The sequence below is a fragment of the Crinia signifera genome, chromosome 2, assembly GCF_055691185.1.
Source record: "Crinia signifera chromosome 2, ASM5569118v1, whole genome shotgun sequence".
Classification (NCBI taxonomy): Eukaryota; Metazoa; Chordata; class Amphibia; order Anura; family Myobatrachidae; genus Crinia; species Crinia signifera.
In genome coordinates this window covers 209,250,435-209,322,523 of record NC_139218.1, presented here as the reverse complement: position 1 = coordinate 209,322,523, position 72,089 = coordinate 209,250,435, and the positions used below count along the sequence as shown (strand labels likewise).

The 72,089-nt window shown below is 43.0% G+C and overlaps 1 protein-coding gene across 2 annotated transcripts; it reads right to left on the bottom strand.

Moving 5' to 3' along the window:
- Window positions 1-20,549: 20,549 nt before the first annotated feature.
- Window positions 20,550-50,672, bottom strand: RLF (RLF zinc finger). 2 transcript variants are annotated; one of them, XM_083173641.1, is made up of 8 exons: window positions 50,350-50,672; window positions 34,971-35,125; window positions 34,106-34,187; window positions 32,553-32,688; window positions 30,165-30,367; window positions 28,989-29,125; window positions 26,156-26,297; window positions 20,550-25,098 (listed from the first exon to the last, which is right to left on the bottom strand). In XM_083173641.1, exons 1-8 carry the CDS (start codon window positions 50,527-50,529, stop codon window positions 20,923-20,925), a joined length of 5,211 nt encoding a protein of 1,736 aa, XP_083029767.1. In that variant the 5' UTR covers window positions 50,530-50,672; the 3' UTR covers window positions 20,550-20,922. The 2 variants fall into 2 exon arrangements, with proteins under 2 accessions (XP_083029767.1, XP_083029768.1); XM_083173642.1 differs by lacking the exon at window positions 50,350-50,672 and adding an exon at window positions 38,703-39,049.
- Between the last annotated feature and the right edge of the window lie 21,417 nt (window positions 50,673-72,089).

Genomic DNA, 72,089 nt, shown 5'->3' with positions numbered 1-72,089 from the left:
GGGGAGCAGGCAGGGCTGGCGGTGCAGGGACGGCTCCGGAGCCATTTGATCTTCCGGCGCCCGGAGCTGGTGCTCCGCCAGAGCCACCCTCGCTACGCCTCTGGTTAGGGAGAGTGGTGTGTGTTTGTGTGTCTAAAGAAAGTGGTTGTGAGTTCCAATGAATAGTCCATAGCGCTAAATTTATATACATAAAATGGTGAAGGGGAAAACAATTTCCAGGAATTTCGTATATGTGGTGTGCACAATTCAATGTGTACAAAGGCAAAATACTTTCCTTCTGTGTAACAAAAGGTGTATATGTTAGTCCTTTTCAGAAACATAGAATTTGACGGCAGATAAGAACCACTTGGCCCATCTAGACTGCCCCTTTTTTTAAACATGTTACCTCAAACCATATTTGATCCTTATTTTTTTGTAAGGATATCAATATGCTTATCCCAAGCATGTTTAAATTGTACTACTGTATTTGCGCCTACAACCTCTGATGGGAGGCTATTTCACTTATCTACTACTCTTTCTGTGAAGTAATTCTTCCTCACATTTCCCCTGAATCTTCCTCCCTCTAGTTTCAGTGCATGTCCTCGTGTTCTGTTGCTCCTCTTCCTGTGAAGAATGTCTCCCACCTGTACCTTGTTAAAACCCTTGATATATTTGAAAGTTTCTATCATGTCCCCCCTTTCCCTTCTCTGCTCTAAAGTATACATATTAAGATCTTTTAGTCTTTCCTGGTACGTTTTGTGATGTAGGCCATGCACCATTTAGTTGCTCTTCTTTGTACAGTCTCTAATGTATTTATATCCTTCTGGAGATATGGCCTCCAGAACTGAACACAATACTCTAGATGAGGTCGCACCAATGACCTATACAGTGGCATTATTACTGCTTTCTTTCTACTGCTGATACCTCTCCCTATGCAACCAAGCATCTGACTTGCCTTCTTCATTGCTTTGTTACATTGCCTACCTGCTTTTAAGTCCCCTGAAATAGTGACACCTAGATCCCTCTCTTCCTCAGTAGTTTCCATTATAGTGCCATTTATACTATATTGAGTCTTTGGATTTCTGAGACCCAAGTGCATGATTTTGCATTTTTTGGCATTAAACTGTAGTTGCCATTCTCTTGACCATTTCTCTAATCTACCTAGATCCTCAATCATTTGTTTTACCCCTCCTGGTGTGTCTACCCCGTTGCATACCTTTGTGTCATCTGTAAAAAGGCACATTTTACCCTCAATTCCATTTGCAATATCACCAATAAAGATATTAAAAAGCACCGGTCCAAGTACAGATCCCTGGGGTACTCCACTTGTAACCTTTCCCTCCTTTGACTGTACTCCGTTTACTACAACTCTCTGTTTTCTGTCCTGCAACCACGCTCTTATCCATTCAACTATCTTAGAATCCAATCCCAAGCTTTCAAGTTTATTTAACAGTCTGCGATGTGGGACAGTGTCAAAAGCTTTACTAAAGTCTAGATAAGCTACATCTACAGCCCCACCTTGATCTATTACTTTAGTCACCCAGTCAAAAAAGTCAATAAGATTTGTTTGACATGATCTTCCCCCAGTAAACCCATGCTGTTTTGGATCCTGTAAATTGCTGGTTTTGAGATATTCTACAACTCTTTGTTTTAAGAGTGTTTCCATCAATTTCCCTACTACTGATGAAAGGCTCACTGGTCGATAGTTGCTTCCACTTTTGTGCAGTGGGACTAAATTCGCTGTTTTCCAGTCCTCTGGGATTACTCCAGTAGCTAGTGACTGGTTGAATAATTCTGTTATTGGTTTTACCAGCTCCCCTTTAAGCTCTTGGATGTATCCCATCTGGCCCCATTGATTTATCCACTTTCAGTTTTGAGAGTTCTGTGAGGACTTTCTTCTCTGTAAATGTACTTATCTCTCCCTCAGTTTTCTGACTATACTTGCAACTTAACTGTGGCCCCTTCCCCTCTCTTTCAGCAGTGACTACTGAGCAGAAATAATTATTAATATTATCTGCTATTACATTGTCCCCCTCAAGAAAACTTCCACTCTCTGTCTTCAGTCTAATTATTCCACTTTTTGTTTTTCTCCTTTCACTTATATACCTAAAAAAAGTTTTCCCCCCTTTACCCACTGACTGGGCCATTTTCTCTCCAGCCTGTGCTTTTGCATATCTGATTACCTTCTTAGCCTCCTTCTGTCTAACAAGATACACCTCTTTGTCCTCATTCTTCTGCGTCTGCTTAAATTTCTTAAAGGCCAACTTTTTTGCTTTCACAATACTCGCTACTTCTTTTGCAAACCACAATGGCTTTCTTTTTCTTGTGTTTTTCCTAAGTCTTTTGACACAAAGTTCTGTTGCTTTTAGAATTGCACTTTTTAATTTTTCCCACTTATCCTGCACTCCTTCCAAGTTCTTCCACTCTGCCAAAGAATCCCTTACAGAGTTTCCCATCTCTACAAATTCAGCCTTCCTAAAATCTAACACCTTTGTTTTTGTGTGCGATGAGTCAGTCTCTGTCTTTATTTTGAACCATACTGCTTGATGGTCACTGGATCCCAGATTTTCACCCACATTTATGTCAGATATTCTGTCACCATTTGTAAGTATTAAGTCTAATATTGGGTCCTTACGAGTGGGCTCCCTCACCAATTGCTGGAGGGATGCTCCTTGCAAGGAATTCAGCATGTCCCTACTTCTGGTGGAACGTGCAACAGGCAGCTCCCAGTTTACATCAGGTAGATTAAAGTCTCCCATGATTATCACCTCTCCTTTAAATGCCATTTTATTGATCTCCTGCAATAGGCTCTTGTCTAGTTCCTCTTCCTGACCTGGTGGTCTGTAGATCACCCCTATACGAAGAATCGCCTTCTCCCCTGTTTCTATGGTCACCCAAAGGGCCTCCGTTTTTTCTTCAATACTTTGTATTAAGGTAGTCTTTATATTTTTTTTCCCATATGTGATCCATTTTTCTTGTGAAAGTTCCAATGTGATCATTAAAAATAAAACAACATACCATGTGTGAAAAATTGGGTAGTCAATAAAGTGAAATAAATTAAACTAAGAGTCTTTCTTTCTTTTGAGTATTCTTTATCTTATGGGAGACGGTGTATTCTACTTTTAATAATATAGAAAAGGCCTTATGAAGGAATCCCTCTTTCAATTCTATGTCAGCCAGAATGCTTATTTGGAGGGGTGTACCTCTACTCACATAGATAGTGAATAGTGTAATCCCATAAAGGTTTCTTTCAATGGTGCTTTTAGAAGTGCTTTTTAGAAATGTAGGCGTACCCCACTCACTGGTTGGTTAATGGAACGACTCCTATTAAGGTATTTTTGGTGTTTGTAATGATACACTTTTAAGAAGAATGAATGGTATAATTTATATGTTGGTCTACCCCCTGGGCTGGCGCCACCACTAGGCAGGTCTAGGCATTTGCCTAGGGCGCCGGCCACTGGATGGCGGTAGTGAGCTGGAAAGCTCTACCACCGCAGGAGCAGCGGAGCAAGAGTTCGGTGACTGAACACTCCCCCCCCCCAGCAGCTCGGTGGCCATATCACAAGCACCCATCCACCCCCCCCCCCCGGCGGCCGGGAAGACACACACACCCCGCGTCAGGGCAGACACACCCTCGCACCCCCGGCGGCCGGGCAGAGACACCGTAAACCCCCTGGTGGCCGGGCAGAGACAGCGCGCAACCCCCCCCCCCAGCAGTTGAGCGCTGGAGCACCCCTCCCGCCTGGGCCGCTCCGGTGCCTAGCACCGGCCCTGCCTACCCCTACTCACGTCCAAAGTGGCAGAAGGAAACACATAAAGGTATCTTTACATCTATGGATCAAGGAGGATGTCCAAAAAGAATGGCATACCACACTCACAGTGTTTTAAACTGGAGCCAGACGCATCAAGGTATCTTTGGTATTCAAATCCCCCTATATTATAACAGGCCTGGATCTCTGGTATAGATTTATTTAGGAACCACAATCAGAATTACTGTACAAAAAGTTGTGAGTCCCCTCTGTAAGTTGCCGACCAGCGCTAAATAGACGCTGTGCGCATGTCTATTCCCTCAGTCAGAGGGACTGGGTGCATGACTAGAGGCTCACAGAGCCTCTCTGCCATGCCCCCACAGCATCTAAACGGGGGTGTGGTCTCACAGGACATTGCGATTATAGGTCACGCCCCCCTAATTTTGGACATGCACAATTGTCCCTCCTTACAAGACCTCAAAGTTGGGAGGTATGCTCTCCCCTCGACTGCTTTAGAGGGTTTTCACTTTTTTTCCTGCTAAGGGGCATGACTTTGCCTCCCACGATTAGGCCACAGCCCCAAAATTTTACCAGTGCCCAGCTTACCTCTCGGTGGCCCCTGCCTTGACAGGCTGGTAACTAGTGTACAGTAATATAGGGGTGACATTTAAGGGGAAATTTACTAAGATAAATTCTTGAAAAAAGATTTTTTTTTGGTGTAAACGTATTTTTGGCATTTACTATGCCAAAAATACAAATTTTCGTATTAGTATTGATGGGACATTCGTATTTGTATTTACTTTCTCGGCTCCTGATTGGCCGCTAGGCGGCCAATAGAATCATTCGGAAGAGAGACACAGAAGATGAAACATCTCTGCGTCTCTCCTCAGTCCATCTCGGGTACCGGCCAGAATAGACGGTGTTTGTTATTATTATAAGACCTGGACTACGTCAGAAGAGGACAGATCTTCGCCGGACGAGCTTGGGAAGTTGGATTTCCTTCCACAGATACCCCTATGGATTTCTTCGGATCCTGGACCCCGGATTCTACAGCCCTGGAGCCCCGGACCCAGGCTCCCGGACTCTACAGCCATGGAGCCCCTGACCCAGGAGCACCGGACCCCAGGACCTACCGACGGGATCAAGATAGGTAAGTATCAGTATGTGTGGGCTTTGGATGTATTAAAGTTTTATTTTTCATGTGTCTGTGTGTGTGTTTATTTGACTATTTTTTTATACTGTGGAACTAAAAGTGCCAGCGGGCCCTTTAATGCCCCGCATGCTGGGACTTGTGGTTCTCCAAGTCCCAGCTTGCGGGGGAGGCTTGCTGGGACTCATAGTTCCACAATATTAAACAATAGTTAATTCTTTATTTTACACTTAATCAGCCCGGTGACCACCACTCCAGGGTCACCGAGGACAGCACCAGGCTTCAGCCTGGTCAGGTAAGTCCTGGAGGGGGTCCTCAGGACCCCTGGCCAGGCTGACTGGTCGGTAGGGTTAGGTTAATGTTTTGGCCGCGGGACCTTATATAACAAGTGTCCCCCGGCTGCTATATTACCCTGATGGCTGGTTTGGCCTGGGGCTGGTTCTTAAAATATGGGAGACCCCTAGTAATTTTGTCCCCCGTATTTTGGGAACCAGCCCCGGACCTGGTTTAAAAAAAAAAAATAATAATAATCGGGGAACCCCTATTTGCCGGGTTTCCTGATTTTTTTAAACCAGCCCCGACTCTTTCAGCTTGGGGCTGGGTTACGGCTGTGGGGGGGACCCCACGCCGTTTTTTTATTTATTTTTTCTAATTTTTTTTACACATTGCAGCCTGCATAGATCTGACTGATTCATGCAGACTGCCTGTACGAATTTGTATTAGCCGCCTTATTTACGGCCGCTGATACGAATGTTTACCCCATCAGAAGGTTACAAAGTCGTATTTGACTGCTTTGTAAATTCCCCTCCGGAACACGACTATGCATACGGCTGAAACAGCTGTATACAGTCGTACTCATTCATATTAAGAATACGAATACGATTTTTAGTATTCGTATTCTTTGTACGTTTCCCCCTTAATAGGATACGATTTTATTGCATTTTCTGAAATCGCACCATATTGCACTTTTTAAAATCGCTTTTTTTTTGCCTGAATTCGCATATTTAATGTGCTATATGGTGCAATTTTTAGTCATGAAAATGTGCGATTTTGAGGACATGTGCGATTTTGTGTTAACATTTTGTTGAAAAAATGGCGTGGGGTCCTACCCTCCTGAGCATAATTGAGCCGCAGGCTCATTGAGTCGGACCTGGTTCCAAAATACAGGGGACAAAAAGTGTAGGGGTCCCTCGTATTTCTGAAACCAGACCTGGACTCCTGGACCAGTCCTGGTTCCAAAAATACGGGCGACTAAAAAACTGTGAGTCCCCCGTTTTTTTGTAACCAGCACCGGGCTTCAACAGCCCGCTGTGTCATGCCACAGCCGGGGGACACATTTTACATAAGGTCCCCCGGCCTTATCATGCTCACCGTGGCTGGTCAGCCCTAGATGAGGTACTTGGGGGAGTGGGGAACCCCCCAATAAAGGGGTCCCGCGCACCCAGGCTTCGCGAGTCCAGGGCTGAAGCCTGGGGCTGTCCCTGGTGTTCGTGGGCTGTGGACGCCAGGCTGATATGCATAAAAGTGTAAAAAAAAACCATTGCTTTTTACAAGTGAACTACAAGTCTCGGCAGGCCTCCCCAGCATGCTGGGACTTGGCGAACCACAAGTTCCAACATGCAGAGCATTACTGGGTCTCCGTGGACATATGCCGCCAGTTCAGAACTGGCTTCCTGCAACTTCTTTGTGTTCCCAGAAATAAACCACAAGATGTTTGGGGTTCATTTTAAATCAAGAAAACTGCAGTGGAGACTTTATCCAGCACGTAGAAGACATACCTGCTTCACCAAGTGGTTTTGAGCACATGCAACTTTGGATAGACTGCTTTGAGGAAGAACGTGATAAAATTTAAAGATCCATACACACGGGTCGCCGGTGCTGAGACATGCTTAAGCATGGATCGCACAGCATCCATCGCTGCACACCCGTGATGTGTGGTGAGTGATCTGTGCGGAGCAGCCTTTTTGCATATGCTAATAGGCAAAATGCTGCAATCTTAGCAGGTAAGACAGTGCATGCATGGTCTTTACCTGCAGGCAATAGCAATGCACAGGACAGCGCATTGCCACCGTGCTCCATTTCAAAGTGCTCTAGTCAGATCGCTTAGAAATGGGGCTGTAATCGACCCGTGTGTAGGCCCCTTAATGTTCACTTTGTAAATATAATACTTTTCATGCATCAGAAAAAATATTACTTTGATTAGATAAATAAGCAGGAATAATAGCTCTGCTATAACGGATTGTTCCCAACAATGTCTGTGCAATAATATAGCCAGCAAGAATAACTTACCTTACCATCTATATTCAAACCAGGTAACAAAAAAATTCAACACTACAAGTCACAGCATATTTATTTTAAACTACAAGTCCCAGCATGCCTTGCCACAGTTTTGCTATTAAGGAGTGCTAAAACTGTGGCAGAGCATGCTGGGACTTGTATTTTCACAACAGCTGGAAAGCCACAGCTGGCCTATGCCTAGGTATAGGTGTTCTGGATAGCTCGCTATTCAATGGTTTGGTCTTTTAGGTATCTTACTACAGTTCACCATCTAAGATTGGTTAATTTAAATATATTTTTAGATTTGATCCCTTAAGCCCCATACACACTAGAGGATAGGGGCTGCAGCCGATATAATTAATGATATTGGCCGCAGGTCAAAATATGGTGCATTATACACACTGAACAATATAGGTAAATGATATCGTTCAGTGACTTCACTGGGACCCTCTGCACATGCAGATCGTATGGCTATATAGCCAAATTGACCTGCATGTTCTTCAGACATCAATCACAGTGTTCTCCCCAGAAAACATTTCCAACTGGATGGCATCAAGAAGTAGCTGGGTGGGGGGTTCTTCGCAATAAAAAAAGTGAGGGGCTGCACTGTCAGAGGGGAGTATTTAGCACCGCCTGTTGTCACTTACTGCAGTTTTAAAATACAGACATTGTGCTCCGCAGGCGCGCGCCCAAAATTGACACTGGAATGCCTACTACACACCCATTACATGCCATAATGCCCATTACACGTTATGCCACACACCGTAATGCCCTTTGCACATAATGCCATGCCGTAATACCGATTACATATTATACCATATGCCGTAATGCCCATTACAAACCAGCATGCAACCCTCTCGTTGCATGATTGATGCCAGGGGTTCCATGCTTGATGCCAGTTGCAGGCTCTTTGCCACAGGGAATTACCCCTCCCCTCCTCATCACCGCACCGAAGAATGTGAGCCCCGGCCAGGTGAGATGGGAGACACCGCGCTGTAGCCCCGGCCAGGTGAGATGGGAGACACCGCGATGGAGAAAGAGAGCCCTGGCCAGGTGAGATGGGAGACATTGTGCTGTAGCCCCGGCCAGGTGAGATGGGAGACACCGCGATGGAGAATTAGAGCCCCGGCCAGGTGAGATGGGAGACAACGCGATGTAGCCCAGGCCAGGTGAGATGGGAGACACCACACCGGAGAAAGAGAGCCCCGGCACAGTAAGAGGGAAGGCGCGGTGAGAGGGAGACAGACACACAGAGGACACGCTGTCACTCAGGGCGCGGGGACTGCCCACCAGCAGGACAAGGAGCGCAGGGGGACACAGCCATCAGGCTGATGCTCAGAAGACAGGTGCAGAGCGCACCTCGCCAACAAATATATGATGTAGATATGTCTCAATTAGGTTAGAGTGCCGGGTGTCAGGGGACTCTGAGTCTGTAAGTGCCGGGCAGCAGGGCAGCTCTTGCCAGGTGGACCGGCTGAAAATTAAAGCATGGGGAGAACAATGAATCATAGTTAACAACATAACTGAGGTTTAATTGGTAAATATATTGACAAACTAGAAAATAGAGTGAAAAATATCACTCAGAAAGCCCTTTCTGAGACATATCTTTCACTATATCCTCTAGTGTATATGGGGCTCTAGGTTTAGGAAACTATGAAAGACATCATCTGTGCGTACAAATTATCTAGCCTATAAATTATAATTGGCAGTTTGGACACCCAACAGAAGACATTAGACCAGTGATTCCCAAACTTTTTTGAATAACAGCTCCTTATAGTATCAGAAATTATGTTGTGAGTTGTGGCATCACTATGCCAAAAATTTCTTATTGAGCAATTTAGAAAAAAATAAAATAAATTAAGTAAATAGTGTTTAAATGTTATGCTGAGAGTCAGTTATGTGGTGAGGGTCAGGATTTGCTTCTGTTTGTCCACATATATTATGATTGCCAGCCACAAGCACTGGTTTTGTCTGTTACATTGACCATAAATAATTTTAAATTGGTCCTGGACCACCAATCCAGGGCACCCCTGCACACCAGGGTGCCACAGCACATAGTTTGGGTACCACTGCATTAGACTCTAAAATTTTAAATATCTAAAAATGTTATGCATAGGTGAACAGAGCAAGTAAGCTATCATTATGCATACTTAAGGTACCCATACACGGTGCAATGATTGTATACAATTTGGACTAGATGGCATCGCATCAGTTTTGCAATGCAATGAGATTCAGCTCAAAAAGTATGTGCAGCACATAATTTAAGCTATGCGATGAGATGTGTGACATTGCACCCAGCAATTGTACCGTGTATGTACACCTTTAGAGATGAGCAGTTAAAATATCCAATGTTTACAAGTAATGGTTTTGTATATGTAATCCTTTAGCTATTGCTAATTATATTGCATGGTATTATGAACATCTTTAGAATTTCAAAAACCAAGTTAAATCCACCAACCAATTTCTTGTAAGTCTTGGAGATCTTCTTATGGAGTGGAATGGATTGGCACAGGTTACTGGAGGAATCAAATTTTGAATTTAGGTAAGAACCAACATGGCAACTGCTGTTGGTATAAAACTTAGCAGCAGTATGTAGTTTGTGGTGCTCTCAAACGGAGTTCAGAACTGAACTAGAAAGGGAATTCAAGAGGTGACTAGAGGGAACCTGACAGGGTTTTTGAGGCACACTTGTGAAATAAAGGTTTATATGATTACTGAAACAATTAAAATGTAACTTTTATTGGTAAGACTAAAATTTATTGGACACATGAAAATACATTAAATACATACAGATGACTCAGTCATATAAAATCATGTTCCACACGTACAGAAGGCAGAAAATAGCACAATTAATAGGATCTAATCCTTCTTTATTAGCGTAGAGTGAGCAAAAATGTTTCCAATTAACGGTTTCTCCTCTTAATGGCACAATTACAGTTCAAATCTATTCAATTAACAAACAAATTCAGGCAGATTACATTTGATCTGCCCGTGTTAGGGAGATAACAGTTACAGTTGCGCAGGACACAAACCGTTTTCAGAAATCCCCAAATTCAATCAGCAGTGAAATTGGAAGGAGGATATGATGCCTGGATTCAAGAAGAAAAGAAAAATAGGTACTTGTTTCCTAGAACGGCCACAACGATTTAGATCGTTGTGGTCGTAAGATAAAAAATCGGATCGATCGCATCGCATGCGATTTGGTCGCATACGATGCGACCGATCCGATCTGCCGATTTTTCACCCGATTTTTTTTTTTTTTACACCAGATTTGTTTAAATTGCCCCCCCAAATGTTAATAAGTGTGCTAGACCCCACGATAGACGTGAACCCGAAGCGTGGCGAGCGCAGCGAGCCCGCGAGGGGCGGCGGTGCGCGTCCTCCGACCTTTTCATTCCCCTACTATCCACTAGGGCGTGGAGTGAGAATATAATAGTGTGGCGAGCGCAGCGAGCCACCGAGCCCGAAGCGTGGCGAGCGCAGCGAGCCCCGCGAGGGGACGCGTCTAACTTCAGAGGTATACGCGTCCCCTCGCGGGGCTCGCTGCGCTCGCCACGCTTCGGGCTCGGTGGCTCGCTGCGCTCGCCACACTATTATATTCTCACTCCACGCCCTAGTGGATAGTAGGGGAATGAAAAGGTCGGAGGACGCGCACCGCCGCCCCTCGCGGGCTCGCTGCGCTCGCCACGCTTCGGGTTCACGTCTATCGTGGGGTCATGGCGGGCACATAAAAAATGTGAAATGGGTCATATTGGCCCATTTCACCTTTTTTATCATTTTTCCCTATGTGAGATGGACTTAATCAAGTCCATCTCATCTTGTGCCATTATAATGGCACAAGACCGACCGATTTCAATGTTAAAAGATTTTTTAACATTGAAGTCTATGGAAAAATCGGGTCAATCGGTCGGTCGCATCGCGGCCGATTTTAATTGGTCGCGACCGACCGATTGACCCGATTTCTGTCAATCAAAGTGAAAAAATTGTAAAAAATCGGCCACATCGTGAGGATCGTGTCCCTTAATTAAGAGCCACGATCACTCACGATTGTGGCCGTTCTAGGAAACAAGTACCGAAAAATAAATAAATGACATGCCTCGCCCACTGCGCTCAGTTGCTTCTGCATTTATGGTTGTCTACAGCACTGAATATTCCCTATCGGTTCCCCAGACAGGTACTAGACCGGACTGTCACTGCTTAGCTTCTGAGTTCTGATGGTTTCAGGCGGTCCAGTGAGGTATGGCTGTAATTTTAATGATAAGCGAGTAAAGCTAGATGGTAAAGAGCTTGGGCTGCTTCTGCTGTTTACCTCGCCAATGAGTGTTTCCCCTGTTACCCCCAGGGGCATTGCAGGAAGAAAAACACCAAAGGTTTGGTAAATGAGAGAGCCGCAAAGTGATAGACTGTTTAATAGAAAAGCCAGGGGGGAATATTATGCAGTGACCCCACTTCTGCTGTCCACCATCTTACTCAGTATTGGGTGGTAGATGAGAGTGAGGGGGCAGAGCAGACCTCCCTTGAAATGGAAAAAGTAGGCAGGCAGGTACAGTTGGAACCAGAATTGTAGGTGGGTAAATGACAGTGGTACATGAATAAATTATTACATCAAGCATGTGAACCGGGAAACAAGGAAAAAAGGAATACCCTCAATCCGAAAAGGAAAGTATTCTGGGTGTCAGTGTGGTGATGATCTGATCACCCAGTTCACCTCGGGGTTGTTTAAGCACTGGTGGTGAAATTTAAGCAACTAAACAGATGTGGCCAGCCTGAGCCAGATCACCACGTAATATGACAGTACAGTGGTGTAAATACATTCATAACGGGAGAGCAAGTCCAGGAGTTGTCTGCACTCCGGGCTATCTCCACCTGATTTAGTCTTAAATTGTATGTGCTATACAATTTAACAAATAGTGTACCTGCAATAAAATGAAAGATCACGGACAGCACCTTTTTGATTAGCAACAAAATGGGGTGATATGCTCAACAATAAACAGACGGGCAGAACAGCCAGGAAAAACACCAAGTAGTCCGGTCATGGTAGTGTGCGGACAAATCGGAGTATACAAGACGCCGATCCATCGCGTCTTCTGTGGGAGCCCAGCTGAGGGTGCCGGGGGAGGGGTGTTTTTCCTGCGCGTCATCAGACAGGTGTTTCGCTGAGAAGCTTGGTCACTGACACATGGAGGGAAGGGTGGGGGAGTGTCCACCAATGAAGGGCGGAGATGATGATTGATATGTGTTGGTACCAACAGGTTTCCATGCCAACATGTTGCCATTACATTAAGATCACATTGTTACAAAGTTATCGCAACCTGTACATCATCTTGGATCATCTGCCTAAGAAGCCTTAAATTAAGTAATCTAATACATTACCCCAGCGGTTCTCAAAATGTGGGTTCTGACTCCAAAGTGGGTCCATACCTTCTCAGCATGGGGTTGTCACTCCATGTTGCTGACCATCAGGCTGATGACTTTTGTAATCTCAGTCAGTGATTCAAGGAGTCTGAAAAATCTGTGTAATTGTCTGTTATTTCATACTCCTCCCATCATGTTGTGCCCCCACAATGCTGCCATGTATGTGCTGTGTGCTGACTACACTGTGATGTGATTACCTTCTGTAGTAACTTGCTGGGGTCCTGTAACTATTTTTATTGTCTGATGGGGTCCCAGAGCAAAATAGTTTGAAGACCCCTGCACTACCCCATGGCAATCTGCCTAGGAACAAGGTAACTAGTTTTGCTGCATACAGTCACAGTTTATATGTGCCTATAGCTCCTATCAGAGCTCATATTTCAACAATACCAAAGGTATACACTATATACCAATCTAGTTGAGGTCCCCGCAGCAGCTTATTACATGACTGACAAAACAATAACTGAACCGTTTCATTATGAATCAGGACTGCATACCAACACCATCTATGTCCCTCTAGCACAGGCATGTCAAAACTATGGCCCTCCAGCTGTTGTGAAACTACACATCCCAGCATGCCTTGCCATAGTTTTAGCGTTCCTTAATAGCAAAACTGTAGCAAGGCATGGTGGGACTTGTGGTTTCACAACAGCTGGAGGGCCAGTTTGTACATGCCTGCTCTAGCAGCAAACTACCCAACTTACTCCACACAATAACTTAATCTGGCATGGAAACCTATTGGTTCCAACATACATCAATCATCATCTCCGCTCCTAATTGGTGGAACATTCTCACAAAAGACGCTCCCCCCCCACCCTTTCCTCCACGCGTCAGTGACCAAGCTTCTCAGCAAAACACGTGTCTGCCGATGCGCATGACACTAGTCACGGCCAAAGCGATTCATTGAAATGAGTTGAGACACAAGGCTCAACTCAGTGAAGGATGTTGAATCAGTGACTCGGCTCTCGGGTCACTACTCATATGGAATTACAGGCACAGGGAGTGCAGGGCTCACAGCACACTCAGGGAGTTGCAGAGGCTCAGTCACTCAGTGTGCAGGGCAGACAGGAAGTAAGAGTGGCTTGGCTCACAACTCATACGGAATTACAGCAGGCACAGAGAGACAGTGCACGGCTCACAGCACATTTAGTGAGTTGCAGAGGCTCAGTTACTCAGTGTGCTGGAAGACAGGAAGACCATGGCTGGGCTCACAACTCATGGAATTACAGCAGGCACAGAGAGAGACAGAGAAAGGGAGGATATAAAAATATCCCCCCCCCAAAAAAAAGGCGCTTAGTATGGGTGTGCTTGGCTAGTGAGCTGCAATCTAAAAAAAGGGGTAGTCAACCCCAATACAATATACAGAAGAAAAAGGGTTGTCGACTGCGCTAGGGTGGATTTTACAGAATAACAATTTTTTGAAAGGTCAGGTGTATGGTGAAAAAAGAATTACAGTTTATTAAAAATTACAGAGAGAGACAGTGCACGGCTCACAACACATTTAGTGAGTTGCAAAGGCTCAGTCCCTTGCTGCTGGCTAGTATACAGCTTTAATAGTGATTGTGCAGTGTAATAATGCTGCTGCTGTCTCGACTCATCCAACAGCGAGTGTCTCGAATCACGCAGTCAGCTTAATGATTCGAGACATTGAGATGAGACAGCGATTCACTAGCCATCTCTACATGACACAACCCCGCCCCCCTCAGCCTGGCTCCCACGGAAGACGAGCCGAACCGGCATCCTGTAAACTCCGATTTGTCCGCACACTACCGTGACCAGACTATAAGGAAGCCAATCTTCTAACAGGTGTAAGGTAACGGGCACCGCCCAAGCTCACCTGCCTCCCACAGCGGCTCTGTCCGCTTGGTGTTTTTGCTGGCTGTTCTGCCTAACACGGGCAGGTCATATGTAATCTGCCTGAATTTGATTGTAAATTGAATAGATTTGAACTTTAATTGTGCCATTAAGAGGAGAAACCGTTAATTGTAAACATTTTCCCTCCCTCTACGCTAATAAAGGATTAGATCCTATTAATTGTGCTATTTACTGCCTTCTATACATGTGGAACATGATATTATATGACTGCGTCAGCTGTATGTATTTAATGTATTTTCAGGTGTCCAATAAATGTCGGTCTTGCCAATAAAAGTTAAATTTTAATTGTTTCAGTAATCATATATAGTTGCCACTATCCAGCTGTAGAAATTCTTATCATAACCGCAGTGAGCGAGCTACCGCTGAAAACTGAAATACACTACTAGACCAAGAGGCTGCCCAGCTGAGGAATTATTCCCTTGAGAACCGGAGCCCACTTCCATTCTGCAATAGGAGGAAGGAATGAATACTCTGGTCGGTGTTTACATCCAGTGATGGATTACAATTGCTAACTAAGGAGATTATCATCAAATCCTGTCCGGGACTGGTAATTATGAATTGCATACCTCCCAACTGTCACGATTTTAGAGGGACAGTCCCGATTTTCGGGTCCTGTCCCGTTGTCCCACCCGCGGCAGGCATTGTCCCGCTGCGGGGGGTGGCAGTTGGGAGACCCCCAATCTAGTAGAATAGACGCTGTGCGCATGCGCACAGCGTCCATTCTCTCATGAAAATGAGGTCGCGGCTAATTAGCATAAGCCGCGCCCTCATTTGCATACGCCCCGCCCCCTTTTCGGGCGCTCGCACGGACAGAAGTTGGGAGGTATGGAATTGTGCCTTGCCTAATTATTAGATGCATATGCTAAACCATCTCCAAGCCTCAAACTTGAAATAAGAACTTGAACAAGAGAGCCTATGTTATAGGTTGTAGGTCTTATATGTTTAATTTTATGTGAAGTGCACTTCTAACTTTTAATGCGAATTATCATATAATATATGGCTTATATATGAATTCATTCTGCTTTTTTTAATCAGTTTCATTACTCAAAAGCTGTTCATTATTGTGCTGAGCACGACTGCTCCCCTTGAGAGTCCATGCAAGTTGCATGGTCTCTAGCCTTTTTTCTTTATTTCACAAGTGTGCCCCAAAAACCCTGTCGGGTTCCCTCTAGTCACCTCTTGACTTCCCTTTCAAGTCTTAGAGATCCTCACTTACCTTGGATAAAGATGAATCATTGTTTCCCTTCAGCAGAGTATTTTATAAACCACTTAATTCGATAATGGGTTCACTAATAATTTGCATGGTTTTATCCAGACTGAGATGACCACAGAGCCATGCATTATTCCCCCAATAAAAACATCCTCTACGCACAAACTATTACCATACTTTAGCCTGGGAAAAATCCTTCTAATGTTAAAATTCGAGGCCTGTTGCCATTTTAATTTTTTAAACATATGCTAATTTGGTCTGATTTAATCCTGCTGCATCTTTTGTGTCTGCTGCCCATTTGCAGCAAACATAGTGCTTGCTCAGGAAGACTCCTGTGACTCCCCTTAAGAAATACCACTGAGCTGTGGTGACATACACTGCTCACATTACCTGTGAGACAGAAGCAGGGGGAAACTTTGCACTGCAAACAATGCATGTCAGTTTTCTTACCATCTTGGAAATAAACTGTAAATCACACAGTGTGTGTGTGTATATATATATATATATATATATATATATATATATATATATATATATATATATATATATATATATGTGTAAATCACAGAATCACACAGTCAATGTGTACAGATGTGTAAATTATATGCTAAAACTAGCACGTGCAGTGGGAAACTCAGAGGCACCTGGAGACCAGTACAGCCATAACCTGAACTCCCGGATTGATGAGTTGGTATGATATAACAGGGATATTAACACTTTAATAAGCGCTACTTAGCGTCTATATGCTGCTGTCTCTGCTGTAAATGATTCCCTTTCACCTCCACACTGCTGAGGAGTACCCTCTGATTAGCAATGGCATCTGCCTTCATGCAGGGAGAAGCAGGAAACTAACAACGCACCCAAAAGGAAGGGGGGGAGGCGGGAGGGGCAGAACCCCTGCGCGGGGAGATCACTGCCGCTGCCCTCATGCCGCACCTTGAACTGGCAGAACCCCCCTAATGGGGTCCCTGGGTAACACTCATCACAGATGTCTTTGGATTTATGCCAGGGTTGTGCTTGCTGCAGCGCAATGCTCGCAGTTACAATCACTCTCTCAGGACATTGGAGCAGTGAACCGCTCTGCACCTTAAGAGGCCGGTGACTGATCAGACCCGTGGCTCCCACAATGCAGGTATGCTGTTTAGTCCCAAAAAGAAAACCCAAACCAATAAAAGTAAACTGAAGAAAAACTCTCTGGAGCTCCAGGAGTGTGCATTCACTTCTGAGAGCACATTTCTCTAAACTAGCTCGTAGGTGGGGACATAGAGGGGAGGAGCCAGTACATCCTGCTGAAGATTCTTATGTGCCTGTCTCCTGCAGCAAACTCTGTATTCCCATCGTATTGAGACCCCAGTATCCCATATGGATGACAGAGAAACATGTATGTTACACATGTAAGTTTGAAAGATTAGATACGCCCCTCTCAGCTTTGGGCTCCATAGGACATATACCTACCTTTACCAGAGCTGCAATAAGCTCAGTACTGCATCTTCCTTTGAAAAAATGGTTCTGAAAAAATGGTTCTGCTGTTATTCATATTATAAGTTGCTACACCACAGTCCACCCTGTTATCAATATTAAACTTTTTAATAGTATAACTTATTTTGCTAAATCATGGACAGTGTGCCTCAATGACTGAGATTGGGAATGCCTGACTTCAATTGAATTTAGTTGGAAGGTTCTAGGCTGGGTACACACTAGAAAGAAAATTGCATCTGACAAGCAAAATCCATACCTACTAATCAGCCCCGCAATATGCCACACCAGAAGTTACAATTAGGCAGGCTTTCCTGTGATGTGAGTGTCAGCAATCCCTGCAGCCTGTGTATGGGCAGGCAGTCAGCGGGTTGCATATATTCAGATTTTCTGCTATAGCTTTCAGATGTGCTGAATGGCAGTCATCTGTTAACGACATTGTTCACACCAGTCAACCCATTAACAGTATATAATTTATTGTTTGAACAATATTTCTTTAGAATTTGTACCCAGCCTTGTGAAATCTGTTAAAGACTAGTCTACATCTTAGACTACCTGTATTATAGTCTGCATCTTATCCATTCTTACTGCTGTACTGTCCAACAAACATTTTCACTGCAGCTTATGCTGGCCACACATCAGACCAACTTTCCTCCAAGTAGTTGGTTGGTTGGACTGAAAATCTGGTACTGTATGGGGCAAATACCAATAAGCAATTTGCTCACAAACTCAGGAGAATGGACAAAAACATTCAGTGAAATTGTTTAAATCAAATAGGTCCAACTACAGTATATTGTTTGAGTGACAGTTGTCCATTTTCAGATTTGGGAAACAAATGAATTACAAATTACATTTTGCTCCTATCCAGTACCAGGTTTTTATTCCATTCAACCAACTAGTTGGATGGTTGGAGGAAAGTTAGTCTGATGTTTGGCCAGCATTAGTCTCATCCCACCCCGTTCACAGCACCGTTCTCCTACTCTATGGCTGTGTACACACGGGCGCGATTTTGTCTAATATCGTGGGCAATATGGTCGCTGAGCGACCATATTGCGCGCAATGGGAGTGTGCACTGGTGATATATCACTGCGTGCGCGCTTCCGTTTTCTCCCACGTAGTGATCACTGGTCACAGTAACATGCTCCTGCGACCAGCTGATTTCCACTGCCGGGCTCACCCGGCATGAAACTAATTTGTTCCCATAAAATTAAAAGCTTAATAAAAATCTGGTCAATTTAATATATTCATAATGAGCTTCTTGAAGAATTTTTACGGTTGCCAAAACACAACACAGTTCAACATTCATTAACAAAATCAGTTCAAATTATTATTTTATTCCTGTTGTATTACATTAAATCCCACATGTTTTAGTCTAGCTTACCTTTGATTATAGCGGGTTTTTTTGTGTTCCTAATATCTGTGCAGAAGGCGACTTGACTTAAATATTTTCCTAAAGATAAAATTTGTTGGCCAGTATTTACAAGAGTGGGGATTTTTTTGAAGTGGAAAAGTTGCCCATAGCAGCCAATCAATTTAGTAATTCTCTTCTAGAAGGTGCTAGACCTGTACAACAAAGATGGGCAAGGCGGCTCTTTTCCGTGAGCAGCACATAAAGGTTCAGCTCACAGAAAATAACTGGGTCTTTTGAACGGCTCACTGTAATAATAGTGCCACATAAGTGCTTATGTGTCACTATTATTACAGTGAGCAGTTAGGGGAGGCTGCTGTACGGGCATGCAGGGACTCCCTGTCCACCCCAGGGAGGAGTGCACCACATGGAGCAGTGGAGGAGGGGGAGGTCTAACGCTGTACGCTCAACTGAATAGTGAGCGAAGGTTCCTAGTTCACTGTCAATGATTGGAAGAACCGTCTCGCTTCAATTCAACAGAGCAGAGGACCCAACCTGGTCCCTGTGCATGTGTGACTAAGCAAGCAGCAATGAGCTCCGGCTCCTGTTAGTGACAGTGAAGAACTGCCTTGCTCCATGAACCACGGCTCAATTAGTAGAGACGGTTTAAAAATCCGGCTCATGGGTGAGCTACACATCTCTAGTACAACATATCCGTTCCAAAAACCAGCACTTTAGTAAATCTACTCCACAATATTTGGATGCAACTGGAGATTCCAGAGTAGTCTCATTATGAAAAGCATGCTCAAATACCATCTCACTTAACTTAAATAAACAGTCATTAAGACATATAAAATAAACAAATAAGTGACTTTGTGCACTGACACCTATCCGATGGATATGAGGTAAAAGTAGTCAGTGAAAAAGGAGATATAGAAACAGTCATTAAGAAACTCTCTCTGTCCCTGCATTGGTCATCTATATGGACTCATCGATTGCCGACTGCTATAAATTTTGGAAACAGGGCATAATTGTCCCGACTTTGTACAGCAGTGTGTATAATGCAAAACATGTATCAGATGCAGCTACTGTTAACTGGAAACTACAATAGAGCTCAGATATACAAGAAAAAACCTTGATCAGAACAAGAATTAAATGTGTGTAATGAAAATAATGACACACGGTCACTTTAAACGGCTACTGATCACCTTGAGTAGATAACATATGCATCCACACATTCACTGTCCTCATTCTAACACTAGCACACAACTTCTTTAATATTGGAGGCATAGAATAAATCTGACTTTCAAAAGCCAAAAAAGTATTCCCACCAACAGCTACAACTGTTATGCCAATAACTTATGTATAGTATAGTTTCCAACACCTCAAACTGTAAGCTCATTTTGGCAGGGTCAGCTTTAGGCTGGTGTATGTTTTTTTGGAGCACTGTTTTTGAAAGTACTGCAATATATAATGTTGGCTCATTAAAGTTATATTGAAATCGCTCACAGATTATGGGCATAAACACATATTGGGTTATTTGAAATATTTCAACATTCCATTAACATTGTAATATAGCATTACAATAAAGTATAAAGAAGTAACAACCTGTTTTTGTTTTATCTTTATTAGTACCTTGAAGAATCCTGAAAGTTTTGTATGAAAACAAAATGGCCTAGATATATCAACAGCAAATATTACATTTTCTATTTTATAGTTTTAAGAATGTCACATTTTCAAATGGAAATTTTACAATCCTGCAAAAATTTAATTAAAAGAAAGATGGTTTTCACATTTTAAAACTCAATTACGAGGGACAAAGTATTAATATCTGCAGTGCATCAGAGAAATATCAGTTAAATCAAAGTATCTTCATTCTACTTAAATATATGACATACTAAGCCTACACTCAGTGCAGAAAACGCAAACCTTTCTAAAGCACTTTCAAATGTAAGAAAGGAAGAACCAAAAAAGAAAATCAATATCGTGATTTTTTTTGCAAAAAATATTTAAAGCCTTATGTTATAGTAAAAAAATATATTTTAAAAAGTTGGAATGCTCCGTCAAAACAGGTGATATTTTGTAATTTATTGAAACAGAACTCAAAAAATATAAGAGGTTGTAGTGTACAATATATTTACACAGTGCACGTTTAAGTGCATATTCATTCAAGTATGAAAACCTTGTAACACCCCAAAACTCCCAGACAATCATGCACATTTATTGTCAAAGGAAGCCCCGTTATATTGATGTCCTAGCACCAAGTACATTAATCTGTTGGGAAGATAAACCAAAGAGATTGTGAACACAGATAAAATACATTCATGAAATGTTACATCTAATTGCACAAAATGTCTATATGGTACACCTCTTATTAACAAATAATCATGTGTCACTCAGATAGGTTCCCTCAAAATTAATACTGGCATATTTTTATGGGAGGTCTCTATGAAATACCCACACAGAGTTCATCAGTTTTTTTGCTGGAAAACAAGTCTATTAGAGGTGATGTAAAGTTTGAGCGCTCCAGGACAACAACAGGCCTTTGATAAAGTTGGTGGAGCTGTTTTAAAGCCAGGTCACCACAGTCTGCCAAAGCTTTGTCCAACATTGTCCTTAAATTTTGTAATGTGGGGGTTGATGCTTCGGTTTTGCCATGGGACAAACATGTTTCATGATCATTTAGATCTTTACAGGATCGCTTCTGATTTTGCAAAGAATTCTGGAGCTTGCATTTCTGTGGATAATTCCATTCAAGCTCATCAAACTCATCATCTGTTTCCCTACTCTCCTGTAAAAATTTTAAAAACGATGACTCAAACCCCATTGGCTTAAAATTCTTAAGTCCCACAGCTGCCTGTTCTTGCTCTTCTTGATTGTCTTTTGTAGAAATGAGAGCATTTAAATCTACTGGATGAGTTAAGTAACTTGATTTATTGTTTTCGGTTTTGTATCCCTTTTGGAAACTGGTGAGAGAAACATTTTCTTTTTCACTAGATTTAACAGTTCTGTCCAAATTTTTACGGAAGGGAGATCGTATGTCTGTCTCCTTAAAGTTACTATTTGAGATCTTATTGTGTTTTGAGGATGTACTGTACTTCAAAAAGTCTCTCTCCACAGGACCATTTCTTTTCAAATCACTGTTCGAGTTGTACAAAGAGTCATCCCCAGCCAACGAGGTACAGCGAACATCGTTATGCAAACTGGGCATTTTATGGTCCTGACTGCAATCACGTTTGTCGAGACTGTATTCTCCTCTGGAAATGGATTGCTCTTTACCACCGGGAAAGTTTTTCACACAGTAAACCAACTCTGTTGTATGATCAGCAACATAGGCGGGAGCCAGGTGATGTGTCAACTTGTAATGTCGAATAATACTACTTTCTAACTTCACAACGGAAGCGCATCCATGAATCATACATGGGAATTGAGTCATATTGATATTTTGGACGCACATTTGTAATCCTTCCTCAATGGATTTAAATTCAACCGGCGTATCTTTCTTAACAAACCTGTGCTTTACTCTTAACTTTTTCTTTTTATAAAGTAAACGGTTGCGACGTTTAGGCTCAACGTAGCTTTCATCCATTTCTTCTGCTTTTTTTTTCCTCTTTCTCCTGCTCTCATATAGATTATATTTCCGGTGACGGGCCATAATGTGCCGGGCATATTTGTTATGATCTGAAAACACTTCATCGCAGCCCTCTACATCACAGTAAATTTCAGACTCTTCACTTTCAGTTTCGTCACTAAATTTTTCATCATCCGTTTGGCTTTTTAAGTGGTTATCGGCATCAAAGAGATCAAGGTCCTGGTCTTCAGTTTCACTATGATCGTGGCATTCTTTGTAATGCTTAGATAGTGCGCTTCCACAAATATAACTCTTTCCGCACTCTTTATATTTGCAAGTAAATATTCTTCTACATCTACCGTGCTCTGACTTGTTTTGTTCCTTTTCTTTTTCCAAACACAAGGATTCCCGGTTATACTGATGCACAAGCTGGTAATGGCGAACTAAGCCCCTTTGGCTTGTAAAGGAAGCAGTACATGATTTATGTATACAGTGAAATGGTTTGTGATACTTATTTAAGATGTAACACAACTTTCCTTGAGCTACTACTCGTCTTCCCCTTCCTTTTCCAGCTGGAAAGTCTTCATCTCTTGATGCGCCAAGCATATTGCCAGTGTCTGTCTCATCAGATAGTGAATCTGCATTGGTCTCAGAATTAAAGTCTTCATGCACTGGAGATGCTCTTTCATGAATTTCACGGTTTGCGTCACTCGACTGGAATTTTCTCCAGCAGTTTGTTCGTCTTTGACTTCTAATACGCGTTTTAATTTTCTTGTTATCAAGTTTTGCAACACTTGCCCTTGCCTTCTCTTTGCTTATGTGATGTTTGATTTTATAATGAATCCGAAGTAGCGTTCGCCTTGTAAAACGTCTTTGGCAGATATGGCACTCAAAAGGAGAATATTTTTTTTGTAACATGTCTAGTTTGAGAGCATTTTCCTTTGTATAGTTGTGTTTTTTACAATAATGTAATAAAAGAGCATCTTTTGTAACAAAACATGATTTGCAACCTTTAAGCTCACAAAAAAATGGTTTGGCTGCTAACCGGGATAAATACTGGGTAAATATCTTTTCTTGCTTCTGGTTGGTGCCATTTTGTGTTGCAGCAGAGTTATAAGAACAACTGGCTACGGAGTCATTACCTTGAGCTGTGGGGTTGGTTACTGAGGAATTAGAATTTCTTAGATTCAGTTGTTTCAGACTAGTGAGAAGTTCAGCCAAGGTGTCCTCTGTAGTGGCAGAACTCTGAAAGACATCAGATGTAGAAATTTCTTCTTCTTCACTTTTTATGTGGATTTCTGAACTTACAATATCACATAACACTTCCTCTGTTTTCCCAAGTTCTTCTTTAATGTATGTACTGGATGGGACTTCACTATTTGTTAAGTTGTTGAGGACATTGTCCGAATCACTTGTGTATTTAAATGTGGACTTACGAAGTCTTTCAATATCAATTGGCCTTTTGTTTTCATTTTTACAACTGCAGTCTGAACTTGCATCGTGATATAAGCATGTTTCCGTATTGGCGGAATCTTCTGAGTGCTTGTCACTAGACTCTCTGGAGAGAGAATCTGTTCTCTTGCCAGTCACTACATTTCTACTTGGTAGCGAAGGTATGTAATTACAACTAGAACCAAAGAGTTCATCCTCCTCCTTTTTTGGGTCATTAGAAGAGAAATCAGTCCTTTTATCACAGCAGCTTTCAGAGTGTGCTACGTGAGTGGCAATGTGATCCTGGAACTCAGAGTTACAATAATAAAACTTTTTACAGCGTGGAAAAGTACAAGTGTATGCAGCATCTCGAAAATGCTGAGCTTCATGATGGTATAGACATCCTAAGTCACTGAAAACTAGGTGGCATCCTTCTAGCTCACACTTGTACTGAAGTTCCAAGTGCGTTTGTTTGTGATTTAGTAGTTCATTAATAGTTTTAAAACTTTCATTGCAGTCTATAGACACACACATGAAAGGCAGTGCTCCAAGGTGAATTCTCATATGCTGTCTTAAATGAAAATTTGATACAAAATGTCGCCGACAAAAAGCACACTTTTCTCTCAGATTCTTCAATTCTAAGTAATGCTTTGCATTTTCATCATTGTTTTGGTGTTCGGCTTTCAAATGTATACTTAAATATTTAAACTGTTTGAAAACTCTAGAACAGCCAGTGCCAGGACATGGATATACATCTCGGTCCTGTAGATTTTTATCTTGCATCATTCTAAAAGAGATGTAACCATTGGAGTCATTTTCTTCCTCGGCAAAGTCTAGTTCTGCTTTGAGTTCAACAACTTCATTTTTCTTTTTAGGGCGATGTCTCATGGGCATTTTCATGTGATCCATTACATGAGGGACAAAAATTTCTTTCTTTTTGAACTTTTTCACACAGACCGGACATGTATAAATTCCATCTTTGAGGTGCATTTTAGCATGATGGAGAATTCTTGCCTCAATGACTTCTCTTTTACAGATAAGACAAAAAAACTTATATTGTAGCCAACGTTTATACCTTTCAGAAGACCCAACTGGCTTTTTCACTTTAATGCTCTCCATTTCATTGGACGCATAATCTTGGGAATCTTCATTCTGTTCACTGTGTAAAGCATAGCTGGCCAAAGAGGAATTTAAAAGATCAGATTCACTGACTGAAGGTTCACCATAATTGTCTTCCTCTGCATCAGAAACTTCTTCTCCAAGGAGCTTAAGGCAATGCCGCTTTAATGTTTTCCAATCCCAGAACTCAGGATCAAACAACCAGTGACTTTTCAAGGACAGCAAGAGTTCACAGCGAAGAGAATTTGAAATAACACTTGATTCTTCAACATTCTTTTGATCAGGCTGAAGAAAAAGTTCTTCCAATACACTTAGTCCTTCAAATGTCGGTTCAAATAGAAATTCGGTGAGCTGGCAGGCTCGTCTCACCTCCAAATCTTGTGGCAAGAGGCATGCTATTGTTTTGCAAACAGACGTTTTTGTCGCATCGGTTTCATTTGACGTAATTTGAAGCGCCCGTATACATAGCATGATGGAAACTGGAACGCCGTCATCTCCAGCCTGTAAAAGAAATCAGTTTAAATTTTTGATGCACAAGCATTTCGAAACATATTATAATGGAGGAGGTAATTTGAATAATCAGTTTCTCCTCATTTTGACAGTGTGCACTATTGCACAAAGTATACCAGTGATTTTCTTTTTTTAATTGAAAAAAATAAAAAAGAGAAACGGTCCTGGGTAATTTTCTATAATGGCTCAAATGCATAGTAACTATGGGAAGAAATCATGAAAAGTCCACTACCTTTCCATAATGTAAATGATTAGCTTAATAAATTAAAGTTATTTCCAGTAAAACCAGTTGAGGCTAAATCTTTCATCTTTACACGGCAATAGGTGATGAAATGTTTTTCTTTTAGAATGCAATATAAACCAATGGTTCTCAACCCCGGTCCTCAAGTACCCCCAACAGTTCAGCTTTTCCAGGTCACCCTAAAGGTGCACTCATTACTCACGGACACATTTTAAAAGATCACAGGTGGAGCTTATTATTTCACCTGTGATTCTGTGTGGAGACTTGGAAATGTGAATGGTTGGGGGGTACTTGAGGACAGAGGTTAAGAACCACTGGTATAAACAGTCACAAAATAACTATATAATGCACACCAAAAATCTGCTTAACAAAAATAACACTACTTTTCTCGCCATGCTTTAGGTAAGCGGATTTGCTGTGCTAGGCACATTTTACTATTCCCTATAATAGTCCACATGAATTGTGAAGTATGAAGAAAAAAACAACAGTAAAGCTCAGGTTGATCTTTTCATGTGTCGACCATTACTATGTTAACCTTTTGCTATGTTCAACCCATTGTCCAGGTCAACCCAAAATCAGCATCCCACAGCTATCCACAGGGGAAAAAAAAAAGGATGGAGCCTTAAATTGCTGTATGTAATGTAAGTCACAGTCTCCAGCTACAAAGGTGGCCAGGTGGTGACTGCAAAGTTTCCTGGATTTAGCACACCTACCATAGAAAATGGAAGCCAGGCTGCCAAGTAGCAGGATACAGATTAGGATAGGTTGGCATTAAACAGACAATGGGACAGATAATTTGACACTTACCTCAGTATGTACAACTTTAATAAGAAAGAATAGGTGCTGACGTGTCTTGGCAATCACACCAAACTGCCTACATCTTTCAAGAAAGGTATTTAAGCATGGTTCAATACGTCGCTGAAGCTTACTCCAAAACAAGGTCAGCTCCCTGCAAGACACAAAGACAGTACCCATAAGACATGCCTCTCTACCATGACTGCCAAAGTCACTTAGACAGGTCAATGTGACTTTCACGAATGCATCAAAGAAAAAACTCTACATTTATGCAGCTGGCAGGTATGCATGAATGCCATTTAGTATTCCAGGTGATCTGACTTACTTGACTTTAGAGCAGCTCTGAAATTGCTGGAGAGTCAAAACTTGGTAAATGATTCTTAGTATTAGGTCTCAAGCTTACCACCATACACCTATATTAGAAGCACTGAATTTTGTAATTGGTGTCATGTACATAACACATCTATTTGTTTCCATTTTTGTCTAAGCATCATCTGATTTTTATGGCCTTTTATTTAATAAATTTGTGCCTCCAGAATGTCTCCATGAAATGGCAGAGACCTTCCCCGTTTCTCCTCCATAACTCATATTGGAAAAGTCCAACATGTTATGTTAATTTGTAGGCAAAATAATGAAAAGTACATTGAGGACCCTATTTGTCAACTTTTTTGATACAGTTATGTAGAGTCTGCAGTTTCTGCATGGTTTTATGTATTCTGACTATTTACTAACTGCCTATAGCAGAATAGGTCCCAAATAACATGCAGGAGGCTAATTAGCACTGTGTATGGCAGCCTCTATCATAAATGGGGCCTACAGTATGACTCCTATGTATGTTAGTTAAAACCATGCAACTGCTTTAACCCTTTAAGTTCCAACATCTCTGTAAGATGCAAAATATCTACTAACAATGATCACATTTGTTATATAAACTGAAATAAAAATGTTGCGTAAAAAAAAAAAGAATATATTTCATATATATTATATATAATACAGTATATATTATATTATGAATAAAAAGGTTTCACTTAAGCATATGTAGGCTTTCTTGCAGGAGCAAGCCTTTGCCTACTCCAAAGGCTGTGGGCTCAAAATAGTGAATTTTCTCAGAGGGACAGTGATTATAACTACCACCAGACCGGCACATTTAAGTACTTGTGTATTATCACGGTGCCACCTTATGCTATGCTGTCAGTGTAGCCCAACAGCAGCCTAGTGCAGTCAGCATAGTGTCCCCGCAGCAGCCCTGCGTAGTGTCCCCGTCAGGCAGCGCAGTCACTGTACTGTCCCCGAGAGATGCAGCTCTGTCCCCGGCATCCCTAGTGAGCGCCTCTCACCTCCAGATCCACTGCGCTGGCGGACGCCGGTGATCATGCAGGCGCTCCATCTGCCTGAGATGCACAAGCATCTAATACGCTTGTGCGTCTTAGTAATTGTTGCGGCATGGTACGGCAACCCTGCCCGTGTCCACTTTAGGGAGACAGACAGGGTTAGGGGTTCGGTGCGGTGCGCAAGTGCGTCTCATGCACAATAAAGAACACATTTGCCAGTGCTCCGTGCTACATACTGGCAAGTGCTTCCATTTCAAACCCCACTATCCACGCCAGCCCTAAGCGTGGCAGATGCTGCGAGCCCCGCATCCTCCAGACGTGTTCATACCCCCACTATCCACGTTGATGTGGAGTTGGTTTTATAAAGTGTGGAGAGCAGAGCGAGCCCCGTGAGGGGATGCAGAATATACGCCAAATAATATGCGTCTGCTCGCCATGCTTCGGGCTCGCTGCGCTCGCCACACTTTATAAAATCAACTCCGCGCCGACATGGATAGTGGGGGTATGGACAGGTCGGGAGGGCGTGTACCATGTCCAATCGCCACGATTCGGGCTGACGTGGATAGTGGGGTGTTTCAGGAACACATTCATACCTGTCATGTCAGGCAGGTTAAAAATTGTCAATGGTTTCCACACAATGTAATAAGCGGTGACACAACTCTGACTACGGTAACTGCATAACGCTGACTGACTACGCTAACTACGTAAGCTCCGGCTAGCTGCGAACGTACTGACTACACTGGCTGCGGGAACACGACGCGGATACTGACAGGGAAGCTCACTACGCTGGCCGCGGGAACACTACGCTGATCCGAGCAGGGACACTATGCTGACTACGTAACTGGCGCTGTGATAATACACAAGTATCCACATTTCACTTAGTAGGTATATTTTAATTAAAAATATCATGAAATGTAATGTTATATTTACAGCAGTGCTGCGATTATTAATACGTAGACCACGAACAGAAACAAACCAAAATATTTGGAAATTAGTATTCTTGAATAGCACACAAGATAATGTTAGGATCTGGAGACCCATCATAAGTTGTTTCCTCACCCAAAGGTTGCACCCAACAAATGACTCCCCTTTCCGCCCTAAACCAGGATGACAGTGGCATGGCTGCCTCAACACTTGAATAAATTAACCCCAATGAGTGCATGCATTCTTGTCTTAGGCCATTTAGTTTATGTTCTATTGAGACAGAGCTGGTCTGAATCATTAACAATCCCCTTTAATAAAAATTACAATATGTATGCACTATAGTAAAGGATGATCATTACTACAGGACCCCCATGGTTCCAGAGAGATCCTTACCTTCAGATCTAATATTTGTTTACAGATGCACCTGAAACAAAACTAAATGTAATTAACACTAGCTGAATTAACAGATGTGCCTGACAAGCATAATTCCCCTGCTGCTCTGTTATTTAGTGGGAGGGATTGTTTCTATGGGAAAATTATAGTAGATAACAATGACACACTTGCTGATTTTATGTACAATTGGCACTTACCAGGAGCAAGATGTTACTTCATTTTGTAGCTGCTGAGTAAGGTATGTGGTACAAAGTATAAACGCTGTGTTAACTTGGCCTTCAGATTCTAAGTTACAGATCGTATCTAAAACCTCTTTCCCATCCATCCTTGAAATCTGTATTAATTGAAAGGAATGACAGTGATTAAGCCCTAAATCAGCTCAATACACCTTATCATTCAAGCAGTGTGCTTAGCTAGTTAACACTGTTATAGTTTAATATTGTAATATTTAATGTCATGAAATTTTTTAATAAGACAGCACTAAGTCATGCATATATTAGACTATACCAATGGTTCTCAAACTTGGACCTCAGGACCCCACAGAGTTCACGTTTTCCAGGTTACCCAGCAGTTGCACTCATTACTGACTGACAATTTTAATAATCCACAGGTGGAGATAATCATTTCACTTTATTCTGTGAAGAGACCAGCACAACATGTACTGTGTGGGGTCCTGAGGACCAACTTTAAAAATGTGACCTATACAATTATTGTGTATTTATAGTACTATTTTATTACCCATTTTGTTGGGTAATGTCATTTTATACAATATATATATTAAAAGTGGCTTGGGTTGGGAGGCCATAACATAAAACATGAACTTCAGTGGTTCTCAAACTTTTTTGAATCATGGCTCTCTAAAGTATCAACTCAGCACCCTTAAGGGCCCCTTACACTTGTGAGATTGTCAGATTTGACCCAATTCAGGTGGATTGGGTCAATTTATCTGACAAAATCTGATGTGCCTGATGTGTAGGACCCAATGCGCAATCCCGTGCCATTGGGTATAACCAAGAGATTGCAAGAGACTGATCCTCCTGCACATAGGATAAATCTCGAGTCAACCAGGTCCAACTTGGACAATAAGTTGGACAAGTGTAATGGGGTCTTTAGGCTAAATGCTTTTTTTATTTAGAGATTCAGTAAAAAAAATATTGAACGGAGTAAACTGTGTTTGTCATCCTTGTGATCCATTATGTGGTGAGGGACATTATATTATGATTGTGGTCCACCAGAAATGGTTTGCCACTTATATGGACCATAAATAATTTGAATTGGTCGTGGGCCAAAAACCCAAGGCAGCCCAGGGGACCTAGGCACACAGATTAGGAATGACTGGTGTAGTTGCTGGTTTCTTGAAGTCTTACACATACCTCTTTAAAAGCTTCTTCATTTGGTAACATGGTACATAAACAGGTGATAAATGACTGGCGAAAAAATAAGTCACTTGAAATCTCTGCAGTTTCAGAGCAAATTTTTGATAGAAGCATAGCCTGCTGCATGCAGTTTGTCTTCATAAAATGTTTAATGCGCATCTGTAGAAAACAGGGGCCCTCTTGTGAAATCCATTTACAAACTGGTATAAGAAAGGAAAACAAAATATTAGTTTTAAAAATAAACCACTGTAGCTCAGGCAATTTGGTTAATAATTTGATTAAAATTTACAATTGAACAGAAGCAAATACAGTTGATGAAAATGCTAGACATATTTTTCAAATGCAAGCTTCAGTTCAAATAATTATACAATCACTGAAAAGGTCTCAATTATGCAAGCTGCAGTTCCATTTTAAGTGCCTTATTTAAAGTAAGATAAAATGACTACTTACATTACTATTACTAAGCTTTAATGTTCTAAATTCATTATGGTACTTCGATATATAGCTACCAGGAGTCAACAAGAAGCAGTCCTGTAGACCTACACATCCAAGGATGCCTTGCCTCAGATTTGCTATTTGGCCGGAAGACTGCTTACTAACCATTTGAAGGCAGCATGCTCTCCCCCTCCCCCCATATAAGTGAGGGGTAGATGTACAGTATGAAGCAGTGATAAGGGAGGAGAAGTGATAAAGTGCCTGGTACTTTATCACTGGCCAATCAGCTCCTAACTGTTAAGTTACAGACTGGGTTTAAAAAGGTAGAGTTAAGAAGTTAAGAGCTTATTGGCCAGTGATAAAGCACCAGGCACTTTATCACTTATTCTCCCTAATCACTGCATCTACACCTGAGTTTAAGCTGAGTATACACCTGAACAACCGTGCAAGCCAGCAGTGAGAAGGAATGGCTTACTACATCACCATACACACTACACAATCTACCAATAACTGCTGGTGCAGTTTACACCGCTGAATTAGAAAATGTGAGGAGCAGTTTTGAACTACAACATGGGTATTGTATGAAGCTTGCCAGAGTTCAGTAACCATTTTTGTTCTTAAACTAAACTGTTTCTTTTTACATTTCTGGGTGGAACTTCCAGTAACTCTTGTTAAGGATTTCGAACACCGTTTTGCCCGCTGCTGCTAATTTTCTAGGTCAGTATCTGGTCAGCCAAACAAATAAAGCAGCAATTTTCATTGGGCTATCCCTTCCCAATGAAATACACCGCCTAGTCTAATGAATGGAAAATTAAAATTGATTTTAATCAAAGTAAAATGTCCGAACTGGGCAATTGTAAAACACTTAGGGAGGAATTCAATTAGAGACGATTTTTCCGACAGTCAACAAAATTGGCACTTGACGACCTATTCAATTAAAGTGCTGATTTTGAGACTTGTTGATCCAGATGATTTAGCTGAAGCTACAATTTTCATAAAATCTCCACCAATACAGTTTTAACTTTCATTAAAAAAAAATAAAAAAAAATCTGTATTTTTTTCATGGCTAGCTGAAATAAATAAATAAAAGCACGGACAAATTGAATACCCGCACATCAGAGTATGGCCATATTTTTAAAACATCAAGACCGTATGCCATGTAAATAATTGGCGCTTTAAAAATACGACCATTCACAGCTGAAATCCCAGAACTTCTGCAACTCTGCTTCCCTTTACTTTTTCCCAGAAGGCTCTAAAGACTGTCCCAGCACAATCGTTACAGTTGCATTTAATAGACTATACATTACTTCCAGAAGACTGAATTGCTTGCATATACAGAACTGGGTTAAATCATTTTGAAATTAGCTTATTTGGGAGCTGAAAGAAACGGTTCAGTGTTTGGCGGTTTGCTTATAATACGAGGCACATACAACGTCTCCATACTTTTTTTTTTTTTACAAACTTCATGCTGCATTGCCTGAGAATGAGACAAACTTTCAGCTCCAAAAGCGGGTATCCCAGCTCAATGTTACTGCACCATTTTAGAACAAAGCTTAACAATTTAACAGTATCCAGCATTTTTACCCCTTCCGCTGAAACATGCTGCACCCTGAATCAAATCTGCATCTTTCGTGTTTTTGTTGTGCTCCAATTTGAAAATGAGCCATCATTATCTTTAATTAGATAGCCATGCATAAAGATTACAAAACAAATAACTGTTAATTGAAAGTCTTAATCATAACATATGCCAGTGTATGTTTAATTCTTGACCTGCCAGATACTGGTCGCTTTCTCCTCCCAATTGGTGAATACCCTGGTATTAGTCACTTCATTGGCTTTTTCAAAATTAGTTACACATGACATTAAATAAATGGGGGGAAAAAAACATGCTACATTCCTCATTAAGTTCCTTCATTCTTGGCATGGAACAGCCAAACTGAGCATGCTCACCTTCCTCAGGCTTTACTGTCTGCCGAGATAGGATTTTTACAAGCACTGGGCTTTTCCATGCTCCATTGCACGTGATGTTATCAACCAAAAGTTGCAAATTGCTATTTCCAAATTCCAGCAATATGTCATGGGAATCCTGAAAGAGAGGTTATTTTTATCACTTGAAACATGTTAAAAGCCATAAATAATGACGTATCTGGATTGTTGAATGTTAAGCTTGCATAAAAAGTTCTATACTGTAGTGTAAAACTTAAGGTCCATACACACTAGGCGGACTATGCCCAGAGTGTATGGACAGCTATGATAGCATTCATCGCTGTGGGGAAAGCCGCTCAGTGCATACACACTGAGAGGCTTTCCCCCTGCCCGGTGCCGACACAGGGGAGGTAGTGTTCCCGCTAGGCTGTTTTAGCAGGGCGCTGCGCCCTGCCCGATTTTTAAAGGGCAAAATGCGCCCTGCCCCCCTAGCAGTGCCCCGCTAAAACAGCCTGCTGCCTGTCCTGCCAAAGTGCACCGGTGAAGCCCAGCGCCGCCATAGATTGCGGTGCACGGCGCTTTCCCGGCAGCTCGGGGACGTAGTCACGGCCGGGCGCTTTCCCGGCAGCTCGGGGATGTAGTCACGGTCGGGCGCTTTCCCGGCAGCTCGGGGACGTAGTCACGGCCGGGCGCTTTCCCGGCAGCTCGGGGACGTAGTCACGGCCGGGCACGCCCCCCTCGGGGACGTGGCGAGCCGGGCACATACTACATACATACTAATATGAGCAAAGTGTTGATGGTGTATAAAATCTACAATTACATTTTCACTTAGGATATTTAGATCACATGACTTGCAAGGTAGCATTCAATCACAAAACTATTATTTTGTAACAGTCAAGCAAAACTTCCATGTTCTCATCCTCCTCTGTACTTTGCCTCACATTTTATTATTGTAAGTTTGTCAGCGGTCAATGGGCCACGACTATAACTTTCACCGGTGCTCACACAGTTTCAAACAAGCATTGAACAAGGTAGATAGGTGTGGCACTCGATTCCCTCCTGTATAAAAAAGGATGACAGGACTATGTCAATGTTTCAGTACTTTAATGGTATCCTGATGACAGTGCTGATTAAAGTACTGAAACGTTGATACGTAGTCCTGTCGTCCTTTCTTATACAAGAGGGAATACAGTGCTAGCTAGCTAGATAGAGATATATAGATATATTACACACACACACACACACACACACACACACACACACACACACACACACACACACACACACACACACACACACACACACACACACACTCCACTAGAGTTAAAATGTATTTAAGTGTTTAATTTTTTTTTTTTTAAATATAAGTACCCTTGAACTTTTGTCAAATTAATGTAATTTTCTAAGCAACTTTTGTGGGTAATTTGCCCAAGACAGATATTAAAAAAAAACTTAATACACATGCTCCTTAATACACAGATTTAGTACAATAGTAACATCAGACTGGTTCATTACTAGAAAGAGGGGCCCTGTTTTGCTAAACACACACACAAAATGGAGATAAGGAATTAACTCACCATGATAGACTTTTTAAATCGCAACCCAAAATCAGATGAAAGATCATCTTCAGTCATTGAAAGTATGACTTCAAAACAACTCCTAAATATATATATATATATAAATAAAAAAATACATTGAAGGAAAATTATGCAAAAAACTTCTAAAAGCATGCATAACATTTATACATTTAATGAACTTTCCAAACATTAGGATTTTAGATTAAAGTACTCAAATGTAGATGTATGAAGAGTGAAAAGAGTTTAGAAGTAGCCAATGGCAACCGATGTCGGTTGCTATGTATAATTCTATAGAAGATCCCTTTCACTGACCTGATTTGGGACGAGAAATCAGGTTGAGAAATTGGCCCAAAACGGATGTGTTTGACATCCTATCAGGTCCAATGCGCGTCGGACGTAATGCACTTCTGACCACCGACTCAGACCCCCTCCCAGGGATGGAGAATGTGGTCACATATGATACACTGCATGTCAAAGGAGCGCATTTGATGTATCGCGTGCAATACTGAGGGGTATTGGATGGCCATACACTGCTGCGAGAAGGTGCAGCAGTGTATAAGGCCACCTTTACTTCAAAGTTAGTTTGTTGCCATAAGCAACTTCTCCACTTTCACTATTTCTCCCCCTGAAATAAATATACTCCCATTAGTAAATAAAGTCTATAGAGGAAATTGATATAAAGTATTATGCACTTTAAATGGATCTGATTGTGATACACAAATGCTCTAGTCAGGTGTTAGGAATGTCGCAAAAATGTCTAATGTTACACAACATCATTTTTTTTATTGGGTAAACTGAGTTTATATTTAATCATCCTAAACTCCCAATGAGGAAAACACAAAGCATATGCTAATAGTTTACTTACAGAACAAGTTTTTTAAGCAGCAGCAAAACCTCTTCAGACTCTGTGGTAAGATAAGGCCGTGCACTTGCAAAGCTTCGCAGAGATGTTCCATATACATCTGTATAAAGTAGAAGGTTTTCAGATGCTGTGAGATCTTCAGTGTGCTGCAGTAAAACCTAAAGGAGTAAATCAGGAAAATTCATTTTTCAACAATTTCCGACATTCACACTATGAAATGATTATAAACCACACAGGAGCGCTGCTACCTAAAGTAATTGCAAAATACGAAATTTGAGAAAGTAACTAAAGTACTCAAATATTTAACCCAGACTGTTTGTGGGCAGGAGAAAGCACTCAATACAGAATAAAAAAAATGCAGTGCCATTTCCATAAAAATTGTGAAATATACTTGCAAGCATTATATAGCAGGGGCTCCATTACATAGTAACAGGGGCAGATTGATAAATAACTAGTTATATTAACTTTAAGATAATCAAAGCTTATAGGAGTATGTGGCTTAAGGCCCATGCACATTGGGCGATTTGGGATGAAAATAGCGCAGTTGTCATTTGAGCTGCTTTCCGCTCAACAGACGCCCAATATGTATGAGCCAGTCATGAGCGCTCCCGCATCATCGCCATCTGCTGGTATTACCAGCAGATGAGCGACGCGGTTGATGGCTTTCCATAACGTCCTGCTATGGAAAGTCGTCCACTCTATGGAAAATCGCTCTGTGTGTATGCACAAAGCAATTTTCAGGCCAGCAATATTTCTCATCATCGCTGTCCATATACGCCGGGCAAAAATTGCCCAGTGTGTATTCACCTTTACTCTGTCCAGTTTTAGGAGTGCTAAAAAGATATTCGGTTTCCATGTTGCATTCCAGAGAGCACCAACCAAGGTTGTCCCACCCACTTGTTAGGGACCGGAAAGCTGATATATATCAATATATGTCAATATAGTCTCATCAGCCATAGTTGAGTATTTCATGTAAGCAAAATATTTGAATAAAAGGATCATTTTAAACAAAGAATTACATTTTGACCAATTTTCATGGGCTCCCAGGCAGATGTTCTTCTGCAGACCAGGGAAGTGCTTCCCACTTAGTCACTTCTGTTTTGCCTTTGTTAATGGATGCTAAAAAAAAAATGCAGTCTAAGGGGTTAATCCAATTTGGTGCAAGTTGCCACAGCACTTCACTGCCAATGAAGCTGGGTCTTGTGCCCCTCATGGATTGATATTTAACCCACAATTTGAAATTTGAATAAACTTGCACCTATGGATTTTAAAACACCGTCATCCTAGCTCTGAAAATCTTCATCAAAGAGTATCAAAGAGCTAGTCATGATGGGCAGTGAACGCAAGTGAACAGGTACCATATTGTTATATATTCACATTTTACAGATACTCCACACCTGCCACTTCATAATGAAAGCATGGTGTGTCCAGTCACATGTCACACAGATACACCATAGTAGTCCAATGCCCTTGTGGTGAGTTGAGTTATCTCAATGCAGCTGATCTTTCATGCCGAAATTGGAAAATGCTGTTGTGAAATTTAGAAAGGAAATAGAATAGTTGTGGACTGTTCAAGGCAGGCACATCCAAAGGAATCGGGACATCTGTCAGAATGAACTTAGGTTTACAGTCATTAGGTCGACCCCACTAGGTCGACTGGCAGGAAGGTCGACCTGACTTAAGGCCGACATGGGTCAAGGTCGACAGGACTTAAGGTCGAATTTGCATAAAGGTCGACATGAGGAAGGTTGACTGGTCATAAGGTCGACATGGGTTTTTCACTGTTTTTTTTTATCCGAATGTTGACACAGTCGACATGGACACAGTTGGCAATGAGAATTGGACCCTCGCTTCGCTCGCGATGCTTTGGGCACGGTGCCTCGCTGCGCTCGGCACACTATTTTATTCTCCCACCACGCCCTAGTGGATGGTAGGGCATGAAATACCGCCTGTCGGCACAAAAAACAGTGAAAAACCCATGTCGACCTTATGACCAGTCGACCTTCCTCATGTCGACCTTAAGTCAGGTCGACCTTCCTGCCAGTCGACCTAGTGGGGTCGACCTAATGACTGTAGACCTAAGTTCATTCTAATAGATGACCGGGTACTTGTGTATTTTGGCGGCGCCCCCGATGTCCGTCGTACGACGAACAGATCGCATCGCATCGCATGCCATGCACCCGATGGCATGCGATGCGATGCGACGCGATTTTGACCCCCTATACGACCAAAAATCGTATAAGCACCCTAAAGGGTGCTTTTGAGCACCCAAATGGGTGCTTACAATGTTAAATGCACCCCCACGCCACCCCCCACTATAAACGTGAACCCGAAGCGTGGCGAGCGCAGCGAGCCCGCGAGGGGCGGCGGTACGCGTCCTACGACCTTTTCATACCCCCACTATCCACGTCGGCGTGGAGTTGAGAATAGAATAGTGTGGCGAGCGCAGCGAGCCACCGAGCCCGAAGCGTGGCGAGCGCAGCGAGCCCCGCGGATACCTTCACAGTTATACGCGTCCCCTCGCGGGCTTCACAGGTGTCCGTGGCGACGCGGACACCTGTGAAGCCTGCGAGGGGACGCGTTTACCTATTCTCAACTCCACGCCGATAGTGGGGGTATGAAAAGGTCGTAGGACGCGTACCGCCGCCCCTCGCGGGCTCGCTGCGCTCGCCACGCTTCGGGTTCACGTTTATAGTGGGGGGTGGCGTGGGGGTGCATTTAACATTGTAAGCACCCATTTGGGTGCTTAACATTGTATAAGCACCCATTAGGGTGCTTATACAATGTTTAATCGCATCGCATCGTATGGCATCGTATGCCATGTACAATGGCATACAATTTCAAAATTGTATGCCATCGTGCACTATCGTACGATATCGCGTCGCATCGCATACCATCGTATGTGTTATGGTATGCGATGCGATGGGCGCCGCCAAAATACACAAGTACCGATGACCGCATCCCCATCCAAACTATGGTACTCCAGCCATTGTGAAACTACAAGTCTCATTATGCCTTGCCACAGTTTTGCTATTATGGAATGCTAAAACTATGGCAAGGCATGCTGGGATGTGTAGTTTTACAACAGCTAGAGGTCCACAGTTTGGACATGCCTGGTTTAAGGGGTGTCTTGCTACATAATAGGGAAACTGAAAGTTTTATAAAGAGCTGAAAAGTCTAAATTAGAAGCCTTCAGCTTAGATATGGTGCTGGAATTGGCGCTAGTCACTTACAAGTAATATGACCAAATAAATTGGCACAAGTAAAGTGCCTTTCAGAAAAGCTCTTCGGGGAACAATTCAATCCAGTGCGATATTGATTAGCACTGGGAATGTGCTCAGGGGAGGTAAGAATTTTTCCACATTGTACCCATCAGGGAGAAGCATTTTACTGCTCCTAAAGCCATGTGTTCAATCATGCTAAACAACATTCTTTGACTTAAAGGTGTGTACACACAGGACCATAAAAGTTAACGATATCGATAACTATTATAAATTCAAACTATATCAATAACAGTCGCTCCCATGGGTTGTTAACGATGTCCTTCGTCTACCTGTATGTACAGATGAGGGAACACATCGTTAATGAGGGCCATGCAGTATGGACCGCACTCCATCACCATCAACAAGCGTTTATGCACTTGCCAATGCCGGTAACCCACGACCGCCGATATCACTAGGCAGTAGGCCCCCAACTAGCACTGAAGCACTAGTTTAGTCATATTTTTATTCACACCTCAGGAGCTTGCAAGCAGAAATCCTCCTGGTACTGTTTTGACGGTCTCCCTTATCTGAATACTGCAAAGAAAACGATTTTGCTTTAAAAATAAACCCCATCTCCTGATAACATAAAACCCACAGTTATAAGTAGACACTTACTTATATCACCCGCGTCCTTTATACATTAACAATCTCCTCAAACTGTCATTATTAACCTTCATAAAATTACCCATTAAGACTTCCCCCACTCATTCACCATAGCTGTCCTCCTCCCCATCTACTCTAGGGGAACTGATTTCGGGAAGTGCCACCATAGAGCCTGAAGGGCCCCATACATCAGCAATTAATTGTGACAATTTTCAGATATGGAGATGATTGCCACAATTAATTTTAGATGTGTGGGCTCCCCCTTTTGGCAATCCCAATCGCCAATCAGGTTTTTAAACATGTTTAATAATCTGGTATTATCTGCAGATCTTTTTTAGATGTGTGGGCATTCCCAATTCGTTTTCTTCATCTATTTACATTATGAACAGCTGAAATGACAATCGATTGGGGCAATTTCCAGATATGAAGATGCAATCTTTAGATGGAAAAATCTGCCGATCACTGAAAAAATCTGTAATGTGTGGGCAAAGTCGGATAGATTGTAAAATCCATTTATCTGGCCAAAATATCCCAATATCTGAAAATCCATAAATTGTGATTGCTGATGTATGGGACCCATGAGCCAACTTTATCACTGATTCTGTAGTAGTTGAAGAGTATTCCTTACAGAGAGGTAGATGTATGAAGCAGTGACAAGAGAGAAGTGATAAAGTGTCTGGTACTTAATCACCAGCCAATCAGCTCCTGACAGTTAAGTTACAGGCTGCATTTAAAAAAAGGGACAGTTAGGAGCTGGTTGGCCAGTGATAAAGTACCAGGCACTTTATCACTTCTACTCCCTTATGACAGCTTCCTACATCTACATCTACCCCACAGTTATTTGTGGCTGCATAAACAATTATCTCAGATAGCAGAAGGACATGGTGCATACACAGTGATGCTAGATCGTTAGCACACAGCGACTTGTGCTGTGCAATCTGTCAAGGCCAGTGTTCACCGGTAAGAACAGTGGCCCTGACCAGCAATATAACAAGATTCATCTAGCATGCTGGAAATTAATCGCAGTGCAATAGCGACTCGCAGGGTTGAGCATCGGTACGGCCCTTTCACAAGGGGCAATGTAGGGGCATTTTCTAAACAATCTAGTCAAATGAAGTCAGATTGCTTAGAAAATTCCCTGAAATTGCCCAGTGTGTGTAGGCCCCCTTAGATGCCATGGCCCATATGTAAAGAAAAATGGGTCCCAGGATTTGCCAGGCAGCCAATCAAACAATGGGGGGGGGAATCACCAAGCTATGCTAAGAGGAAGGGGGGGGGGGTTAACGTGTCAGCGTGGAGGTCCGCATCTCCGGGGTATGCTGAGAGGGGAGCCAGCCAGTGTTACTTACAATTAGCAAGCAAGAGGACTGATGATGTCGGGAGAGGGGCAGGTTTCAAATAACCAGCAACCGCACACAGTAACAGTCACTGGAGCTGCGCTGACATCCACGGCTTCTTGCTGGTGAGGAGGGGGGAATCTCCGTGCTACGCTCAGAGGGAGGGGAGAATCTTCGAGCTATGTTGAGAGGGAGGGGGGGATCTCCGTGCTATGCTGAGAGGGGGGCAAGCCAGCCTGTAATACTTACAATTAGCAGGAGGGCAGACATCCACGGCTTCCTGCTGCTGAAGATGGAGCTGAACACCACTGAGAGGAGGTGTGACCCTGCTATCCGCGGCTATGTGGCTTAGGCAGGAGCTGGGACACACTGCTGCTGTGTCCTATCTCCTCAGCAGTCATCAGGCCACACCTCTCACAGAATCTAGTCGCCAGCAAGGAAAATCTGGTTGCCGTGGTGACCTGGCACCCGGGGTTTGTCGAGCCCTGATTTACAAATTTAAGAGTAGCCGCACAAGGAATTTTGTTTCACCGCTAGATAAAATGGTCTTGAATCCAAATCAATGGGGGGCAATACAATTAATTTGTGGGAACTTAAGGCCCCCATACACTAGCCGATTTTGGTCAGATTTCGGGCAGATCAGTCGGATCTGGCCGAAATCGGACCAAAATCGGCTAGTTTTGATGTCCCCTCAGATCCGATGCGCGGTCCCGTGCGCATCGGATCTGCGTCGGGTGGTCGGACCTGCTGCACGTCCGACCACCCGACTTGGGACCTAGTGGGGCGGCGCGGCGGTGGAGGGAGCAGGGGGGGCTGGGGACGCTGCGGGGGACACAGGCAGCATAGAGCCGGGCAGGGGGAGCCGGGAGCTGTCAGTACTGAATAAAAAAAAAAAGCCCATACAATGAATGGGCGGCCTGTGATTGGCTGAGCGCTCTCTCAGCCAGTAAGCAATTAGCTGAGAGAGCGCTCAGCCAATCACAGGCTGCCCATTCATTGTATAGGCTTTTTTTTCTAGCACTGACAGCTCCCGACTCCTTCTGCCCGGCTCGATGCAGCCTGTGTCCCCCGTAGCGTCCCCAGCCCCCCCTGCTCCCACCAGCTGCCCTGCTCTGTAGCCCCCCCCCCCCCCCTGCTCCCCGGGTTTTTTACATGTGATAAATCGAGACGATTTATCACATGTAAAAAAATGGCACATCAAGTGCCAATCTAATCAAGCTCCCCCGGGGAGCAGCCGGGGAAGCTCAGGGGGAAGTCGGGGGCGACTTGTCCTAAGGACAAGTTGCCCTAGTGTATGGGGGCCTTTAGACTATTCAATTAATTTCCTTGGCTAGCCATTTTGGCTCCCGCAATCATGAGGAAAAAGCAAAAAGCCACACTAACCCTTTAAGTGCCAAGGGTATTTGTCAAAATAGGTGTGAAAATTGGCAATCAATTTTTTTTATTGAAAACCTTTGAGTGCCCACGTTGCTGAGAGACCCTCAAAATAGCCCCTAAGAATGCCAGCGTCGATCACAGCGATTGTTCTTTTTTGGGTGCAATGTTTAATTAAACTTCAATTCATTGACTTGACTGCATTTGTATTTATTTATACTAAAAGTCACTGAGCAATGCTGGCCTTTTTAGCAGATCTTTTGAGGATCGCTCACAGCAACATTGTCACTCAAAAGGTTAAGTAGGACTCGAGCTGGATGCGGGTGACGAGCTCACTAAACTTCACTGTGTCCACCACTTACCAACAGAAAAAATATTAAATTCAACTAATTCGGTGTACTCGCACAGAAGCAATTGAATGGCACCAGGGAGCTTCATTAAGGTGTTCACACAGTTGAAAGATCTGTGATCTTAAGATTTATCTTGAACTCCCCATTAGCCCTGTAAAGGCTTCAGATATGCCCTGATCTTCCCTGCAGCAGGTAAGATGAAAAGATTCAACTAAAGATCCGCTGGAGTGCACATCAGATCGTAATTGCGTACGATATGCTGTAAAAATTGTCCAAAAAACTGCTGTAGTGTGTGGACATCAAGAGATGAAATGCTACATTAATATTCTGAAGACTAGCGGTTTGTCAGGTCATGGCTGCACATCGCTATGGCCCCTACACATGGAACGCTGTAGGGGAATTTTCTATGCAATCTAGTCAAATGAAGTCAGATCGCTTAGAAAATGCCCTAGAATTGCCCAGTGTAGGCCCCATTAGAGCTCAGACTGACATTATAACCAGCAGTTCTGCGACAGTCAATTCCTGACTGATGTCTTAACATGGCCAGCTCAGGAAAAAACAAACATTAAAAAACAAAAATCACATGAACCTATGTTTAGGTGAGTATATACAACTTTTTTCGGTACTTATATGTTAGTTGGGCGCCCACTATAGTTACTACGCTCAATTCCCAACCATCCATGTTGCCATGGAGTTGGTTTTATATAGTGTGGCGAGTATAGCGAGCCCCGCGGAAAACTAAGCAAGTAGCTTAATGGGCGCCCAACTAACATAGAAGTACCATTTTTTCCATAAAATGGAAGTACTATTTAAAATATTTAAAAATAATTAACAGCATAACAAATTATAACATTAGCTAAAATATTTCAAAATTCTAGAGTTCAGAGGAGGTTTGTTTGTTGAGTACACTATAATCATTAGGTCATTGCCTCCTACAAGTTCAACATACTCTGAAATACTTTAAAGCAGTGAATATTCAGATTGGATGCAGTTTTTCTTACTGGATCTAGGTGCATATTCCATTATCAGACTGCATGTTCAGGTGAGGGGTTAATGTTTTGGGGGGCTTTCGGGCCTAGGTGTTAACAGCTTGCAGGAGTGCGCATCAATAATAATATAGTGGTTACATACTAGATGATATGCAAGATAGAGTGATCGTGCTTAACCCTTGCAAAATTCGCATTGTACCCAGTTTAGGATTTCTACATGTTTTTAAATTTCACAATATTATTGCATAGCATTCCTTCAAAATACTACTAAAAAAAAAAAATCAAACAAAGCAAAATAGCATGTTAACTATTGAGGTAACAATTAGTTAAGTTACATATTCAAAAGAAAGTACCTGAATTACATTATCAGGGTTTTAAAATCATATGCGCTTCAAATTTGCATTACTGTTTTCACAGCACAAAACAATTACTGTGCTCCCTTATAATTAGTTAAGGGGCTAAATATTCACAACAAACCTTACATATAAAAAGGTTAATAGTTTGCTCACAGTAAATGTTTCCAAGGAGGAAATTTCTTAAAGCATAAAGCAATAAATTTGAGAGATAAAAAGCACTAACCAATCAGCTTCTAATTTGTGTGAAAAATGAAAGACAGGATCTGATAGATTAAGAGCTCCATTAAAGTTTTGATAAATACCCCACAATAAGATCACACTTGTCAAAGTTGTAGAAGTGAAGAGTATCTGCATAGACAAATCTCCAAATAAATACCCCAACAGCCATCAAATGGATTATACCCTTTTTCGACTAGCAAAAATAACCTGTTTTTTTTTGCTAGAGGAAATGCTGTATAATAATCTGGGGTCGAGTGTCCCACCAAGCCAACCCAGGTAATTTCCTGGGTAGGACCTGGGGTGCTCGTGAGTCCAGGGGCAGTGGAAATGGATAACCATCCCATCCACTGCAATGTAAAAGCCACCACTAGGAGATGCTCTCTCCATCGGCCCCGCATCCCAATGACATCACCCGCCCGGCATTATGCCGGGTCGGGACACTAACGGCAAAGGGTTTGCAAACCAGGTTGCACCCGGGTACAAAATCCTGGGTGGGACATGGCTTGTATAGTGGAAAGGGAGTATTAATGGCCCTGGTCACATACACCCATAAATAGAGCCCTTAGGTGGTGTGGAAACTGCTGTACACACAGCCATGAAGAAAACATGCCAAAAGAAAAAAAAATTGCAAACGTTTTATGCAAAAAGAAAAAAAAGTTTTCTTAATTTGTGAAATTATATTTTATTTGTTCCTTTTTAAAAGAATTCTCACAGCAACAGAGTTAAAATACCTGAATTAGGATGTGCTTCCACTTGATTTAAACAGTCAATAAAAGAAACTAAAGGTATCCCTTATCCAAAATGCTCGGGACATATTTTTCCGTATTTTGGAATATTTTTATATTTGAATGAGGTATCTTGAATTTATGTTGTATAAGCACATCAAACACATGAAATACACACAAATATTTTTTATTTGTGCATGAAACAAGTTTTGAAAAATGAAACAAAGTTTGTGTAATATCTCAGACACTTTGAATACCAAACAATAATGTCCTTGCACATATTTAGTGCCAGTTACAGATGTAGCCAGTAGGTTTTTAGCAAAAAATAAAAAGTATATTTTGGAGACTATGGTTTTCGGAATAATTTGGATAACTGATATTTGGATAAGTGATAATCAACCTGTTTTGGGGAAAAAAAAAAAAGTCTACCAGTGTTCCGTAAGGGAAGTGTCATTAGTTATGGTCAAAGTGTTTGGCAGCCAATAGTATAACAATTATGTCCACCACTATAAAGTAGACAAGTTTCATAATGTAATACCACTTTCACATCGCAGACATGTTTTAAAAACCGGTATTTTAAAACGGTAATTAAAACGGGTCAGAGCCTTAATAGTGACCCAGATTACCGTTTTAAATACCGGTTAAGTGTCATTCACATAGCAGTTGAAACGTTTCATCCAGAACACGTTTCAAGGCAGAGTGTGACCATTGCCTGTCATTATGTGTCTGCAGAGAAAGCTGTGCATGTGCTGGGCTGGGGATGGGACACCACGGATCTGAGATCAGGACCCCAACACTGGATAGATTAGCTGCGCAGGGAGTAAAGCTGGAGAACTACTATGTGCAGCCTATCTGCTCCCCCTCCAGGAGTCAGTTCATCACTGGGAAGTAAGTGCCGAGTGAGTGAGTGCTACTGATATCACACAGGACAGCAATCCTCATCACCGTAGCAGACTTTGCATCCTTCCAGTATTGTAGTGTTATGTGCCCGGTAGCAGCAGCAGCAGCAGCCTGTTGCTGATCTCTATGGTGAATCTACATTGTCGTTACAGTATTGGTAATTAAAGTATTGGTATTGTTTGTATTCATTTGTGGATTGTTCTTGTTTGTAGTTGTAGCCTATCAGTGCTCGGTAGCTTGTGTTTGCCTGAAATACCGTTTCAGACAAACTGTACACATTCACATTGCACAAAAAACGGCAAGGAACCGTGTAGGACTCTGCTTTTTACACGGTTCGAAATGCCAGTTAACTTTAACCCCTTCCCGACATTGCCTTTTATGGTAATTTTTTTTTTTTCTCCTTGCGTTCAAATAAGCGTAACTTTTTTAATTTTCCGGCTATATAGACACATGAGGGCTTTTTTTTTGCGGGACAAGTTGTACTTTTTAATGGTACCATTTACTATACCGTATAATATTCTGGGGAATCAGGAAATAATTCAATGTGGGGTAAAAAGAAAAAAAAACGCAATTCCACAATTTTGCGCTGGTTACGTTTTTTTTGGAGTTCATAGTTCGTTTAAAATGATGGGTTATCTTTATTCTATGGGTCGTTACGATTCCGGTGATACCAAACTTATATAGTTTTCGTTACATTTTACCACTAAAAAAAAAAATAGAAAATGTTACTGTTTTTCGAATTTGCGTCGCCATGTTCTGCGGCTTATAACTTTTTTATTTTTCCACCTACGGACCTGGGTGAGGGCTCATTTTTTGCGGGCTGAAGTGTACTTTTTAATTAATACCATTATGGGATATGGGCGACTTTCTGATCTCTTTTAGCTATTTTTTTTTGGGTAGGCGATGCCACCAAAAAACGTAGTTTTGGCGTTGGGGATTATTTTCCGTTTACGCCTTTAACCGTGCGGGATAACTAATGTTATATTTTAATAGATCGGACTTTTAGGAACGCGGCGATACCAAATATGTTTATTTTTTTTATTTTTTATTTATTTTTATTTGGGAAATGGGGAAAGGGGGGTGATTTGAACTTTTAATATTTTTTTTTTTTTTTTTTATTTTTAAACTTTATTTTTTTTTTTTTTTACTTTTACTACAAGGCCCCCTAGTGTACTTGACCACTAGGGGGCGCGATCGCCTGTACTAGGTTCAGCCATAGAGCTCTATGGCTGAACGTAGTGATTTTATGCACTTCCTATTACATCCTGCCTCAGGCAGGATATGATAGGTATGCAGACACGGCCAGCACAGGGGTCTACATTAGACCCCTGGCTACCATGGCAACCGATCGGCACCCTCCGATCTCGCTGCGGGGGGCCCCGATCGGCGCCGGAGGGGGGCGCCCCCCCTCCGATCAGCTATTTAAGCACTGCGGTCGCTTTGCCCGCGGTGCTTAAAGGGTTAAACGGCCACGATCGGCGAACTCGCCGCTCGTGGCCGTGAGAGCAGGGACCTGGCTGTAATATACAGCCATTACCTGCTCTCTTTCAAGCCAGCTCACTCCGTGAGCTGGCTTGATTCCCCCGCAACCGACATATGACGTAAATGTACGTCATATGTCGGGAAGGGGTTAAACGGTAAATCGGCTGTGGTGCATTCACAGTGCAGGCTTAAACGTTTTAAAAAGGGAAAAAAACGGCAATATACCGTTTTAAAAGTGCGATGTGAAAGGGGTATTATATATTATTTTATTATTAATATCAATAAAACTTTAGGACTAGGAATGCCTTAAATATTGATACTCTAGGGGGTGCCAGGACTCAAGAAAGCTTGGGAACCACTGCTGTAAAATATATATTTTTTTATTTATATAGAACTTTTTCTCCAAAAGGACTCAAAGCAGTTAACAGATACAGTACAAGAACAATGAAGTACAGATAGGTAGGGACCACTTGAACTGTTAATACAACTATGTGGTTACTATTAAAAAAAAAAAAAAAAAAAAAAAAACACAACAACTTATCATTCCAAGTGAAATAAAAATAAAATAAAAAAAAACAGTAGTGTCATCAGCTTCTGCCTCAATGTACAGACTATTTAAAAAATGACATTTATGAGCTAAAGGGTTAGCATTTTATCTCAATTTACTCCCCTGCCAGCTGTCACAAATACCACTTCAATATGAATACATTCACCGATAGTGCTTTCTTCCACACTGTTAAGCCCTATACACTCTAGGCGATATTGTTCACAAGGTCGTTAACAATGAGTGCTATCTACTGAACACGCAGGTCAATTTGGCAATATAGCCTAATGACCTGCATTATTAGCGGGTCCCAGTGACATCACTAAACGGTATTGGCTAACTAGATTGGCCGCAGTCGTGTAGTGTGTATGGGGCTTTATATTTGCAGTGTGAGAAAAAAAAAAAAATGAAGTGAATACATATACAATATTAATTAATTGATTATCTGACCCCTGAATATCCAAAAATGATTCTAAATTTGGACACATCAGGGGTCGGGGCTGCATCAGGACTCTGTTCTACAGGGTGGGTAAGTATGGCTGTGGACAGTCAGTCTGTGAGCGCTTTAGGTGGTGGGGGAGAGAGGTATATGTATGATAATCTGGAAAAAAATGTTAATTTGGCACAGTGCTGGAACCAAGGGGTGCCGGATTATCGGTGGTATACCTGTATAAAATTGAAGTTTGTTACTAAAGGTGGGTACACAGACTATATTTTGAACAATATGCACAACAACCATCATTAACGACATTTTCATGCATATTGTCTAGTGTGCGCGCATTATATTGTTAATGACGCATGCTTAGCAACCCCCTACACAGTATGTTGTCTGTACATGCTGCTCAACCCTGACTAGATTGTCAATGACAGCTATACTCCTGGATGTAAACCACTCACAACCTCTCAAGGAGCATATAGGCGACACTGCTGATACTTCTGGATGTGGCTACTGAAGGATATAGTGTGTGAAATCTTCAGTCTTCACAAAAGATATAGTTTGTCAGTGAGTAGAAGAGAAATCATGAGCGACATTGTATTGTTTGCTTGACATCTAGTGTGTACTAGCTTAATATTCTATTACTGTCTTTTCCTATGCACTGTTATAGTTACAATGTCAATATTAAGATGAAACGGATACAATATTAAAGTTTTGTTGCAAAAGTTCATGCAGTCTCTGGTAATGCAACATGAAGAGAAAATGCCTTGATACTGGAAAAGAATTATAGGACAGTCTAAACATTTCAAATAGTATATCTGCAGCTAAAAACCAGCATTAAGGAAAGCTGATCTCAGGATTAAAACCAGTTTTCAAAAAAATAATCAGATGTTATTAGGAATATGTACCATTGACAACAACACAGACTTGCTACTTGTCAAATACTGGCACTTGCAAAGCAGATCTGAAATAGTTTCTCTGCATTACACTAGCAGGCTACAAAGAAGATCAAAGGTTAGATTTGCTACAACCCTGTAATATGATAGACAGGAACATATTACAACCACTTTACAACCAAGGCCTGCCTCCAATATGAATTACTAACCATGTTCATTTCAAAACTGAGGAATAAGAGAATCACTGGGTGCAGATGATTTAATAATACATGAGAAATGAAGGCACCTGAAGTATAGGGCCCTTAAAACCTGAATCAAAGCTTCCCTTTTATTTTGGGCAAAAATAGCAATGCGCTGACCCTACAGCGCAGACACACAGCAGTCCACAACCACGCGCTGACCCCGCAGCACAGGCACACAGCAGTCCACAGCCAAGCGCTGACCCCCGCAGCGCGGGCACACAACAGTCCACAGCCAAGCGCTGACCCCCGCAGCACAGACACACAACAGTCCACAGCCAAGCGCTGACCCCCGCAGCGCGGGCACACAACAGTCCACAGCCAAGCGCTGACCCCCACAGCGCGGGCACACAACAGTCCACAGCCAAGCGCTGACCCCCGCAGCGCGGGCACACAACAGTCCACAGCCAAGCGCTGACCCCCGCAGCGCGGGCACACAACAGTCCACAGCCAAGCGCTGACCCCCGCAGCGCGGGCACACAACAGTCCACAGCCAAGCGCTGACCCCCACAGCGCGGGCACACAACAGTCCACAGCCAAGCGCTGACCCCCGCAGCGCGGGCACACAACAGTCCACAGCCAAGCGCTGACCCCCACAGCGCGGGCACACAACAGTCCACAGCCAAGCGCTGACCCACGCAGCGCGGGCACACAACAGTCCACAGCCAAGCGCTGACCCCCACAGCGCGGGCACACAACAGTCCACAGCCAAGCGCTGACCCCCGCAGCGCGGGCACACAACAGTCCACAGCCAAGCGCTGACCACCGCAGCGTGGGCACAAAGCAGTCCACCGCAACGCGCTGACCCACAAGGCAGGCTACAGCCATGCACTTCCCGTACAGCACGGGCACACTGCAGGCTACAGCCATGCACTTCCCGTACAGCACGGATACACTGCAGGCTACAGCCATGCACTTCCCGTACAGCACAGGCACACTGCAGGCTACAGCCATGCACTTCCCGTACAGCACGGGCACACTGCAGCCATGCACTTCCCGTACAGCACGGGCACACTGCAGGCTACAGCCATGCACTTCCCGTACAGCACGGGCATACTGCAGGCAACAGCAATGCACTTCCCGAACAGCACGGGCACACTGCAGTTTACATCAATGCACTTCCCGTACAGCACGGGCACACTGCAGTTTACATCAATGCACTTCCCGTACAGCATGGGCACACTGCAGGTTACATAGCCGCAATCTCCGGCTCATCTTAACCTGCTCCAGCAGTTGCCATGCACAGTATGCAATTCCCATAGCACACTCCTTATGAGATGCTCCCCGCATACGTACACGGAGCTGCAGCAGCGGCGATACACAGTAACCCAATTTCCCCTTTTGATGCTCCCCAGCACAACGATCGCTGTGCATTGTGGGAGCGATTTTCCGCCATCCTGATGTGCACCGGCCCCGTTAACCCCGCTGTGCAGGCAGTGCACCGCTGACCGTGGCAGCGGGTGAACGAATCGGGTGTGTGTGTGTAATTGCTGGGGAGAGGGACTGGGCTTGCACGGACACTCCCACGTAACCCGCCCCCACTACTGTCATCCACCATAATAAAACACCAACATCACCCACGATAACATTGTTAACCGAGCATTATTAACCTCAGACAGCTGCCGGCGGCCCCGGTGCCCGGTATCCCCCCCTCTCCTCCCCCACTCACCTCGCAAAAGCGTTTGCAGTAAGCAGAGGAGGCAAGCACCGACACTTCGTCCTCCTTCAGCTTCTCCTCTAGCACCCGCAGCATTTCCACGAGGCGGCGGGGCTGCGGCGGGGAGGGAGCGGAGGGAACCGTGCCCCCATTCGCCAGCCCCGCTCGGGACTCTCCCTTCCCGTCCGCCATCTTCTCTCGCCTTTGCCGCGCGTAGGCAACACTCTCGCACACTCACTCTCTGCGTCACGTGATTCGGCGTCGATTGAGCGACGTCATCACCAGGGAGACCTGCGTTGTAACTCCCCTTCTCACAACGTCACGTTCCTCCCCGAGAGACAGGCTGCGCAGACTTGGCGGCCATTTTGTTTGTTGACATACTTATTTGTATTCATGTAATTGGCGGGGAGGGATTCTGTCCACTCTTGATTAGTTTTTTCATTAATTTCACGTAATTTCATTTTGGTACTATTAAAATAAAAATAAAATATTTTTTCCCTGATTTTACCTTGGTTTATTCCAGGTGACATAAAAGGAGACCTATAAGTTATAACACTGAGCCAAATTGCCTTTTGCAAACATACTAGGATGCCCACACAGTTCTGAAATATTGCTTAAGAGTGGGACATGGTCATCATGTTGGTGCAATTGTATAAAAAAAATAGACATTGGTGCATTCCTCCGAACATGACCCATTCCAGGAGGTATAGAATTCTCTGTTCCTGGACTTTCCTCTTAATTTATGATGGGCATCACCTGTGTTGAAACACCTTTCTTATCAATTAACCTGTTCAAAACAGGTGATGGCTAATATATATTCAGAGGGTAGTCCAGGAACAGAGCATTTTGTCCCTCTTGGAATGGGTCATTTTAAGAGGTATGATTGGTATGATGTAGATAAACTGGTGCTGGTACAATGTTGATCAATGGACACTACAAGGACACTAGTGCTTTTGTAATAGAGGTTTACTCAATAAATTGGTTATATATACAAAATATGTGGCTACATGATATCTTAGGACTCTGATCATCTATTAAAAATAGTATTGTGTCAAGGCATAATATACAGAGCTGTGGGCACTGTTGAGATATAGAGTGTGCTCCTGCTTAGGAGGGTATTCAATTTTTGCCAAGTTATCACCTAGACGGAAAAAAAATGCATTCATTGAATTAGTCTCCATGTTCCTTCATGGTGACTTCAACCCCTAACCAAGATGGCAACATTTTGGTCTTTTGAACATTCATGGCACCATCTGATCACATTGCTAAAGTGCCTCAGTGGAACATGGACATGCTCCACTTTGGAATATAGACATGTTTCATTTACCTCCTTGGAAATATGCAATATATTTTTGTTATATACCTGTTATCTTTGCTTTGTAACAAAGAGAATTGAGAACTTTATCATCTGTGTTCAGGAGTTTCCTGGCTTATTGGGAAAGTTAACTACCATGTGTCAAGAATTTCTACAGTGAAGGCACAAATTATTCTTCACATAATTTCCTCATACTTGTGGACACAATGTTGGACTATTAGTTTGCATTAGTTCTTTCACAGATGCTGATAAATAAGTAAGCTCTTGCCCCATAAAGAGCTTACTCTCTGAAGATAATATATACTTTATTACAGAGCAAGAACCATTGAGGAAAGTAGTTCTATTAAAGACAACCTTATTTATTTAATTAAGGCTCTGCTGCACAGTGGGACCAGACAGAAATCCCACTGTGCAGCTGCAGATTCAGAAAGATTCTATCTTCCTGCAGCTGTACAATGGACTTTCTGTCTGGATCCAACAGATACGCCCAGGTCAGTGAAAACCCAGCCAGGCAATCGATTGGCAGCAGATTCCACAATCTCTGTTCTTCAGCGCAAATTACGTGTTGACATCACTCGCACAGTGCAGATAGGTATTTTTTTTTTAAATTATGCTGGGTGATCCTGGTCTCTCTATCCCTGCACCTTGCTTATTAGTCCAGCAGCACAGGCATAGATGTCGGGAACAATGCCCAGTCAGGACATTAGCTAAATGGGTGGTGGGAGCACCTCCGTCTCGGCGCCCCCTCAAATCCAGCACCTGGGGCAAGTCCCACCCTCAGTATAAATTCTTAAGACCTGTATTAAAATTTTAAATACATGAATAAGGTATGACTTAAAATATATGTAAATGTATTTGCACAGGTGTCTGCGTCACTGCTGTCCTGCATTAAATAGCAGTATCCAGGTACTAATTGGTCTAGTTTATTATTCTATTGTATATTGGTAATGGCATCCTTTAGGGGAATTTAATCCAGCTAATTAGGAGATATTATCTATCTACCACTATTTGATCCCTTCAGTAGCCAAGCTGACCCCTAACAATCCAAAATTATGGATGTATAATACATAGACACATAGCTTATATTTTCGTGACAGTTGTGTTACAGGTATTTGGGACTATATAGAATCCTATACATTTTAGTCGACTATATAATAACATTTATTTTTTAGCAAAAATTGAATACACATTATCTCGTTAAGTGTGCTCCCACACAGAGTTTACTTTTTTCTATCATCTATACAATTCACTTGTATCTACTCGAGGGAGCACCACTGAAGGTCATCATATAATATATTGTGATGGTAATATTAACCCAAATACATGATGACACATTTTCGGAATTAATATCTTCCTAATATCTGTACTCCAGTATAAACCGAGATCTGCCAGTGCACAGTGCAACATTATCATTGAACCAGTGCCACAATCCCACCCCCCACCGCTATGCAAGCCATTAAGAGGTTAAGACATAGGCTAAAATCTTTTTTTTTCCTCAATGGGATCTAAACTTACTGAATATCCTCATGCGGCCACCTTTCGAACCACTGGATAGAGTTCAACCTAAATTCCTAACCTGGAAGTTTGAATTTCTGGTTGCCATCACTTCTGCAAGAAGTATTGGGGAACTTCAGGCGCTGTGGGCCCATAACCCTTATTTGAAAATCTTTGACGATAAGATAGTTCTTTGAACCAACCCATCTTTTCTGCCGAAAGCTGTGTCCTCTTTCCATATAAATCGAGAGACTGTGTTGCCATCTTTCTTTCCAAAACCATCCAATAAGAGGGAACAGGATTTACACACATTAGATGATGTGGTTAGGACTGTATCCATCTATCTGAATAGCGTAAAGACTTTAAGGCATTCGGAAATACTCTTTGACATTCCATCAGGTATCAAGAAAGGGTTTTACCCCTTCAAAACAAACTTTATCCAGGTGGATTAAAGAAACTATCACTTTTGCTTATAAAAAGGTTGGTCAAAAGAATACATATTGCTATATGTATAATGGATTCACGCTCATGGAATGAGGAATGGAAATAATGGAACAGACAGCGATACGCAAGTTCCAGCCTTACTTTCGTCTTCAGCGTGACCCACAAGCCGGCTAATGGAACGCAAACGTCACATCCTTCCATGGACGGAAAAGCCGGAAGTCCAGTCTCCGGCGAGATACTGCGCTCATTACAGTCAGCTGCGGCAGCAGGGAGAAAAGAAACTATGTAACAGACTGCCATATACTTGCATGTGTTTGCCCTAGGAGTTCTTAGTGGATAGGTAATCTATGTCTGGAATTAGGTTGAACCTCTGCACTGCTCCGTTTGGGTATAAAAACCCATAGGGTATCATTCATTTTTTAAGCCTTGAAGAAGATACTTGATATCGAAACCGGTCTTCTTTTTATCACTAAGGAGGATTGCAAAGGGTTCTCATCATCGTGGAGGAGCATCCAGGGACGCCTGTAATTTCCATTTTATGCTCAAATTGTCTGCAATCACTTTGTGGACAAATTCACATGGTGAGAGTCCCCTGATTATATCCTCAACCTTCTATGTATTTTATTGTGTTTTAAATTAAAACGTATTGCACCATGATGTCTCTTTTATCCTTCTGAGCTAAACGGTACTTTGGAAGAGAAAGACAAAGGGAATCCTCTGGTGGTATCTAATCCCCCTCAATCAAACAAACGCTGTTGTCTACTATGATCTAAGTAGACATAAAAATCTGGTACTAGTTTATCACAATCAAAGGTGTTTCACATTGTTGTCACGTCAATCAATAGCAATATTACGCTATTGTTGTTTTTCTTTTCCCTTTTTGGGTTCATCCCACATGAGAATAAGGGAGCATCACCACTAGCGCTGTGGAAATTATCCAAACTTCTTGTGATTACAGGCTACAGGCTGTGTTTGAAAAAAGTCAGTAAGAAGCTGATTGGCTGGATGTTTATCTCTCTTTATCATCCTTGCATTTATCTCTTGTTTAGTCTTAATACATCTGCCCCATATGTGGCATGAACTGTTTAGCCACCCTGAAAGTAGTCAGTTGCCCACACACTAGGAAGTTCAGCGATCTGAAGATGTGCGCATAAATTTCCTTTCAAATCTTTTGTCCCTCCCAGACAAAAGATTTCAGACGAGCGCACATTTTTATTTTAATATCCGAAGTGCATCCTTAAAGGTGCCCACACACTACAATGATTTTTATGCCAATCTTCTGATTTCTGACTGATTGGCTGATCTTTGCATGAAATCTGTTTATCCTAATATTTTCCTTGACCTCCCCATCAGTTCTGGACAAAAAAGATTTCATGCAAAGAGTACATTTTGGCAAAGATTTATCTTAAGATTTCAGGAAAATTTGAACCCCTACGGTGGCCTGAGTGCCACTGACATGTAGGTGTGCGCTGACGTCACTCCCCCACATACATGTCGCTCATCCTGTGGACCGCAGGCCGCCCCCCCCCCCCCCCCTGCTGCTGCACCCTCTATCGATCGCCTGGAAGCTCGAACACCCAAACTTTTGTGCGCCCAAACAGGCACAAGCACTGCAATACCTCAGCGCTCGACCTTCCTTGAATACCCGAGTGCCTGAATACCTGAACTCCCAAACAGCTGAGCATGCCTGAACAGCTCTACATCAATGTGTGCTAAGCGATCTGTCAGGGCCAGTGTTCTCCGGAGAGAACATTGGCCCTGACCGGCGATCTAACTAGATTTATCCAGCATGCTGGATCGTAATTGCTAGGCGATAGTGACACACAATGCCGCGCATCGCTATCATTGTGGCCCTTACACATTAAGGGCCTTATTTTGCTTGGTACGGTGGGACCGTATACGGGCGGATCGGGTTTTTTTTCATCTGCACATGTATTATTTTCCCAAAAATACAGCCAATGCTGGTCATATGCAGTTGTGCCCGGCATCAATTTCTTCATAAATTTCCCACAGCAAGTTCTATACACAGTAGTTTGGGCTCTGTTAATTCACTTTTATTTTTTTTGACAATTTTAATTTTCTTTATTTTGCAATTTACAACCAACACACTGCTTGTTACATTTTATAATGGTTACAAACACAAGTTACCACTGCACCTGCTCCCAACACAGAGGACCCTATTCTGGTTGCGGCGGTCAGCGTACGTTTGCCGTACGCGGCCGGTGAGCGAAAGTCCACCCACAACACAGCCGCATACGGACGGTCACAAACACCGACAAAGGGGAGTGGCGTACACTTGAGCGTACGCCAACGTACACGGACGGATCACCCCTTAGACTCCAACAACTGGCGTACAACAGGGCGTACGCCACCGTTTACGGACATCTCTCGTCCGTCTTTCCACCGACTTCTTGCGGCTATCTGAGCGTATGCCACCGTGCACGGACGGGTCTCTATTGTTTTCAATGGAAAACTCAGCGTATGTCACTGCTCGTGAGAGTGAGCGTACGTCCGTGCACGCTGGCATACCCTTCACATATATGGCCCTCATAATCTACCCTTTCAACTATGATTAAGACAATTAAAAGAATTATTATATTTGTTAATCAATTATTGTTTTCTATTACCTCAATTGTCTACCTTAATGAACAGGCTAAAAATAATACATTTTAACCCTCCTTACATGTAAATATTTTATGTTCTAATGTTGCATTTTTATCACTATCTATGTGTCCCCACATTGCAATTTACTTTTTTTTTTTCCATATTTCTTTATTTGATTTTTTAAAATTTGCAGACAAATATACAAATATACAAAACATTCACATATATGTGGTTGAATATAAACAGGTATTAAATCTATTGAGATGTATTGACAATTCATTCGACCTACATATAAATAACATACAAGACATTACAAGCATTTGGTCATTGGTGAATTTATTCATCCCCCGTCCTCACCCCTCCCCAACGTTCATATACAGTCCCTAACTCAGTTTCTACCTTACCCAGGTAAACCCCCAACTCCTTAGGCCTCCCAACAGTATGTACGTTACCTTACTACATAAGAATAAATCGCATTTAGGCACCGATTATCGTTATTTAGTTGATTTGTCTGTCCACTACACCGTGCATGGTTTTTTTTTTTTTTTTTATATTGAAAATTATTATAAATAACAAGAATTCTATCAGTGAAGAAGACAGGATAAATCCTGAGTGTTACTTAATTATAAATAATTATTTATTTAATTTAAATTCTTTTTTTTTTTTTTTTTTTTTATATAGATGCTGACCTCAGCGTGAATATCAAGGTTTTAATTTACAGATAACCACTCGTGTTCTCATTATTAAATTACACCGTGTAATATGTACTTTTATCTTAATATGTACTAATATTAGAGTATCTAATTTATTCTGTGTATCATTATCCAACAATCTTTTTAAAGTAAATGGAGTTATACCATTTCTCCCAAGTTGAGTGAAATTTCCCTATATTATTTCTAGAAAGATAAACCTCTTTTTCGTGCTCAAAAGTGAGATTCACAGTGTTGACCCATTCTATAATGCTTGGAGTCTTGGGTGCCATCCAAGATCTTGCAATACAGGTTTTGGCAATTGAGCCCAGGATGATGGCAAGCTGCTTTTCATCTGCCAATAACCCTGAGCTAGACCATACTCCCAGTACTAAAGCCTTCGGTCCTAATTCGCTGCGGGGAAAACCGATATCAATCATTATACCCGCAATGCCATCCCAAAATTTTTGCAGGAACTTACACTGCCATATCAAATGCCAAAAGTCGCATCCCAATTCCCTACATTTAGGGCATGAATCGACCTTATCCCTTGCAAATCTCTTAATTCTGACTGGCGATAGGTATGTACGATGTAATATATTAAATTGAATCTGTTGGGTCCTAAGTGAAGAGGTAGCCACATTGGGTATTCTAAGAGCAATCTCCCACTCGTTGATAGTTATATCAGGGATTTCCCTAGTCCACTTTGTCATAAGTTCATGCAGACCATTGTTGGAAATCAGGGATGAAATATACTTATAGCACTTGGATACTCCCTTAGTTGGACCCATTTTCCTAAGAAATATTTTAATGGGGTGGTCTTTTATACTTTGGGAGGATAGTGACAAATATTCGTCAGTAGCACCTCTCAGCTGCAGGTAGCGGAAGAACATACTATTTGGTATTTCAAACTCCATCTGCAGCTGAGCAAATGTCTTAACCCCATTATGTACAACTACGTGGCCCAGATTTGTTATTCCAAAGTGTGACCAGGCTGACATACCCTGATGTTTTTTAAGAGTTTTAAAAGTACTCAAGGAAAGGAGATTTGTTTCAGGGTCTATGTCCTTATAACCTATTTCTCTGGTGATCCATTTCCAAATTTTAATTGCTTGGTTCAATATCAGGGGGTATTTCTTAGAACATGTATTCATCAATAGTGCTTGTAAAGGGGAAAAACCCGGAAGGGTCATATTAATTAGATGTAATAATTCTACGGATTGGCATGGGTCTTTGACCCAATCTCGAAGGTGTACCAACTGCGTTGCCAAATAATACCCTTTAAAGTTTGGGAGGGCGAGCCCTCCAAGTTCTCTTGATCTCACCAGAGTATTTATTTTTACCCTTGGGTTTTTATTTCTCCATATAAAGGAGGTTATTATCCCATTGATTTTCCTAAATACCTTATCCGGGAGATATACAGGGGAGTGTTGAAAAAGATAAAGAAGCTTTGGGAGGACCATCATTTTTACAAGATTTACCCTTCCCAATATTGTTAATGGCAGTTTTAGCCAGTTCTTACATTTAAATCTAATAGCTTCAATCACTGGTGCGATGTTATGCTTTACAAACTCAGATGTATCTCCAGTTATCACTACCCCCAAGTAATCAAACTTTTCAGCATAGGGTATATCTATGGACCCATGAATTTCATCCCTCATCTCGATGGTCTCTGCATCGGTCAACAAATTGCTACTGTTAATTGTCAATCCTGAGTATTGACCAAACTCATGAAGAGTTTCCAACACTTTTGGAAGATCATTTTTATAATCCGTCATTCCCACAAGTAGATCGTCTGCGTATAACGAGACGAGGCCACTCCCCCCACTCCCCGAACCTCTCAAGCCCAAGATGTTTCTCAGCCTGCATGCCAATGGCTCTATGGCCAATGCGAAGAGGGTTGGGGAGAGGGGGCAGCCCTGCCTCGTGCCGCGATAAATTGGGAATGGATCTGAGACAGCGCCATTGATAGTGACCCTTGCGGATGGTTGTTGATAAATCAACAGAACCCTTTTGACAAAACAAGGTCCAAATCCAAATGTCTCCAGGGTGGCCTTCAAATATGGCCACTCCAGAGAGTCAAAGGCCTTGTTTGTGTCAAAAGAGGCCAAGACGGTCTCCAAACCCTCAATTTTCCCTGTCTGTAAATAGGAGAAAACTCTACGAACATTTATGGCGGTTGATTTTCCTCTCCTAAATCCCGTCTGATCTATATGGACGATTTTATCAAGTACGTCACTGAGCCTTGTAGCCAGGATTGATGCATATACCTTGGCATCTACTGTAAGCAGCGAAATCGGTCTATAGGAATCTGCCCTTAATGGGTCTTTGCCCTTTTTAAGAATAACTGTAATAATTGCCTCGGTCATGGATTGAGAGAGTTGACCCTCTCTTTCCATTCCTTGAAAAGAGTAAAGGAGCCTACAGGCCAAGGTATCGCTGAAAAGCTTATATATTTCGATTGGCAACCCATCAATACCGGAGGCTTTACCAGATGCCATATTTCTTATCGCCCCTTCCACCTCTCCCTGCGTAAATGGTAAGTCCAAAGCTTCTCTATCTTGAGAGGACAGGACAGGCAAATCAACATTCCCCAGGTAGTTCAAGCTGTTCCCGAACTCAGATGTCAATTTAGACCTATAGATTTCCCTGTAATGGTCCACAAACACTTCCATAATTTTCGGGGTTTCACCAACTATTTCCCCTTGGGATGAGCAAATTTTAGTAATTATCCTAGTGGGTTCCTCAGTCTTTGCCATATAGGCCATCAGTTTGCCAGCCCTGTCGGCATTTAGATACTTTTTATGCGAGTCCTTCAGTAATTTGAGCCTAACTAAGTCCTGTAAATGTGTGGTCCAGGCACATTGTGCCAGCAGCCACTCCTGTCTTGCAAGATCTGTCTGGTCCCCAAGATATATTTGTTCTTGTACAACCATTATATTTTCTAATTTTAAGGCTTTTTCCTGTAATAGAGATCTGGCATATTTTATGTTTTTAATCAAAATACCCCGCAGGAATGCCTTAAAAGTTTCCCAGACAATATTTACTTTTGCCGACTCAATATTAAAACCAAAAAATCCCTCCATTTCAGCCCTGAGTTCATTCATATTATCCAGATGTGTTAACCACATTGGTTGGAACTTCCAATACCGATGATTCCAGTACTAGATTGTAAGCTCCTCTGAGCAGGGCCCTCTTCCCTCCTGTTGTCAAAGCCCACTTCTCTTCACATTTCACTCACAGCTCTCCTTTACTCCAACACTCAGTGACCATCTTCATCTGCATACTCCTCTCCATCATTGGCCTCAAGCCTCTAGTTGTTTGTTGATTGAGTCCTCACTACTTATATCCAAGCTGTAATGTGTATTGATCTGTGGCGCTCTTTATTTGTACTGTATTTTTGTTATTTATTCAATGTTATGCCAAGTTTTGTTTCCCTGTATTGTTCCTTTGTACGGCGCTGCGAAACACTTGTGGCGCCTTATAAATAAAATTATAATTATAATATACCGAAATCCCTGAGTAGATTCTAAGTCGAGGACCATTACCAATGGAGAATGATCTGAAATGCCCCTTGACTGGTAGTCGATTTTGGATATTTTATTCACTAGGGTCCTAGAAGTAAAGATCATATCTATGCGTGAAAAATTATTATAAGAGGAGGAATAACATGAATATTGACGTTGACTAGGAAATCTCTCTCACCACACCTCATGCCATCCTAAGTTGGCAGTAAATCTGGCAAGGGAACTCTCTCCCACAGGAGTATTTTTCCTAGGATTCCAAATGTCAAGACCGTAATTCATAACTGCATTGAAGTCCCCAAGGCAAATAAAAGGGATATCCGGCCTTGCAGTAATGAACTCCAAGGCTGCTCTAATGATATCAAACCCAAAGGGAGGTGGAATATACACAGATAAAATCACAATTCTAATAGTACCCAATATACCCTCCAAGAAGACAAACCGGCCCATCGGGTCAATCTGATCCGCTATATGCTCATACACCACGGATTTCTTTACCAATATTGCTACTCCTCTGGAGGCTGACGAAAAGGGAGCCTGAAAAATTTGAGAAATCCAAGGTCGTTTCAATGATCGCCCCTTCTCTATCGTTAGATGCGTCTCCTGTAGGCAAATTACGTCAGCCTCCAGAGATTTACAATATTTAAGTACCAAGGCCCGCTTTACCCTATCATTGAGCCCGCGGACATTCCATGTCACAATTTTAGCCATAAAAATGGAGTACCGCTGGGGTACACATTATACCAGTAACATAGCAGTACCCAGTAATAATTATATCAGGCATATGGAGACCATTCAAAAAATGGGTTACCACCAGAAACAACATTATAATAGCAATATAAGAGTATCGAAATATATATCGAGCATATAAGAGACCGTACAAATGGATTACCACCAGGAACAACATTATAATAATAGTATAAGAGTATCAGAGTAGGTGATATAACGGGCTTATAAAAATCAGAGAAAAAAAATATAACAATTTCACCAATAGACCAAACAACGAAAAAACAAACAAAAAATAGGTACTCTTTACCTAGAACGGCGCCCATCGCGGTGATCGCGACATCGCGGGCAGCACATAAACGGCCGCGACGCGATGCCCGCGATCACCGCGATTTTCCCATAGGGAACAATGTTAAAAAGTCAGATTGATCGCGATTTTGCATTCAATGCCTCAATGCCCGCGATTTTACCATAGGAATCAATGTTAAATGGGCTACAGAGCCCAAATAGGCTCAATTAACCCTTAAATGTCACCCCAATTTTTTTACGCCACCCCACGATCCACGCAAACCCGAAGCGTGGCGAGCGCAGCGAGCCCGCGAGGGGCGGCGGTACGCGTCCTCCGACCTTTTCATGCCCTACTATCCACGTCGGCGTGGAGTTGAGAATAGAATAGTGTGGCGAGCGCAGCGAGCCACCGAGCCCGAAGCGTGGCGAGCGCAGCGCGCCCCGCGAGGGGACGCGGATACCTTCACAGTTATACGCGTCCCCTCGCGGACTTCACAGGTGTCCGTGGCGACGCGGACACCTGTGAAGCCCGCGAAGGGACGCGTTTACCTGTGAAGGTATCCGCGTCCCCTCGCGGGGCTCGCTGCGCTCGCCACGCTTCGGGCTCGGTGGCTCGCTGCGCTCGCCACACTATTCTATTCTCAACTCCACGCCGACGTGGATAGTAGGGCATGAAAAGGTCGGAGGACGCGTACCGCCGCCCCTCGCGGGCTCGCTGCGCTCGCCACGCTTCGGGTTGGCGTGGATCGTGGGGTGGCGTACAAAAATTGGGGGGACATTTAAGGGTTAATTGGGGCTATTTGGGCTCTGTAGCCCATTTAACATTGATTCCTATGGGAAAATCGCGGGCATTGAGGCATTTTACAGTAAAATCGCGGTCAATCAGGCTTTTTAACATTGTTCCCTATGGGAAAATCGCGGTAATCGCGGGTACCCGATTTTGATGTACCCGCGATTTACCCGCGATGCCCGCGATTACCGCGATTTTTTACCCCCGACGCCCGCGATTCTGATCGCGGGCGCCGTTCTAGGTAAAGAGTACCAAAATAACATGTACCCCTCACCCTCCCCCCACCCTGTATAACCTCCCCTGTAAGGCATACCTATAGCCACACCCCCCATTTACTACTACTCCCTTCTCCTTACACTTGGGGAACTATTACTAAATAACCACATGAAGCACGGTGGGAGCTCCGACACATCATTTCAAAACTGTTATACAGATCATTAATCCCAAGCTCCCCCTCCCATCCATCCGCTGCATAAATACACCAATACTTTAGCCGTAGCAAAACACCAGAGGAAAGTCAATGAATAATCTGTAGAGGAGAAACGTAGCAGATTAAAAAAGGAAAAACGAAAAAGAAAAAATAGAAAAAAAAAAAAAAAATTTGCTACTGTATGCTCGTCTTGCCGGGATAGTACTTATCCAGCCAAGTACCTGCATCCCCAGCCGATGAAAAAAAAATTGTCTCTCCATTAGCAACCACTCGGAGTTTTGAAGGGTATTGCATCGAATATTTTAATTCTATTTCTCTTAAACGAGCTTTAACAGAGCGGAATTTTGCCCTATCTCTTTGGACATCTTGAGGAAGATCTGGAAAAATAGAAATCTTGGCCCCTTTATAGCCAAAGTCAGTTTTTGTCCTTGTAAGTTTTAATACTTGGTCCCGGTCCCGAAAGTGCAAAAATCTGGCTATAAGCGTACGTGGTGGTCCACCAGGAATTGAGGGACGAGCAGGAATCCGATGTGCCCTCTCGATAGTAAATTGAGCAGAGAAATTATCTTTTCCAAATTCTTGCAGCAGCCATGTTTCTATAAATTTTTCAGGTTCACGGCCCTCAGCTCTCTCTTCCAGGCCAACAATACGGACATTATTTCGACGAGAGCGACCCTCCAAATCTATCGCCTTGAAGCGTAAATCAGCTATCTGTACCGACATTTCCTTGATCTGGGCCCGTAGTGGAGCCACTATATCTTCTATGTCTGAAGTACGTTTCTCAAGCTCCACTACTCTATCCCTAGTTTTTTGAGCATCGTCTCTAATCAGCATTATGTCAGATTGCACTTTGCTCAGTTGTTCTAAAAGTCGAGATTCGCATTTACTGACAGCTTCCAAAACTTGCTGCAGGGTCACCTCAGGGACAGACGGCTGTGGTAGGGATTTGGAGGGGGTAGTTTGTGGTGTGGTCGGTTGAGAGGGATTTGAACGGGCATATTTTTCTAGCCTGGTGGCAGCAGAGCTGCTGGCTGATTTAGGCATGGCACTTTCTCCACTGGTTTACTCGTATCAGCTGCAGTTATTTAAAGAGTCTCTCAGTCCTTATTGGTACCAGTCACAGTATTGACAGCTGGAATATAGGGCCAAATTTTTGTGTTTAAGATAGTATGAGACAGCCACCTATCAGGCGTGAGTCTGTTATTTTTTTCTTTTTCTTTTTTTTTTTCTTTTTCCCAATTATTTGCACGTGGAGAGATAGGGTAAAACCCCTTCAAACAACGGGGGACTCACTCTTCCACCAGCCACCTACAGTATCTGCCCGGTTCACCACCTACCCTGGTCTACCACACAGTGTTCAGCACCATCCACTCTATATACTTAAGAGTATTTTTTGGTATCACAGGTCTTAAACCCAAAGTCTCTCTCACAGACCAGAGCGCAACTGCCTGGGTTTTATGCGGAGGAATTATAGCGTTTATATGGCACCACCAGCAACCAATCCAACAGGTGAAACTTTCTGCCGGGATAATATCATCAGTACATATGAGCCGGCTCTCTCACAACCTGAACTCACTCAGAAAAAGTATACTGGTAGGGTACCTTCCGTATGGTGGCCGCCGTTATCTGTGTATTTTGCAGGGTGCCTTTTATCAGTGACAGGGTTGTATGTGAGCGGGCTCTCTCACAGCCCCAGCTCACGCGGCCGCCGCTGATCACCCCTCGCTCGGTCCTCTCACAGCCGCCACGAGAGACACACCAGCAGGGGCTACTGCTGCTACTGACAACAGCCGTCAGACGGTTTTCCTTTTTGTCGGTGGCGGAGTTATATGTTTAGCGGGGTCTCTCACATCCCGATCCCACGCAGCCGCCGCTGGTTACTCCTCGCCCGGTCCTCTCACAGCCGCCACGAGAGACGCACCAGAGGAGGCTGCTGCTGCCGCTACTAGTGACGACAACCGGTAGGCAATTTCCGGCAGTGCACCTTCGATCTGCGTCCCCGACAATAGCCCACACAGCACAGCAGTTCCCACCTTGAACCAGAACGGAGCTGCAATCACGTCACTCAATTACGCCTGTTCAATGATCTCAGTCCCGGCACAAATACCATCGGCCATCGCGCAGTAATGTATTTCATGTCGGGTTAGATAAAGAGCTTCCCTCTTCCCATTCAGCGGGGATGGCAGGGGACTAGCGTGGAGTAGTCAGAACCATGTCGGAGCTCACACTTGCGTGACCTCACTCACGTGCTGCCGTGGTTACGCCCCCTCGCAATTTACTTTTAAATAAAGTTATGTTGGTGTTTGTGTGTATGTACTAAATTATGTTCATAATTAGTGTGATCCGAATTTGTACTATGTATACCTACCCTGATGTTATGTGTGATGTTTTACTCTAACAACATTAAACATTCATGCTTTTTCACTATGTGTTATTTAACTCAAAAACACACACATTCACAAAGCAATCGTTACCCCACACCTCAAATTAAAAAGTATAACTTACATTACACATCCCTATGTACCTGCCCTTACAAACCTGCAAACATATTTTTGATTAACAACACAGGCAACTTCTCTCTGTACAGAAATTTTTATTATTAACATATAAACTTTTAAACTATAAAATAAAATTATATGCGGGCCTCCAGTTGGTAAAACAGGATGTGGAGGTTCAGGAGAGTCAGGAATATCTCCTGAATGATGACTGCCACCTCCTCCTGGTGCTGTTCAGTGTCTGTAGTGAAGGGGAAAAAAAATTAATACATAATATACACAAATGTTTGTTGTATTTGTACATAATAAGAAGTTGTGAGTTATGTGTGAAGGCCACATACATTTTTAAACTACATTGAAGACGGGTCTGATGTAAACACAGTACTAAAAACTAATATGTTAACACACACATACTGTACATAGTAAATAACATTAATTAAATTACTCCTTCTTGGATGAATGTATGCTGTATCCCAATTGGTAGTTTTGTTTTGGGGGACTCACCTCTAACCTCACAATTATGCTGTGCTATTTAAGGGTTATGACATTGTTGCGGCTTAAGCACTCCTTACTATTTTAAATTTAGGACATTGCTGTACAAATTATAGGCCTAAAGCTATGTTTGTAAAGCATGCATCCGCATGGCCTCACACACTATTAACAAAACAATCTATAAATTAATGTTGCACATCATGCTGGGAAGTGGAGTTACACAACACCTGGACCCACATAACTACAACACCACTTATGTCGGATATGTCATTGGATGTACTGTTATGTCAATTTTTCAAGGGGTGAGGCATGACCACCAAGGGGACCCTTGTTTCTGGAGAAGAACAGGCCACACCTCATGGTCGACCTGCAGTGATATGTTGCAAATAATGTTGATGTTGGATACACATATGTGGTTGTTCTGATTGTTTATGTGTAGAAATGTGTAGGTAAACATTAGGCACATTATTTACTTATGGCTAGATGACACATCCTGCTCGCCGCTGGTTGGGTGTCCGGTGGTTGGGGGGGTCAGGAGCAAGGGGGATGGGATTGGATTTGGGATAGAGGCATTGGTTTGGAGTGGGGATTAGAGAGGTTTGGGTGTGGGTGGTGGGGAGGTGTAGGGGGTTGGAAATGGGGTGGGGAGGGGGTGGGGGTAGGGGAGTGGGTGGGGGTAGGGGAGGTTGATATGGGTTGGGCTCCAGCAGGCCCCAAAGTTTCCTCCTCCTCATCATCTTCCTCCTCCGGCCCTTCCTCTGCCTCCTCTTCCTCCTCTGGCCCTTCCTCTGCCTCCTCTTCCTCCTCCAGCCCTTCCTCTGCCTCCTCTTCCTTCTCCGGCCCTTCCTCTGCCTCCTCTTCCTCCTCCGGCCCTTCCTCCGCCTCCTCTTCTTCCTCCGGCCCTTCCTCTGCCTCCTCTTCCTCCTCCGGCCCTTCCTCCGCCTCCTCTTCCTCCTCCGGCCCTTCCTCTTCCTCCTCCGGCCCTTCCTCTGCCTCCTCTTCCTCCTCCGGCCCTTCCTCTGCCTCCTCTTCCTCCTCTGGCCCTTCCTCTGCCTCCTCTTCCTCCTCCGGCCCTTCCTCCGCCTCCTCTTCCTCCTCCGGCCCTTCCTCCACCTTCTCTTCCTCCTCCGGCCCTTCCTCCGCCTCCTCTTCCTCCTCCGGCCCTTCCTCCGCCTCCTCTTCCTCCTCCGGTCCTTCCTCCGCCTCCTCTTCCTCCTCCGGCCCTTCCTCTGCCTCCTCTTCCTCCTCTCGGGCTGCCTACTCCCGGGCTGCCTCCTCCCGGGCTGCCATGCGTGCCCTTGTGCATACTGAAATGTTCATGTTGCTGGCATAGCAATCGAAGGTTGGGTTTCATAAATTTGGGGGATAAAAAAATTCACTTTAGTCATGTTCATAACCTTACAAATTATCATTTCAGTTATATTTAATACATTTATCATGCTAACTGATTGATATGCTACACCCAAAAACAGAGGGACTACATATACCCCCCCATATACCCCCCATATACCCCCATATACACCCCCTATACACCCCCTATACACCCCATATACACCCACATTCTCATGCACATGTTTTAAAACTACAGAACGCAATGCTATAAAACGCATAAATATTTGAAAAAATTATATACTTACATCGGGCGATATGGCGCCGAATGGTGCATAGTAGCTGTGGCTGCCTCCGCTGCAGGTCAGACCAGCGCCGCTGAACCTGCCCAAGGCTTCTGCGGACGCCGGTCCGGCGGTAGATTAAGCGGCGGGCAGCGTTATACGCCCGCCGCTTAGCTTCATTACAAAGATATGGGCCCCTGGGCCCCAGGAGCTGGTCCATTACTTGGACCAACGCCAGCAGCTCAACATTGCTGAAGGGGTTAGCCCTTGGGGAAAACATATTGGCAATGGCGCAGTTATTAATTGCAGGTACATATATAACTTTGGGTGGTTGCTGATTGGTCTAAAAGCGAGTTTTTTTATTATTAACTTTATTAATCCATCTTGCATTAACAATATGCATGCGAATAAAAACTTTCGCGGGCCGTTCCGATATGCACACCATAACATACAGTATGCTTTCAATGTAGAGAGAGACGTACTGTATATACAGTGTGCGAAAAATAATACACGCAATAATCTACTAATACATACGCTAACAAGGCACATACAACATGTTGGTGTATGAGAAATTTATCCCCATAACAAATGTAAGGAAAGCATTGTAATGTTGGTATGTTTATACATTTGATTAAAAAAGCATACATGTACTCCCAACGGAGACCACCTAAAAACACTCATCATTTGAATAACATGTGCACACATTTCACCATGTAGCACACAATGGTCAACAACCTGTGTATGTGCATGTACAGGTGAATGCTCAGGTGCGTTGAGACCAGCGTAATTTCTGCGGTCATAAACATGGAAATTATCGGCGGGAAATATCGCCGGAAAATATCGGCGAAAATTAGCTACTACATTGCGGTAAAAAATATACGCCCCCTTGATCCAAGCAGGAAATTACCATATAAATATCCATTCAGATGCTGGCCATAATTGCTGCAAACATGTCTGACTCAGATGATTCCGCAGCTGAGGACACCCTACGAAGAGCACAAGCAGAATCCCTGCTTGAAAGTTTGAGGCAGAGGGAGCAGGAGCGGAGAAGGAGGGCCCAAGACCAATGGGGACCCTCACTAACAACGCCACCAGCTCCACAAGGGCCAAGCAACCAGCCACAACAACAGGTTGCATCTCTCCAAACATGTGAGACCCAGCAGGTGCATGGTGAGAGAACTGGGGCCACCAGAAAACGACCTGCACCATCTAGGCTGAGTACTGAGCAGGATATCACCACCAAAAAAAGAAACCCTGCATTTCTAGAGGCAGAATTGAGCATTTTAGTTCCCAGGGCACGAGAATGGATAGAATTGCCTACCAGGAAGCCGGGTGCCAGTGCAAGAAAAAACCTTTGGGAGAAGATCACAGAGGAAGTGAACCAGGTGTCAAAAGTGGAAAGAGATGTGGCATCAGTGAAGAAAAGGCAAGTGTGTTTCTCCCCCTGATAATGTCTTATGTGTGTACATATGTTACATGTATGTTTTGAGTATATTAGAAAGGTGAGTTTGTAGATATTGCTACACTTCAATGACAAATGTGAACAAAACCATGTCTAATAACCCACATTTATCTATGAAACATGCACCATTGGTGTGATGTGAGGTTATGTGCACAGTTCTGCTCATGTGAAGTGTGTGATGAGACAACAGAGTAGTTGTAAAAGAGTTGTAGTAACAAGTTCCAGATGATGCTACTGAAACAAGGATGTCAAAACTGTGCACATGTAGCTGGTGTGAAACTACACATTCCAGCATGTCTTCCCATAGTTAAATAACTCCATATTATCAACACTGTCAAGCTATGGTGGGATGTGTAGTTTCACAACAGGTGGAGGTGCATAATTTGTCCAGGGATGATGTCATTTCTGCATAGTGATATATGTATGTGCATTTAGTGGCCTAATGAATGAGATGAGACACTGAAATGCCTCATAATGGAGACATTAATGTGTGTGTGGGAAACATAAGCACAAAAAACATAAGGTCACCCACACTAGGAAATGTAACGTAGTCATGATGTTCACTAGCACAGTGGTGCACATATCTCATGGTGATGTTTGTATGTTTTAACTTGTAGGTGGTCAGACTTTAAAACTACACTGAAGAGGAAGATGACTGACCGGTACAACCACAGCATGTCCACCGGGAGGGGGCCTATCCCAGAGAACTTATAATATACCCCCCTGGAGGAGGAGGCCTTGGATGTAATTGATGTTGCCGAGGTCAGGGGGATATCCAATATGGATAGTGAGCTCCCGGTGGAGGTTTTTGCTGCTGCTTTTGATGGTAAGTCACAGTAATGCATTGTATTTGGTAAGAGAGATTTTTTTGTGTATGTGATGGTGACATTGTTTAAAATTATTATCCTAGAAGAACCAGAACCAGCTGATCAACCGGCAGCATCTTCCTCTTCAGAGCCACCGATGGAGCAAGTGGTCCAGCCTCCACCAACATGCCACTTCCCGCCACAGGCCACATCTGATGCCAGGTGGATCGAGATGCTGGACAAGATCAGGCAGCAAGGGTTGGAGGCTGCAGGCCGTCAGCAGCAGTTTGTGGAATTCATGGGGGATTGGAAGGAGAGCAACACCCAGCAGTTTGAGGCCATGCAACGCCAGAATGACATTCTGGCGGCTGGCATGCAAAGCATTGCCCAACAACTCAGCCGCCAGAATGACATTCTGGCGGAACTGCTGACCACCGCCAGGTCCCTAAGGGACAATCCCCCATCTGCTGGCCCACCCCAAGCTGCTCCCCAACCTTCCACCTCTGCTGACCCTCCTGTGTCCACTAGGGGAAGAGGGCGCAAGCCTTCAGTGCCAAAGGCCCCTGTCCCCAAGGCCCCATCCAAAAAGGGGAAAAAAGGGCCAAAATAATGACACCTGGGTCACTTCCTCTGTGTTTGGAAACCAAATTTTTAAATTGCACTGGACATCCACTTCCTGAGTGGGCCATCTATCCATTTTCGTGCCATGGGCATTAAAGTCCTTATTTTGACCTCTAGAAATGCAGGTTTTATTTTTGGTGGTGTGTATCATGCTTAGTATTCTCCCTGGTTGTTGCAGGTCGTATTCTGGTGTCCACATTTCTCTCACCATTGCATTTGCAGGGTAACACATGTTTGGAGATATGCAACCTGTTGTTGTTGCTGATTGTTATTTTTGACAATATGTTAGATTTTTTTTTTTATGATATTAAATTGTGAACTAAGCTGTGATGCTGAACAGCAAATAAATTTATTTTAAGAATGAAAACACAATTGTTATATGTGTAATTTCTTGTGTGAAACAAATAATACATTTATGTGTACTTACTGACCAGGGTATTTTAGTGCATTTATTGAAGTGTTGTAGAAGTTTCCCATGTGTAACCCTCTCCATGGCCATTCACATGTTCATATCCAACTTTTCCCAGCTAATTAGTTTGTGTCAGCACATGTGCAGAGCAACGTAATAGGTGAGAAAGCAGTTTCTGTGCAGGTGAGGGAACTCCAACATTAGTAGGTAAAAGCAGGTCCAGAACAATGATCTCATCATGGAGTGGGTGAAGTAGGCAAACAGGGATCAAAAGGTACATTTGTGTAGGAATGCATATGTGTCCTCCCTAAAAAAACAGTAATGTCTTGGTACAGGTATGTTAAAGATGTGTGAGTCGACCAAACATGATGAAATTGCTTGTGAACAAACCATACTTGCCTACTTTTGCTGGCTGCCTTCCGGGAGAGGGCAGCCAGCTCTGTTGTACAGGGGGGCGGGGCTATCACCAGGAGCTAAAAAGAGGCAGATTGGGGGCGGAGCCACAGAGAGCTTTCCTTTGGGGGGCGTGTCTACAGTGAACGCGTCATTTTAGCCCCGCCCCCGCCGTGCAATGCCGGTATGTCAGGCATTGCAGGGGGTAAAATGACGCGATCGCGTCATTTTACTCACGGACCCCCCCCGCCGTGGGTCGGATCGCGGGGGATTGGGGTTAATGCGGGAGGGTTGCCCCCCTTTCCCTGGAACAAACATGTTAACACATTTTCATACAAATTATTTTCCAGTGTCATAAGCAGATGTAGGAATCCTTTGTTAGAGAGATGTGATTGCAATAATGTGATTGGCGACATTTTACATCCAGAGTGTAGTAAAATTCAATTCATAGCAGATCAGAAAGTGGTACAGTTATGTATTTTGGGTGCCATACAAAGATTGTGTGCAAAATAGTGGCCATGGGCTGAAAACATTGCAGAAACATCCTTTGTAGGTGTTAGATGTGGTTTATGTATTTGTATCATAAATACAAAACATATGTTTGTTTTAGAGTGAAAACGTTGACATATGTCGACGTGTCTAGATTGAGTGTGCTGCTGTGTAAAGTATAGGAAAACACGTAGTGATTGTGTACAAATGTTTTAGAAATACCTACTGTACCTTAAGCTGGTCTTAAAAAGATTCTTACCTTAAATTAAACCAACCTTTACATGTAGAGAAGTGTAGAAAGATATGCTTCCAATGTGTTTGAGTGCTGTGTGTGGCTTGCAGGTAGTGAAATAATGGTTTTGACTTAACAGGCTGCAGCATTGTTTATTACATTCAGGTGTATGTGTTTGAGTAGTAATCAGCATTAATTAGCAGACCCAGCCGTCCGCTCTCATGCGGTATCTGCAGGGGTGGTCTGAGGTGGGGGTTGGCGTCCGCCTGTTTTGCGTTGGGGAGGTGACAGAGACGGTCTTCTTCTTAAATTAGAGTCCAAATGGATTTACCGGCTTCAAATCACTAGACCGTATGCACTCAATGAACATTTTAGCTGGAATGTATTCTTTTAGCTACTGGCGTAGGGCAATGGTCATTTCCTAATGTGAGCCAGC

Bases quoted from the DNA above. Each gene is read 5' to 3' on its own strand.
- RLF (XM_083173641.1), bottom strand. From the start codon at position 50,529: ATGGCGGACGGGAAGGGAGAGTCCCGAGCGGGGCTGGCGAATGGGGGC. The intron at 35,126-50,349 runs GTGAGTGGGGGA...TTACTCCTTTAG, and splicing joins ACTGCAAACGCTTTTGCGAG to GTTTTACTGCAGCACACTGA. The intron at 26,298-28,988 runs GTAAGTGCCAAT...TGTGTCTTGCAG, and splicing joins GAAGTAACATCTTGCTCCTG to GGAGCTGACCTTGTTTTGGA.